Source organism: Cornus florida, unplaced genomic scaffold, assembly GCF_030987335.1.
Source record: "Cornus florida cultivar Cherokee Brave unplaced genomic scaffold, ASM3098733v1 CherokeeBrave_3.0.0_Hap2_Chr01, whole genome shotgun sequence".
NCBI lineage: Eukaryota > Viridiplantae > Streptophyta > Magnoliopsida > Cornales > Cornaceae > Cornus > Cornus florida.
Genome location: NW_026775571.1, coordinates 34,870,074 through 34,942,162, shown reverse-complemented (window position 1 = coordinate 34,942,162; position 72,089 = coordinate 34,870,074). Strand labels below are relative to the sequence as shown.

Here is a 72,089-nt window from a genome sequence, read left to right as displayed (position 1 = left end):
AGGAAAGAGGTAAGATGCTCAGCCCCTCCATTTTCGCACCTAAAGCTAGCTCCAACCCAAAACCTCTCTAGAACAATATTTCCCTCTCTAGAAATGTCTTCCCATGTGAGATATATCTTCATACAATGCATCAAGCCTTCTATATATCAAAGATAACCTCCCAACCACTCTAATTTCGTAGCTCAACATCCCTAGAAGATTGCAGAGCCACACATTGGGTCAAGGGGACAACTTGAACAAAACCATGGAGTGGGTGGCCTGCTTTCTACAGATTGGCAGGCGCCCGCAGCGCAGGGCGGGAGCCCGTGGGGTGTCAATATCGACGCACTGCGGCACACAGTGGGGGCCTGCAGGTCATGGCGGGCCCCTGCATTTTGGCAATGATTCTGCCTTATTTAGCGGGCGCCCACCATGCTTCGAGGCACTTCACCATTTTACTTCATGATCTGATCTTTGTTCGGCCCGATGACGCGATCATCCTTCTTAACGCTTTTTGTAGGGACAACCATGAGTTCAATAGATCATAGGCTTAGCCAAAATGAAGGTCCCCGGCAACGGCATGCTTTGATTCTTCTAGAACTCATCAAAGCGTCTCTTTTAACTCTCTTTGGGGAACCAACTTGAAAATAAACAAAAGCATGTAAATGAAGCAAATATATACAATATGATCAACTAATGGACTTAACTAATGCAAATAAGGGCGCTTGAATATGCAATATTCGGCGCTTATCACTACTATATCTAGTTCTCCATCCTAGGCAATATATGCACCGTAACCAAAATACTGAGACTCAAGCTCATATCATGGCATATATCCATACATATATAAATCCATCCACAATTATGATATGTCATTCAACAGTTCGTTGACCTGACATGAATATAAGTAGGACTTAACATTGTAGTTAATCCATTCCCTTATACCAGAATAGGTAGGACTGGGCATTTTGAACTAATCTGTCCCTAATATGGCACCGTCCCATACCGGTGCATATAATCCACAAGATCCAATAATTGATAGAACAAAATAAAGTAATTCATTATTTAAAATTCAAAGAAGAGTATAATGAAAAATCAGATATTTAACTGAGTACATTATACTGTAATATACAAGAGTAAACTTATAAACACCCATTTAACTTGCTAGCATAACGACAAACAATTAAATCCTCCATAACCTTTAATAACATGCAAATCTAATTTTATATTTTATGATTTTCAAGATCACAGTATAATAGCATAGATTAATCATTCTGGAATTTTAACATGTTCATTTAAATCATTTAAAACCCCCATGAAAGTTCAGAATCAAATTATAGCCCCTAAAGACCAAAAATATATCAAAAATACACCTATTGGTGTATTCCAAGCAAGGAAGCCAGCTTTAAACAAAATAGAGCCAGCTCTCACTTCATAGAGTCAGCTCTAAACAAAAAAGAGCCGGCTTTCTCTCTCCTAGAGAGCCGTCTGCAGAAAACAAAAAGGAATTATAATTTCATTAACATACATTCAATTTTAATCTGATTCAACACGCATACATGATCAATTTAAATGTCTAATTACCCCTGGAATTGTCTTAAGCATGTAAAGAACACAAGTCTAAGGGAAAAAGTTAGAATAAGAACTTGCCTTCAAGGTTTCGGAATGAAAACCTTAAACTGTTTTCTTCATAGGTTTTCCGGTGACTTCGGCCTGCCATCAAGACTCTCTATTGCTCCTGATTCAACCCACGAGCCAACTTCAATAACCTCTCCTTGGTTCAACCCTTGTTCTTGGCCAAAACCCTAATTCTCCCTCTCTTAGTTTATCTCTAAAACTCTCTGTATTTTTTTCTGCCTCCACTATTGCATGAATAGGATTCTAAACCCTTGGCAGACTATACACAAGTATATATATAGGCTAATATAATTTAACCTAATTCTAATTACCTAAGGAGAAAGAAAATAAAAATAAAATAAATAAATATAAAAATATATATTTACACCCTACTAACCGTAATATCAAATACATATATATACAACCATTATAATTATATAATGTATAGTATTTACTGAAAATCACTACTAATGTAACTATTAATAATAATTAATAATTAACACAACTTCATATACATATATACCCATATATATATGTACCACTATCCATGGATAATAACTGTACCCATTTAATCTCCTATCCAAATAGTCCATGTGACCCAAGCAGTTGGTCCATTACCACTATCAAAGCCCAACTCCTTTAAAATAAAATAAACATTTAATTTAAACAATTAATTACAACTAAACACTTAGCACATATCATATAATCACATTACTAGATTAAACAAATTATTCAAATAAAAAACAAATAAACAATTAGATAATTAAATCAATTTCACAAGCAACCAATTAGCCAAATAAACACATAATCAAATAAAAATGTAATTAAATAATTAATTAAATACCAAGACTATCCTTTTATATTAGGGGTATTACATTCTTCCTCCCTAAAAAAGGAATTCTGTCCTCGGAATTCACTCTTACCTTATTCCATTATTTTAAGAAACTGCGAGCGAATACCATTCCCAAGTAGACTCAACCTCATTATGGTGACTCCACTGGACACGCACTAAAGGTATAACCTTATTGTGAAGAATCTGAGCCCGACAGTCTACAATACGACACGGTGGCTACACATATGTTGCATCCGGCTGCAACTCAATCTCACCAACATCGATATGCTGATAACGATCCTCATCTTGCAGAAATTTTTGCAACATGCAAACTGTAATGACTCGGTGTAACGACCCAGTCGTTTGCCTTCCTTTCCTTTTTCCTAAAATTTTACGAATGAATTTTTTTCGTTTAAATTTCTTTTATGAGCTCTGTTTCGTGTCGCTTAGTGTCATCTCGAGTGCTCAAAATTGGTTCCTAAGACTCTTTTCCGTGGATTGACAACTTCCTTTGAGGATCGAGTCATTTTCACATTTTTCATTTTTGAACACTATGCTCTATTTCGTCCTTTTCCCTATTCTGTTTTATCTCCGTTTGCCAGTTTTTGGCACAACCTCACTTCTCATGCTCGGAGTTGGTTTTTGACTTCACGTGCCTTCATCTTGAGTGGTTTCCTCGAAATACGTATCTTTACTTTTGCAAGAAAGTACTCTAGTTGCTCCCGATGTCCATAGGGGCAAGGATGCAAAGTTCTTTGAGATTATTTTCTTTTCTTGGGGTGTTTTTCGTAAATATCTTTTGAAGATATTTTATTTCAGGGGTTTTTAAGAAAATATTTTTGGAAGATATTTTCATTCTGGGCCATAAGTGCAGTTTTCACTTTTTGGAGGGGCCATTGTGCAATTAATGAAAGTTATTGCAAAATATCTTATTTTGAGCCTGGATCCTCGTACGGGATTCATTTTCACATTTCGTCGACTTGTGTACTCTTGGAATTTCCTCCTGGTCGATGTTTTCCAGTTTTAGGATTTCTGGCCCCGGTTTTCGCCAAACTTGTTTTGGGTATAACTTTCTGCTCGGGACTCAGTTTTTGACGCTGTTTCTTCCGTTATTCATATTTTATCATTTTAAATCTTTTTTGTTCACAAAGTTTTGCCATTTGAGCGTGTCTGCTCAAATTTTACTTTTTCGGACCTGGCGGGGCCCGTTCGGGGCACTTTTTGAGATTTCTATAAAAGGGGGGTGAGATATTTCATTTTTCATCTTCTCCCCTCTTCATGCACGACCTAGAGCTCCCATGGCAGCCCAAGGGGTGCTGCCATCTTCTCTCTCCTCTTTTGGTTCACTTTTCCTTGATGGAAAGTCTTCGGCCTTAACGTTTGTTGTTCCCCTCGCCGTGTTCTACCTTTCCCCCTTATTAGAATTTAGTTTTGACCATTTCTTGAGTTTGGTTTTGAGGTCAAGTTATGATTTTGATGGAGCTTTGATGGGGGTTATGTTCACGGCGTTGTCCCCAACAAAACCTAGTAGTTTCGTCGGATTCGGAGCCGTTCCATTTTGATGGCTTTTGAGATTTTTATCTCAAATTGAGGTAGGAGATGTTCTAAGTTTAAATTCTTGTTATATAGCATGCTTGTGATGCTTATACTACTTGTTTGCATGATTAAATATAAAATCTAGAGATTTTATTATTTATTTTTTTTGTACGGGATCTAATTTTCCCGGTTGCTCATGACTTGTTTTAAACATGTAGCATGATTTTATATTGCCCCTTGATATGCTCATTGTCGTGTATTAAAATTGGAACATTTGAATAAGCATTAAAGATTTTATTTAATATTTATCTTAGGTGAAAGATTAATTCACATGGCCTTAACTAGCTTGAAATTAATATGTGTTAGCATATTATATTAGGCCTTAGCATGCTCTTCAACATAGTTGAATTTGAAAGTGATTGGAAGTGTTTTGAAAATTAGTAATTATTAATTAATTTGATTAATTAATTTGCCCCGAGTGCACTATTCACTCTATTTAAATTCCGACTTGATATTCTTGATTTACATGCCATATAGTTTCATATATTTTTGATTTAGAATATTCGGTTAGGTTTTGAAACCTTTTATTTAATTAAATTCCATGTTTAAGATTGAATCCTCATGGTGATATACAACTTGGAATTGTATTGTGGCATGCTAGAAAATTAAGCTTTGGTATGGTTGTTCACATATATTAAATTGGGATTGATTGCATGAGAATTGCAACCTTTATTTTATATTTAACTTCAGTGAAAGTTTAATTTACATAGGTGTAACTTGCATGAAATAAACTTGTAATGTGATATTACATTAGTCCTTGGCATATTCTCTAAGATATGTTAAATTGAGAGCATTTGGTTAAGTTTAAAAATCAAGAGATTTTAATTAAAAGAATTAATTAAAATCTATTTTGTGTTCCCATTAGCTTAATTAAGGTTTTAACTTGATGTTTGTATTGGCCATGACTTGTTTACTAGTATATATTAATTTGGGACTATTTGAAGTTGTTTTAGAACCTTGGGATTTAAATTAGCATGATTTAATTAAAGTTCTACTTTGTTGTTCTAACAACCTAATTGAGTTTTAGAATGGATATAGGTGATGACCTTGCCATGCCCTTTAACATGTATTAAATTGAGGTTAATTGAAATTGAATCGAAAATCTAGAGAGTTTAATTGTGTTTATCTATTTAAATTCTATCAATTTAATCCACGATCTAGTTGTGTTTTAGAAGTGGTTTCTATATTCAAATCATGGACTTAGACTTATTGTATATTCATTTGGTTATGTTTTGAACATTGGATAACACAGTTGCAATGTTTATACTCATGAGAATATGTTTTTCTTATTGAATATATTGTTGCCTTGTGTAATGATTTGCACACTTTGTATTTAACATCATTCATGCATAGTATGTAACGAATCGCACACTGAAGATTCGACATTCATCACATCATATTAGTTGTGGACTTAGAGCATGTATTGTATAGGTTTCCAAATTTGGTTGTGTTTGGTAGATAGTTGATTATCTTGCATATTCCTGTTGATATATGCGTTGTTGCACAACTTGTTGATTTTGGAAACTTGGGGATATCGTTGTTTGGCTATGGCTAGGACGTGGTTCTAGTACGGGGGATAGTCCCTCTATATGGTCTAGTGCGCACATAGGGAGGTTACCCATGGGCTAGTAACCCTAAAGTAACTATGTTGTCGGTCTGATCCGGCGTGACGTCCGAGTATCCACTTTGTTTGATTTCGCATTTCATTTTCAAGTTGATAACTAGATGATGTTGTAACTTGTTGTTTCTTATTTGTCGTTCCATTTTAAGTTACAGGATGTTAACTTTGCGAAATTGTGCTTTATGCGTTGTATTGGAAGTTCCAATGTCGGTTAAATTGCATTGATATTGAAAATCGTGTTTTGACGTTCTAATAAAGCTTAGGATTGATCCTATTAATTCATTTATAACATAGATGTTAGGTGGCATGAACCACTACTGTTATTTTGTGCTTTAGATTCTAAGTTGATGGCTTTGAGAACTTAAACCTTGTTGTATTGTATAACATGCTCTTTTGTTGTTGAATTGCATGGATAATGTGATTCTTGTTAACTTGTATTCAAATATGCTTTTGTCATGTTGTATGGATTACTCTAGACCTAGTTCAATTGTATTGAAAATGCAATTCATGTTAATCTATGCTCAAGCATTCTTCTTGCTTAGACTCTAAGGTAACTTGTATCCCAACCATGATTCATTTCATACACGTATGTATATCATGATTCTTGTTGCTTAGACTCTAAGGTAGCTTAGGATGCTCCCCGAGTCTCACTTTGACATAGACGTTAGGTGGCATGAGCCCCTTTAACATGTTTCACCTTAAGGTGATAAATTTGTAAAATGCTAGGTCGATGCATGCTCATCTCCTACGAGTAGCTTTATGTTACTCACCCTTACGATACTAGGGCATATTTCAAGTACGAAGACTTGGTTCATAAAGCCTAGTATTCCTTGGATGTCGTGTAGCTTTCAAGTTTCCATTTCATGCAAATGTTAGCATGAAATGTCATTTTGTAGACTTATATGTCAAAATATGTATATTTGATTCCATGTATGTAATGTGTACATAAGTGCACTCCTTTCAATGTATTTGATATGTATGAGATGAGGCCGGAGGCCAATGACATGTATATTGTATTCTATGCAACTTTTTAACTTCATGAAATGTTACGAAAACCTTGAAAAATCGCAAGTCATTGCTTCACCATGGTTGCATCGGGTGTCGGAATTCCATTTTCATTCTTTCATAGGGTCTTATTAATCTTGTATGAAGTGTGGCCAAGGGCCAAATAGTCATTTGACTCCATTTTACATTTTTGGATTCCATGTTTTCCATTCCAAGTCCATTTTCGCCTTTTTGCCCGTTGGGGGGTTGAATTTTGTATCGGCTATATTTTTAAGCCATGGACCATTGTAGCGCGTCCAAATAGGTAAGTTACGTTTACGTGCATGGTCATTTCCGGGCAAAACCTTATCGTTTGTGTTTTGAGCCTCTTGTGAACTCATTTCGCTTTTTTTTTGCACATTCTGATCTAGGGGTATTATAGACCTTTCACATCAGTTTTATTTTCTTCTTTTGACATGGTTGAATAGAAAACATGATTTTAGGGGGGGTTTCTTCTTCATGTTTTTCCAGAAAATGTCGTCTTGGTACCGTAAATCCCTCGTGAAGTTTCAGCTTCCAGTTTTCATTTAGGAGCTTTATAACCCTCTTGTTCAGTTCTGATCTAGGGGCATTTTGGGGATTTCACAGTGAGTTTTTTTTCGATTCCGGTCGCGAGGTCGAGTAGAAAACTCGATTTTAGGGGGGGTTTCTTCTTCGTGTTTTTTTAGAAAAACTCGTCTTGACCTCCGTTTCAAGCCTCAGTTCTGGGCAGATCAAAAAAAAAATGTAGCAGCAGCCAAGGGCTGCCACCAGCCATGTCTTTGGGCGCCGGCATGCGCGCCGGTGGGCTCGCGCATAGGCGCCGTATGCGCCATGGCCCCTCGTTGGGCCGCCGCGACGTCAATTCTTCTTTTGGGCTTTTCTCCTTCGTCCGGACTCCGATTCAAGTGAATTTTTTTTTGAACTTAACTAATTTTTTGCTGTCTTTCCAACGGTGTGCTCGGTTACACCCGGTTCTTCCTGGATAATTACCAGTTTACCCTTTTAGTTTTAAGTGCTCGTTTTTCTTCGTCATGCCGTTTCTCCTTCGTCCGGACTCCGAATCATGCGATTCTTAAGTCCATCTTCATTAGTTTTTCATCGTCCTTCCATCGGGATGCTCGGTGGCACCCGAATCTATATTTTTCAAAAATGACTATTTTGCCCCAGGGGGCTTATTTGTCATATTTTCGATCTTTTGCTTCCGCATCAGTTCTTGTTGAGTTCCACGACCTCATGGAAGGTCACTTTGACTTCTTAAAGTCTTGTTTTCTGTTTTCACTTCCACATTCGGATCCGTTATCGGATCATCCTTACGGCTCATCACAGGACACGCTGGCCTAAAAACCAAGGTCGTCACAGCCGGTCATTTACCTTCCTTTTCTTTTTCTTAAAATTTTACGGATGAATTTTTTCCGTTTAATTTTCTTTTCTGAGATCTGTTTCTCGTCGCTTAGTGTCATCTCGAGTGCTCAGAAATGGTTTTTGAAACTCTTTTCTGTGGATTGACAACTTCCTTTGAGGACCGAGTCATTTCTGCATTTTCACTTTTCGGACACTATGCACTATTTCGTCCTTTTCCCTATTCTGTTTTTTCTCCGTTTGCCAGTTTTTGGCACAACCTCACTTTTCATTCGCAGAGTTCATTTTTGACTTCACGTGTCTTCATCTTCAGTGGTTTCCTCGAAATATGTATCTTTACTTTTGCAAGAAAGTACTCTGGTTGCTCCCGGTGTCCATAAAGGCATGGATGCACAATTCTTTGGAATTATTTTCCTTTCTTGGGGTGTTTTTCGTAAATATCTTTTGAAGATATTTTATTTCAGGGGTATCTAAGAAAATATCTTTTTTCGCAGTAAACCCTTTTTGTATGGGCCATTATGCAATTAACGAAAGTTATTGCAAAATACCTCGTTTGGAGCCTGGATCCTCGTACGGGATTCATTTTCACTTTTCGTTGACTCATAAATTCATAGAATTTCCTTCTGGTCGTTTTTCTCCAGTTTCAGACTTTTTGGACCCGATTGCCGCCGAACTTGTTTGGGGCATATCTTTCTGCTCGGGACTCGATTTTCGACGCCGTTTCTTCTGTTGTTCATATTTTCTCATTTTAAATCATTTTTGCTCATGAAGTTTTGCCATTTGAGTGCGTTTGCTCAAAATTCACTTTTTCGGACCTGGCGGGGCCCTTTCGGGGCACTTTTTGAGACTTACTATAAATAGGATGCCTTAGAGTGAAAAATCATATTTTCACTCACCTTCTCCACCCCTTGACTGGCAGCCATGGGAGCTCCTTGGCTACCACTCTTTCTTCTTCACCTCCACTTGATTTCCTTGGTAGAAATCCTTCGACCTTAGCATTTGTTGTTCCCCTTGTCGTGCTCTACCATTCCCCCTTATTAGAACCCATTTCTGACCAAATTTTGAGTTTGGGTTTGAGGCTAAATTTGGATTTTCATAGGGCTTCTTGGGGATTCATGTAGATCGGGTTGTCCCCGACAAAACCTAGGAGTTTCAGCGAATTCGGAACACATTTTTTTTTTTTGTGGGCCTTTGAGGTTTTCATCTCAAATTGAGGTAGGGGGTGTTAGAATTTACTTTCTTGCTATATTACATGCTTGTGATGCTTATACAATTTGATTACATGCTTGGATGTAAAATCTAGAGATTTTATTATTTATTTTTCTTGTGAAGGATTTAATTTTTCCAGTTGTCCATAACTTTGTTTAATCATGTGGCATGATAGAATATTACCCCTGGATATGTTGATTGACATATATTAAATCTAGATCATTTGGACAAGTATTGAAGATTTTATTTAATATTTATCTTGAATAAAATATTAAATCATGTGGCCTTAACTCGCTTGAAATCAATGTGTTAGCATATTATATTAGGCCTTGGCACACTCTTCAACATAGGTGAATTTGAGAGAAATTGGAAGTGTTTTGAAATCTAGTAAAATTTAATTAATTAGATTAATTAAATTACTCCAAGTGTACTATTCATCCCGTTGGATTTCTGACTTGAAATTCTTGATGTGCATGGCATGTAGTTTCATATATATTAAATCTAGAATATTTGATTAGGTTTTGAAACTTTTCAATTATTATTTTCCTAGTATTAAAGTTTAATACTCATGGCCGTACATTGCATGGAAGTCACTTGTATCGTACTAGTAAATCAAGTCTTGTCATGTTTAATAACATACATTAATTTGAAATCATTTGGATGAGTTTCAAAATCTAGGGATTTTAATTAAATGAAATAATTAAAAAAAAAAAATTGATGGTTTTATGCACTTGATTAAGTTTCTAACCTTGTATTCATGATTTCCTTGATAAGTTCCTTCACGTGTATTACATTGAGCATAATCGGATATGTTTTGAAACTTATATTTATTCATTTCTCTTGTATAGAACTTAACTCACATGGTTGTGCCGTGTATGAAACGAACTCAAAACTTGACATCGAACTTGGCCTTGACATGATCATTAACATAACTTGTTCGTAGAACATTTGGACTTGCCATGTAACCTTGATAATTTAATCCCTTAAGTAGATTAAATTTCCTTTTATGTCTCCCTCGAGTTAATTATACCTTGATATCATGTATCTAGACTTCTTGTATCTTGGTTTCATTAATGTGCTTAATGAACATGCTCATTTGTTTCGGAATGGTTTATTCACACATATGTTGTTTAGTATACAATTGAATCATGTATCTTATACTTATGGTATATTTGTTTCGATGGATTCCATGTGCTATTTATCTTGGTTGTGGTCTATATAAATGCACACATTGATTTCTTGACATTTCACATGCCATCATAGTTGAGAACTTAGGGCATGACTTGTGTGTTCCAAAATCTTAGTTGTGCATGATATGTGGTTAATGCATTTATTGTATTTAGATACAATCTTGACTTGCACAACTTGTTGATTTTGGGACTTATGATATCAATTAAGAATTGTCATGGCTAGGACTTGGTTCTAGTACGGGGGATTATCCTCCTACACTATAGTGCGCACTAGGGGAAAGGTACCCACGGGTTAATAGCCCTAAAGTGATCTCAAGAGTACGGTTTTAATCCAGGCGATATCCGATTTTCTACATTGGTTGATTTCGCTCTTTAAATTTCAAGTTGCTATTCCTTGAAGATTTAAACATGTCGTGTTATGTGAAATGCACCAATCTTGTTAAATCGCATAGATTTTATGCTTTGTTCTTGATTCTATGTATAATTCATATCTTGTAAGTTGGAATGCTCCAATCCTGTTTAATCACATAAATATTATGTCTTGTTCTTGACTTCATGTACTATTCCTATCGTGTTAATTGGAATGCTCCAATCATGTTAAGTTGCATAGATTTTATGCCCTGCTCTTGGTTTCATGTGTTATTTCCGTCGTGTTAATTGGTATCTACTAATCATGTTAATTGCATCGATAATGTAATTCTTGTTAACTTGTATTTAAGTATCCTCCTTATCGTGTTATACAGATTATAGTAAACCTTGTTTAATTACATTAATAGCGTGATTCATGTTAACTGTAAACTTGTTGTATTCAGTGGATTGTTCCATTCTTGATTCATTCCATATATGCATTTGTATCATGATTCTTGTTGATATTGCTCCATGGTAGCTTAGGATGCTCCCTGAGTCTAACCTTTGATATAGACATTAGGTGACATGATCCCTTTTTAAAATGATTCATGTTGTCTAAAAATCTTAAAGAAATCGAGTCATGCATACTCATCCCCTATGAATAAACTTGTTAGTCTTGTTTATTCACCCTGAAGTTACTAGGTGTTTTGCAGGTAAAGAAGCTTTGTTGTGGGATACACAACTCTCTTAGACATGCTAGAAGTCTTGAAGTATTTTTTATGACATTGAATATGCACATGTTAGCATATCATGTTTACTTTTGTTTATTTTGATAAAACTTGTATTCTTTGATTCTAAATATGTAAAGTGTGCATAATTACACTCCTTTTCATTGTATTCAACATGTATAAGATGAGGCCGGAGGCCAATGTCATGTATTATGTATTCATTGCACTCTTTAACTTCAAGAACATTGTGAAAACCCTAAAAAATCAATAGTCTTTGTTTCATAACTTTTGCACCGGGCATGGGAATTCTATTCTTTCTTTTTCATAGGGTTTCTATGATCATTTAAGAGGTGTGGCCAAGGTCCAAACACCATTTCATTCTAGATATTGCATTGTGGTTTCATTTATAGCATTTTTAGGCATTTTTGGCCATTGAGAGGTTATATTTTGCATTGAGGCTATTTTGAGGCCGTGAACCATTGGGACGCATCTTAAATGTATTTTTAAGTTTGCGTGCATGTCCACATTGCACAAAACCCTTGAGTTTCAACTTTTGACTTATTTTTGGGCGATTTTATGAATTTTCATGGAAAATTCCTCCTTGGAGTGTCATTTGAAGTTCCTCCTTGTCTCGGCATGTTTTAGATGCTTGAACGGGTCTAGGAAATGTTTTGAAATATGCTCGGACCATGTGGGTGCATGTAGAGCCTTAGAAAAGAACCTTGCACCATTTCCACACATTGTAGCAGCTTTTAGCAGCTGCAGCAGATGTGTCGGCCGGCTGATGGAGCACCATCGGTCTATCGACGATTCTCGAGACTCCATTCCAGTAGGCTTTTTTTTGGAAAAACCTTGTTTCGGCCGGCTGACGATTGGGGTTTAGCCGACCGACGATGGGGTTTCAGCCGGCTGACCATTGCCTTCGGTCGACCGATCCTCCCTGGAACATTCAGCTTTTAGTTTTCCTTAGGCAGCTTTGTTGTTCCGACTTCAGAAGGTCATATCTTCTTCATTCATGATCCAAATTTGGTTATTCTTGATTCTAAGTTCAAGAGCTCAAAGTTAGCTTTCCAATGGTGCCAACCATTCATCAAAACTCCACCTATAGTGGGAGTTATTCCAGTTCTAGTAAGATAGGTTCATGGAAATTCTTAAACGGCGAAGGCCACCTTATTTTAAATTCATATCTTGTCCGTGCGAACTCAGAATCAAGCGATTCTTAAGTCTAACCTTGTTCATTTTTCGTTGTCTTTCTAATGGTGTGCTCAATGGCACCCATTTCAATTTAGAAATGACCATTTGCCCTTGGTTCATTTCTTTTCGGATTAGGCATTCTTGCTTCATTTGTTTGGCTCATATAAGTTTAGTGGCTTTATGGGGAGTCACTTCAATGCCTTAGGGATGACATACATCTCTTGAGGCCATTCCAATTCTTTTACTTCCACATCTTGGATCCGGTTTGGGTCATCACAGGATACGCTGGGTTGAAAAATCCAGGGTCGTCACACAAACATAAAACACATTGTGCACACGATCCAAATGATCTGGAAGTGCTAACCGATAAGCTACATCGCCAACTTGATCCGTAATCATGAATAGACCAACAAACCGCGGTGATAACTTTCATTTCCTCCCAAACCGCATTGCTCCTTTCAAATGAGACACTTTGAATGGAACCTGATCTCCAACCTGAAATTCTAATGTACAATTACGACGATCTGCATAACTCTTCCGCCTACTCTGGGCAGTGCGCACGCGATCCCTAATAAGAGCGATTTTCTCAAAGGTATCCTTAATAAATTCAGAACCCAAAAATTTGTTCTCTCTAACCTCTATCCAACAAACAGGAGATCGACATGGTCGACTGTATAATGCCTCAAACGGTGCCATACCAATAGTCTTTTGAAAGCTATTGTTATTTGTAAACTCTACAAGTGGCAAATAATCCTCCCAGTGGCCCTTAAAGTCAAGAACACAAAACCGAAGCATATCCTCTATGATTTGATTAACCCTTTCGGTCTGTCCATCAGTCTAAGGATGATAAGCAGTGTGATGAGCACTGAAAAGTGCACATTTAAACCCCTTAAGCTTGAGTATTCTAGGACCTTTATCTATCTTGTTTTCTCATTTTAGATTAATTTCATGTTATTACCCTTTTCAAGTGTTTATCCCTAAAATAAGTCAATTCAGCCAAATTAAAGCATAAAAGAAGAAATCTCAAGCTAAATAGAATAATGGAGCAAAGTGGAAGCAAAGTGGTGAAAAACAGTAGGTTTCGATCAATCAGACATATTTTCGATCGATCTCACAATGATAGATCTAACCCTGCCAAGATGGATCAAACCCCTTGTCCTTATCCTTAAGAATTTTCATCTTCGATCGATCCAACTTTCTTCAGATCGATCGAACTTCCTTGATCTAATCCCCACTTACCACTTTTTTATTTTTCCCAAAATATCCCAAAAACATCTCAGATTTGTCTTATTCTAAAAAGGCACCACCAAGGATTGATCGATCTAGCCTTATTTCGATGGATCTGGCCAGAGTTCGATCGATCTGGCCAGAGTTCGATCGATCTTATCGAAATTCAATCGATCGAACCTCCACAAGTCCGAAATAAAATAGAGTCCAACTCATTAAAAGATGGCTCGTGGTGCAATCATTAAGAGGACCCTAATGCACGAGACCTAACCATTGGGTGTGACACTTGAGTTACCTATATAAGGATTTTGAGCCATTTTTACATCATATCTCATAAAATATCATCATCATACACTATCTTGGAGAGTAGGCTAGAGATTATAGAGACATACACTATTTGGAAGTTCTTCTATTCTTCTAGGATTTCTATCTAGAAGAAGATCATTCCTACCATGGAGATGGCCCTTGAGGGTTGGATGACTACATCAATGAGTGGTTAAACATCTTCTTGGGGCTAGAGTTAGCCTTAAGCATGCCTTCTAGACGTTGATGTTTTGTATTTTGAGGGGATTTGTGTTGTAATCTTGTCTTGACATTTGATTTATATATATGAATCTTATTTTTACAATGATTTGTGTTGATTAATACTTCCAATTAATCATTTCATTCTATCCATATGTCTATGTATACTAGAATAGATGTTCATGTGTTTATCTCTTGGTTTTGTGATATTGATGCATGTCTATGTGTATTGATGCTATGAATCTAGAGATTATCAAGGCATAGTGCTTAAATAGAATACTCTTGTGATTTGTTTCATTGTTCATACTCATTTCTTAATGGATTGTGCCTCTTCCTTAGTTTAATTAGTTTAATTTTCATATCCTTGGCTTAGATGTAGTGTAGTTGCTTTACTTTCTTAGATGTGAGGACAATCCATGCTTGTTGTTTAATGTTCCATACTTATGAATGCAAGTAGTATAATTCTCTAACTTGTTAGTGTGTTAATTGTGAGTTTAAGGGAAGGAATAATGGCTTAGTTTGATATATTGTGCTATTCACTAGGTTGTCTAGACAATGTATACTTAATTAATTAATCCATGCTTATTGATTCAATCAATCACTCCTCTTTGTATTGCAACACATATTTCCCCTCATTCATTACACATTGAGTGTTGGTGATATTTAGTGGTGACCTCTAGATCCCAAGACCTCTCTCTCTCTTGTTCTATACGCTTTATTTATTTTAATTGCTTTGTATCGAAGTTATTTACATTGTAGTTTAATTAACCAATAAAAACACCTTTTGATCACTCGACCTACTAATTCGACCTTATTTCCATATTAATATTGCCCCCAATCCCTTGGGACGATCCCTACTCACCCTAGTTATATTAGTAGTTAGAGGTAGTAGTGGCATTTTATAAATTTAAACTTAGCCACACTTTCATTGCAATTTGGGGGTGTTACGACCTTGGAACGCACCAAGTTTTGGCGCCGTTGCCGGGGATTGATTTGGCAACACTGTGTTTTGGAAACAAATAGGAATTAGTACTCTTTTGATCGTGTTTTTACTTTATTTTCTTTTTAGTTGCTTATTGTGTTTGTTCTTGATTGGCTAGGAGAATTGGGCAAAGGAAGTCAAGCAAGGGAGAATTGAAAAGCAATGAGCTAAGCTAAGCATAAAAAGGCTAAAATCTAAAAAATTATAAGCTAAGCAAAATTTGAAAAATGAATTGAAGTTGCTTAAGGACCTTTTGTGAGCTTTTTCTTAACTCAATTTCTAGTTAAATCGTCAGCCCGCGTGGTGGCAAGTTCTTAAATTCTTAGATAGATTATGAGCCCGCGTGGAGGCAATTTAATTTTCCTTGCATATTGTTAAAAGTATAGGAGTATGGGATCATCGTATGTGGAGATTTGCTGATTGATTTATTGCGGGGGCGAAGTGCTTGCTTTGTTGATTTTGTTATTGTGTTGCTTGATTTTTATGTGGTATTAACCAACCCTTCATCATTCTAATGGAAAATCTAGAGGGTCATCTTGGTTATTTAGACCCAAATTTCATGGAACATCCGCCTTTCAACCAATTTCCTCCCAGAGTCCAAGCTCTAATTCCTCCAATGATCCTTCATGATCATTATAACCTTCATGAATATCATTCACCAACTTACATCGTGCTTCCTAATTTTGGGGCCAATCATTATGAAATTAAGTCCGAGACTATTCAAATGTGTCCACTTTTCTATGGCTTAAATGATGAGGAACCTTACAAACATCTTGATGAATTTCTTGAGATATGTTCCATCGTGAAATACATAAATGTCCCGAAGGAAATTCTTAGGTTACTTCTCTTCCCATTTACTCTTAAAAATAAGGCGAAACAATGGTTCAACAATTTGGGGGCAAATTCAATAACTTCTTAGATACAAATGCAAAATGAATTTTTGAAAAAATTTACCCCGTAAGTTTGACCAATTCAATGAGAACCGCCATTAGAGAATTTTCTCAAGGGGAAGGAGAACTTTTACATAAGGCTTGGGAAAGATTGAATGACTTGCTAAGGAAATGCCCACACCATGGCATTCCTAAATGGCAAGTGGTTCAATATTTCTATGAAAATCTATCCGACACTCATAAGGACATTATTGATACATCATGTGGAGATTCATATTTCGCAAAACATGAGGATGATGTTTGGCACCTTTTTGAGAAAATGAGTGAAAAGTCATTGCATAAGTCTCACACTTCTCGGTTGAGTCATGATCATATTAACAAAAAGAGAAATTTGAAAGTATGTCAAATTGAGAGTCTAATGGAGATTGTTGCCAAGGTCAAAACTCTTAATCAAAAACTTGATCAATTTTTATTAAGTCAAAAACCTATAACTCAATCATCTCCTCCTCTTAATCATCATCTTCATCATTCTTGTGAGCCATGCATGACTTGCTCAAGTGTATTACACACTACTTCCAATTGTCCCCATGGACATGTGCTTGATGAACGCTATGAACAAGTCAATCCCGCATTTGCTCACCCTTTTCCAAATGCTTATGTCCCGATGTGGAGTGAACATTCAAATCCTTTTCAAGCTAAAAATTTTAAAAACCAATATATTCCTCCTCATCAAAGAAATAAAGGTTCAAAAGGATTTGTTTCATCCTCTTCTTATCATCAAAGAATGAATCATTTCTCTCATCCTCAAGCTTATAATTCTCAAAGTCGCTCTAATCATCCTCATGCACTTTCTAGCAACTCCACATTTGAAGTAGTGGCTTTGGGTAATTTAGAAATGAACACCAATTTCTTGCATTCTCATTCTCAATCGATATCAAAGCTTGAGTCTCAAATTGGGATGATAGCTAATGCATTGAATGCAAGAGAAATTGGTAAATTGCCTAGCCAACCCGAAAGGAACCCAAAAACCCAATATCTTGTGGAAGCAAACTCTACATCAGGGTGCCCCTCCCAAGAGCAAGTGTAAGCAATTACCACTTTGAGAAGTGGTAGGCAAGTTGATAATAGGGTCGAACAACCAATTGAAGATAGTGAACCGGTGCAATCAAAAGTTGACTCCCGTCCCGTTTCCAATCCTACTCCTCCTTCCTTGGATGAAAGTGTCATCGTCAAGAATTCTCAACCCTCTTCATCATCCCCTCAAGTTGCAAGGTCTTATGAGCTAAAACCTCCATTTCCTTATGCTTTGAAACCCGTCTAGTGAACCGGTGTAATCAAAAGTTGACACCCGTCCCATTTCCAATCCTACTCCTCCTTCCTTGGATGAATATGTCATTATCAAGAATTCTCAACCCTCTTCATCATCCCCTCAAGTTGCAAGGTCTTATGAGCCAATAACTCCATTTCCTTATGCTTTGAAAGAGACTTCGCCTTTTGGGAGGCAAGAAGGAAATATCCATGACATGATGGAAGTCTTTAAACAAGTAAACATAAATCTCCCTCTCTTGGATGCAATTAGGCAAATTCCGCCTTATACAAAAATTTTGAAAGATCTTTGCCAGCAAAAAAGGAATAGTAAGGGACAAGGCCCTAAAAAAGTGTTTCTAACGAAGCAAGTGAGCTCTATCATTCAACATAACACTCCACCCAAGTTCAAAGATCCTGGTGCTCTGACCATCTCATGTGTAATTAGAAACCATGAAGTTCGTAGAGCACTTCTTGACTTAAAGGCGAGTGTTAATTTGATTCCTTACTCTATGTATGTTCAAGTAGGTTTAAATAAATTGAAGCCAACCTCGGTGGTGCTTCAATTAGCCGATAGATCCATCAAAACTCCTAGGGGTATGGTTGAGGACATTCTAATCAAGGTTGACAAGTTCTATTTCCCAGTTGATTTTGTGGTTCTTGATACCGAACCGGTTGCTAATCCTACCAATCACGTCTCAATCATCTTGGGAAGGCCATTTCTTTCCACCTTAAATACAACTATCAATTGTAGATCCGGGGTTATGGACCTTTCTTTTGGTAACATGATGGTTAAGCTTAATGTATTCAATGCAAGTCGACATCCCATAGATGAAGATGAGTGTTGTCTCATAGATGTCTTGGATGAGATTGTGGAGGAGTCCATTCCTTCCATGGTTATAAAAAAACCAACCGAGGATAATCTTTCATCTCTTCTATCCGAGGATCCTCTTGCATCTTATCTCCTTGAAATGTATAAAAGTTGCGGTTTTGATAATAAAGGATCAATGAGCGAGGTTAATGACTTAATGGAATTCATTGCAAGTTTGGATTTTCCACCTTGGAAAGCTCCAAAAGAACCCCTTCCTCCACTCTTTAGCACTCCACCGGTCCCATCTTTAGTCTCTCTACCCACTTTTGAGCTTAAAACTCTCCCTTCAGATCTTAAATATGCCTTTCTAGGCCCGAAAGAGACTCTTCCGGTTATCATCTCTTCAATTCTTGAAAAAGATTAAGATAATGCTCTTTTGAATGTGCTTAAAGAAAATAAGGAAGCTATTGGATGGAGTGTGGTGGATCTAAATGGAATTAACCCTTCCATTTGCATGCATCACATTCTTATGGAAGAGGATGCAAAACCTTTTAGAGATGCCCAAAGGAGATTAAATCTAAACATGAAAGAAGTAGTTAAGAAAGAAGTTGTTAAGCTCTTAGATGCTGGTATCATTTATCCAATCTCTGATAACAAATGGGTAAGTCCAACTCAAGTAGTTCCTAAGAAATCAAGGATTACAGTGGTTAAAAATTCAAAAGGTGAGGCAATTTCTAAGCGTACCACCAATTCATGGTGAGTATGCATTGATTATCGCAAATTAAATGCCGCCACTAGAAAAGATCACTTCCGTTTGCCATTTATTGATCAAATTCTAGAGAGATTGACCAAGCAACAATATTATTACTTTCTTGATGGCTATTCGGGTTACAATCAAGTAGCCCTAGACTCTTTAGACCAAGAGAAAACCACCTTTACTTGTCCTTTTGGCACATTTGCTTATATACAGATGCCATTTGGTTTGTGCAATGCCCCTGCCACATTCCAACAGTGTATGATGTCAATTTTTTCAGACGTAGTGGAAGAGTATCTAGAGGTCTTTATGGATGAGTTTTCTGTCTTTGGGTCTTCATTTACTGAATGCCTCAAAAATCTAAATTTAGTGCTTAAAAGATGTCGTGAAACAAACCTTGTTCTTAGTTGGGAAAACAGCCATTCTATGGTTCGAAAAGGTATTGTTTTGGGTCATGTCATCTTGAAAAGGGGAATTGAGGTTGATAAAGCAAAAGTTGAACTCATTTCTAAATTGCCTCCACCTTCTACGGTGCGAAAGGTTCGCTCCTTTTTAGGTCATGCTGGCTTTTATCACCGTTTCATTAAGAACTTTAGTGAAATTGCTAGACCCTTGTGCAATCTTCTTGCCAAGGAAACTCCATTTGTCTTTGATCAAGTATGCCTTGATGCTTTTCATAAACTGTGTGACTTATTGTCATCTGCTCCTATTATGCAACCTCCCAATTGGTCATTACCGTTTGAAATCATGTGTGATGCCTCTGATTATGCCATGGAGCAATTTTGGGGCAAAGGATAGGGAAACTTTCATGTGCCGTATACTATGCAAGCAAGACCCTCTCGGGAGCTCAATTGAATTACTCCATTACCGAGAAGGAATTACTTACTGTAATGTATGCCCTTAAAAAATTCTGATCTTATCTCTTAGGGTCAAAAGTCATTGTCTATTTTGATCATGCTGCTTTGAGGCACCGTTTGACTAAGAAGGAAACAAAGCCTCATTTGATAAAATGGATTTTGCTTCTTCAAGAATTTGATTTTGAAATCAAAGATAAGAAAGGCACCAAAAATGTGGTTGCCAATCATTTTTTAAGGTTAGTAGAAGAATCTTCCCCAAGCCCACCAATTCATGATTCATTCTCGGATGAACAACTCTTCCAAGTTTCTAATAGACAAATGCCTTGGTTTGCCGACATCGTGAATTTTCTTGCAATTGGCAAGCTTTCGACTAATTGGTCAAAGCAAGCAAAGAAGCTTTTCTTTACTAACATCCAAAATTATTATTGGGAAAATCCTATCTTGTTTCAATATTATCCAGATCAAATTGTAAGAAAGTGCATTCCGGAGAGCGAAATTCCAAGTGTGCTTGTGTATTGCCATACCCTTGCATGCGGTGGGCATTTTAGTGCAAGAAGACCATTTTGAAGGTGCTTCAAAGTGGTGCTATTTTGGCCCACCATTCATAGAGATGCCTACAATTTTTGCAAGGAGTGTGAGAGATGTCAAAAAATGGGATCAATGTTGAGAAGAGACATGATGCCCTTGACAAATATTCTTGTTGTTGAAATCTTTGATATTTGGGGCATCGATTTTATGGGTCCTTTTCCTATGTCTTATGGATTTCAATACATTTTGCTTGCCGTTGATTATGTTTCTAAGTGGGTGGAGGCTTGTGCTACCAAAACCAATGACCACTCCGTGGTTGTTCAATTTATTCAATCCAACATATTCACTCGCTTTGGTATGCCAAGAGCCATAATTAGTGATGGAGGAAAGCATTTTGCAATCAATTCTTAAGGCAATTATTTCTTAAGTACTCCGTTACTCGTAAAGTCGCCACTCCTTACCATCCTCAAACAAGTGGGTAAGTAGAAGTTTCAAACTAGGAAATTAAACATATTCTTAAGAAAACAGTTAACACAACCCGGAAGGATTGGTCATGTAAGTTGAATGATGCTTTGTGAGCTTACCGAACGGCATTAAGACTCCCATTGGCATGTCTCCTTATAGACTTGTTTATAGAAAGCTTTGCCATTTCCGGTTGAGCTAGAACACAAAGCTATATGGGCGATTAGAAAGCTCAATCTTGACCTTAACAAACCCGGAGAGAATCAGTTACTCCAATTGAGTGAATTGGAAGAATTGAGACACAATGCTTATGATAATGCCAAACTCTACAAAGAGAGAGTTAAAGCTTTTCATGACAAACACATTGTGAAGAAATCTTTTGAACCTGGTCAAAAAGCTTGGCTTTTCAACTCTAGATTAAAACTCTTCCCCGAAAAGTTGTGAACCAAATGAGAAGGTCCTTATGAAATCATTTCTGTTACGCCTTATGGGGTGGTTGAAATTCAAAGTTTAAAGAATGGCAACACATTCAAGGTGAATGGGCAAAGGTTGAAACCCTACATTAAGGGATAGGTTTTTCAAAGACATATAGAAACTGCCCTTTTGGTAGATCCAATCTATGAAGAAATATAGTGATGCAATCAATGTTCTCAAGAGATGTCCAATTTCCTGCATATTCTTTCATGTTCGATCAATCTCAAAAAAAGTTCGATCGATCGAACAGCCATCTCTGCATCCAATCACCTCTCTGTCCCATCGTGCGTAAATTTCTTGCATATTTCAGCTCTCTGTGTATCATTCAAACTTCATTCTCGATCAATCTGAAAATTCTTAAATCAATTCAGTTTCCCTTGGATCGATCGAAGTTCTATACTCAGAAAATTTTTAGATGCCTGCATATTCTCTCTCTCTATGTATCGTTCGAAACTCTGCAGAATTTTAGAGGTTGGATCAATCGAAGTTTGATCGATCATTCTCAGATCGATCAGAATATTCAAAAAAAAAAAAAAAAAAAATTCAAAGTAGCATTCCATCATGCTAAAGACGTTAAACTTAGCACCCATACGACACATTGTGTCTTTTATCTCTTGTATCATACATATTCATTTTTTATTTTTTTTTTCTTCCATTTTGTTTCATTATACATACTTTTATAAAAAGAAAAAAATAAAAACTTTTCCCATTGTGCCCTTATGTGTAGTTATGCTACTTTCTTATTTTCTATAGCGCTTGATCTCATATCTCTCTTTCATCTTGTGTTATATTGCCTTATGCATGACTTGATTATCCTTATCCCATTTGATATTTGATGTGAGTTTGCTAGTTTGATTATTCAAATAGGTTGCTGATTCCATGTTTGGGGGAGACCCTTTTCATTGGATCATTACCGGGCTTCATGCTTTCGCCACCACAGTATACTCTTTCCATCTTTTCCATTATTCTTATTGCACGTTGAGGTCAATGTGCGGTTTAAGTTTGGGGGTCAGGTGACTCTCTTGCATTCTATTTAAGCTTGAGACTTAATTGCATGATTGAGATTGGAGATCCATGACTAGCTATGATTTTGATCTTTTGAGGACTATATTGCTTAAAATTTAAAAATTGCTTGACTTGAGAGTTCAATACTCCTTGTATCCTTTGTGGATGCCATTTAGGAGTAAATTTTTCGAAAGATTGATATCTTGTTTACATTTGTGGTCCATATCATCCTGATTTTGTGATTGTTTTGAGATTTACTCTAGGATTCTACACTAGCACAGGCACACACTAGCATTCATTTGTGGGGTACATGTTTTGTTGATTATTAAATTAGTTATATCCCAATTGGGCTAGTAGTGCACTGAAAGCTTTCATTCTTGTTAAAGGTGGATGACAAACCCTTTTCATTGAGTAGCCAGGATCCTAGCCTCATCAAGCACTGAATTTCTCACGCCGAAAGGTGGAGGGCCAAACTTTAGGTTAATAATTGAACTTGTTTTTTCTATAAAAAAAAAATATTATAAAAGTAATAAAAAAGTAAGGACTTTTCTCAAAAGGTGAGAAGTGGGAAATGATTAGATGGAGGTTGTTTTGATTTGTAGCCTAATTGATTTGAGCTTGTAAGTCCTTAGGGGTGTTTTAACACCTAGTGCCCTAAAGCCGTCTGGTTTGGGACTCATTAACCTAACCCTCGACCTCATGGATCGCTAAAAAGCTTAATAGATCAACACATTGCACTATGTTTCCATCTTTGATCCTTAGGGATAGAAAAAAAATAAAAAATAAAAAAATATATCGAGTGAAAAGAATAAGCACACCTAGATCAATAAAGCTTTAATAAAAGGTCCACTCTTTGTCTTGATGATCGGTATTAGATTTGTGTGCTAGTTTGAGGGTAAGGATGTGATCATTTCTTTAGTTGGCTTAGATAGCAACATATTTAATGCCGGTCCACTCAAAAAGGATTCTATAGTTGTTTTGATTTGCATAATCATTTTCTTGATGTGTGGAGGACCATACTTGCTTGTTTGATGTTGAGATTTTGGGAGATTGCTTGGAAATGGTTAAAAATTTGCATACTTGAAGTAGTTTTCTCCCAATGCTTGTTTACAATATTAGTGCCTCTTTAGTGAGAATGAGCTTAATGTTTGTGGGTATCATTACTAGAAACCCTCACGAGACTTCACTCGTCCACTAGGGGTAACCTAGGGGTTTAAAAGGCTTGTTGCATGTGCTAAATGCTAAATGTTGCATGTGCTAAATGCAATCGTGTTCCCTACAAAAGTGGCATTATACTTTTATTGCTTTCTAGATCATAGTTGTATAAATGTGCATTTTATTCCTTCACTTTGTAGTTCATTGCTAGGGATTAGCAATATTTAAGTTTGGGGGTATGATGAGCGCTGAAAAGTGCACATTTAAACCCCTTAAGCTTGAGAATTATAGGACTTTTATCTATCTTATTTTCCTGTTTTAAATTTATTTCATGTTATTGCCCTTTTCAAGTGTTTATCCCCAAAATAAGTCAATTCAACCAAATTAGAGCATAAAAGAAACAATCTCAAGCTAAATGGAAGAATGGAGCAAAGTGGTGGAAAATAGCAGGTTTCGATCGATCACAGTGATCGATCAAGCCTTACCAAGATGGATCAAACCCCTTATCCTTATCCTCAAGAATTTCCATCTTTGATCGATCCAACTTTTTTCAGATCGATCGAACCTCATTGATCTTATCCCTACCTACCACTTTTGTCTTTTTCCCAAAATAACCCAAAAATATCTCAGATTTGTCTTATTCCAAAAAGGCGCTGCCAAGGATTAATCGATCTGGCCTTATTTCGATGGATCTGGCCAAAGTTCGATCGATCTCATCTGAATTCAATTGATCAAACCTCCTCAAGTCCAAAATAAAATAGAGTCCATCTCATTAAAAGATGGTTCGTGGTGCAATCATTGAGAGGACCCTAGTGCACGAGACCTGACCATTGGGTGTGACACTTGAGCTACTTATATAAGGAATTTGAACCATTTTTATATCATATCTCATAGAATGTCATCATCACATATTATCTTGGAGAGGAGGCTAGAGATTAGAGAGACATACACTATTTGGGAGTTCTTCCATTCTTCTAGGGTTTCTATCAAGAAGAATATCATTCCTACCATGGAGATGGCCCTTGAGGGTTGGATGACTACATCAATGAGTGGCTAAACATCTTCTTGGGGCTAGAGTTAGCCCTAAGCATGCCTTCTAGACGTTGATGTTTTGTATTTTGAGGAGATTTGTGTTGTAATCTTGTCTTGACATTTAATTTATATATATGAATCTTGTTTTTACAATGATTTGTGTTGATTAATACTCTCAATTAATCATTTCATTCTATCCATATGTCTATGTATGCTAGAATAGATGGTCATGTGTTTATATCTTGGTTTTGTGATATTAATGCATATCTATATGTATTGATGCTATGAATCTAGAGATTGTCAAGGCATAGTGCTTAAATAGAATACTCTTGTGATTTGTTTCATGGTTCATACTCATTTCTTGATGGATTGTGCCTCTACCTTAGTTTAATTAGTTTAATTTTCATGTCCTTAGCTTAGATGTAGTGTAGTTACTTTACTTTCTTAGATGTGAGGAAAATTCATGCTTGTTGTTTGATGTTCCATACTTATGAATGCAAGTAGTATAATTCCCGAACTTGTTAGTGTGTTGATTGTGCTATTCACTAGGTTGTCTAGACATTGTATACTTAATTAGTCAATCCATGCTTTTTGATTCAATCAATCACACCTTTTTGTATTACAACACATATTTCCCCTCATTCATTACACATTGAGTGTCTAAAATGGTGATATTTAGTGGTGACCTCTAGATCCCAAGACCTCTCTCTCTCTTGTTCTCTACCCTTTATTTATTTTAATTGATTTGTATTGAATTTATTTACATTATAGTTTAATTAACCAATAAAAACACCTTTTGATCACTCGACCTACTAATTCGACCTTGTTTCCATATTAACATTGCCCCCAATCCCTTGGGACGATCCCTACTCACCCTAGCTATATTAGTAGTTAGAGGTAGTAGTGGCACTTTATAAATTTAAACTTGGCCACACTTTCATTGCAATTTGGGGTGTTAAGACCTTGGAACGTACCATAGTGCTAAGATGCAACCCTATACCCAAAGCCTACTGAAAACTCTTCCAGAATCCTGACACAAAGCTCGAATCCTTATCCGATATAATAGATAATGGAATGCCACGTAACTTTACTATCTCTGTAATGTAAAGTCTCGCCAACTGTTCCGAAGTGAAATCAGTGCGAATAGGCAAGAAATGAGCTGATTTAGTCAACCTATCGACGATGACCCAAATAGAATTGTGATCCTTAAATAAATTAGGCAATCCCTTCACAAAATCTATTGAAATGCTCTCCCATTTCCACTCCAGTATAGGTAGTGGCTATAAAACCCTTGGCGGCCTCTGGTGATCGATCTTGACCATCTGACAAGTACTACACTTAGAGACAAATATCGCAATGTCCTTCTTCATACCTGCCTACCAAAACTGCCGCTTTATATCCTGATACATTTTGTCTCCTCCTGGGTGAACAGAAAACTCAGAATGATAAGTCTCAGTCATCATATCCTTCCTCAAATCGTCAGCAGAAGGTACCATTAAACGCCCTTTATACCTCAAGCCTCCATCAGTCCCAACATAGTAAAATGGAACATCCACATAAGTTATCCCTGCAACTTTGTCAATGCACTGTTGATCCATGAGTTGTGTCTTCAGAACCTTGTGAATGATAGAAGGTGTAACTACCATACAAGCCATAAAAGCATCAGATAACTCATCAACTGTCTTCAAAGTATCCCACTCAGTGGCGAATAATACAGAAAGGCTAGCATAGAGTTAATGAATGAGTGCATCTGCCACCACATTCGTTTTCCCTGGATGGTACTGTATAGAGAAATGATAGTCTTTCACAAATTCTAACCATCTGCATTGTCTCATATTCAGTTCCCGCTGAGTGAACAAATACTGCAGACTCTTGTGATCATTAAATAATCAGAAAGACTCTCCCAACATATAATGCCTCCAAATATGTAAGGCAAAGACCACAACTGCCAACTCCAAATCATGTGTTGGATAATTAAGCTCATGAGGCATAAGTTTACAGGATCCACAAGAAATTGGTCGTTTCTCCTGCATTAAAACACACCCAAGACCTTACAAAGAAGTATCTGTGTAGATAAGATACTATATCCCGCTCTGTGGAGTAGACAAAACTGGTGCAAAAATTAACTTGCTCTTTAGCTCATCAAAAGCTTTCTGATAATGTTCATCCTATACAAACCAGACACCCTTTTTAGTCAAATAAGTAAGTGGTCCCGCTATCGTCAAGAACCCCTGGATGAACCTACGATCGTATCTTGCCAATCCGAGAAAACTCTGAATCTCCGTAGGTGAAGTAGGTTGTCCCCACTCTACCACTGCTAAGACCTTGGTTGGATCTACCGTTATCCCCCTTTTTGACACTATATGACCCAGAAACTTCACTTCTCGCTACCAAAATACACACTTCTCGAATTTTTCATGTAACTGGTGTTCACGAAACATCTGTAACATTGTGCGAAGATGTCTACCATGATCGTCCTCTGACTTAGAATAGATCAAAACATCATCAATGAACACGAGGACAAACTGATCCAAGTAAGCCTTGAAGACTCTGTTCATTAAATCCATGAAGACTGTTGGTGCGTTAGTTAATCCAAAAGGCATAACACGAAACTCATAAGAACCATATCTAATGAGAAAGGCTGTCCTAGGAACATCTTGCTCCCTGACCCCAAGTTGATGATATCAAGAACGCAGATCAATCTTAGAGAAATATGTAGCTCCCTTCAATTGATCAAAAAGATCATCGATCCTGGGCAAAGGGTACTTGTTGCGAATAGTAACCTTGTTCAACTCCCTGTAATCTATCCACAGGCTACATGAACCATCCTTCTTCTTCACAAAAAAAACTAGTGCTCCCCAGGGTGAAGTACTTCTCTGAATAAAACCCTAACTAAGCAATTGCTGAATCTGATCCCTCAACTCTCGCATCTCCACTGGTGCCATCCTGTATGGTGCTCTAGCAATAGGCGTAGTACCTGGAGCTAAGTCAATAACAAAGTCTATCTTGCGACTAGATGACAACCCTGGAATCTCTTAAAAAAACATCTGAAAATTCCTGTACAACTGGTATGCTATCCAGTGACACAGTAATCTCCTCCTCGGTCTCCTCTTCTATATAAAAAAAATATGTGCTAAAAATCTTGTTAGAATGTGGCATAGCGACCACGTACATATCCTGACCAGGTATAGTGAAACAATAGACCTATCATAACAATTAACTTGGGTATGGTAGTGAGATAACCAATCCATCCCAAGTATCACATCATAAGTGTGCATGTCAAGGACCAATAGATTGGCTAGAAATCATAGTCTACCAATATCTAGTGTCACAAGCCCATCACTCTCACATAAAATGGCGGTATCGCCTAAAGGTATAGAAATACCATGAGGTCTATTGTATCTCTGCGTCGTCATCCCAGATAATGCAACAAAAGTACTAGACACGAATGAATGTGTAGCACCCGAATCAAATATGACACGATCATGTATACCATGTATAGGAAACATATCCCTAACAGCCTGAGGTGCCTAAACATCATGTGGTATGGGATTATACACCATACCGTAATGCAGCTGTTACGGTACCTGTCCCTGAGGTTGTGGTGGTGCTGGTAAAGCTGGATACATTTGTCCCTGAATCCGTGGAATCTGTGGAACGGGTAAAGGAAATGGTGCCCTCTGCCCCTGCTGTCCCTGTCCCTGTCCCTGTCCCTGTCCCTGTCCCTGTCCTACTTTAGGACACTGCCTGGAAGTGTGACCAAACTCTCCACAAGTATAACAACTACCCTGAAAGGTGCCAACTTTCCTCCTCTGTAATCAAACTTACAGAATTGATTCCCACAAGTTTCTTTCATAAACTCATTGGTAATCGTCCCGTCTCAACACAACGTACCTATAAGCAAAAATTAGTTTGCTTGTCCAAATACAAATTACTCCACTGTAATATTCCTTTACTATCGCAACAATCACATTCCACAATAGTTTAATAAAACCATTTATGTAAATATCACAAAAATGCTCTCATGAAACATAATTGAGATACCAAAACCACCAGTTCACTTTATTAAGAACTTCTTTAAACCATCAACTGCCAAAAGAATAATCGTCATATATTCCTTAAAATAATACTACTGTACGTGATTTAAATAGTACTACACTTCTAATAATACTTCCACTACTGCAAGTAATAAAAATCAATCTTAAAAGAGCATTCATCCTTGAACTCCAATACTCTCCTTATTAGATGCTCCGGTACCTCCTCCATTATGATCTTCTTCGGGGTCCTCCTCTCCACTTGTCTCAGCTTCGAGCATCACCAAAGTTGTGTTGCGTCCACAGTATGGTGGCCAATCTCGCACACAAAAAACCTTCTTTGGCTTAAACTCCAAAACAACACTTATTGAAAGCAATTTCTTAGTCTCCAAATATGTCTTCTTGGTCTGCCTTCGCAGTGGAATTGTCGAAGTAATCTTTTTCCTCTTTGGGTCCTTCTTTGTTTTCATCGCGAACCCTATCCTCTTCTTAGTGCCAACCATTCTGAAATTACAGAGTAAAATTGACATCAGTACATTCTAAGCGGACCATAAAGGAATACAATGAATCCTGAACTTATGCTCTAAACAAAAGAATACGCTACGCGGAAGTCTTATACGAAATAATCCTAGAGACACTTGAACCTGGAGTGCTCTGATACCAACTGTGATACCCCTCGATTCTAGAGCCACGGGTGATCAAGTCCGAGCACAGATCCGAGGGATACCAAATAATTAAGTATATATAAACAAGCATAGATTACAAGATGAATTTAAAAATAAATAAATAAGCTAAAAAGAAACTAAATGATAATCCTTGAATTAATAAATAAATCCTTAAGTTATAATAGAAATAAACCTCCAATAAAATATATCCAAAACCTCTGATATTATTACAACTCGGGAATCCATCCAGTGGACCTCTAATAATATCCAACTAGAAAACAACTGAAAATGTAAAGAACCATAAGATAAAGTCCTACGTCGAATCGGAAGAGTGAATGACTGTCTCTGCTCGGTACAAACAATCCTAAGACTGAAACTGTCGAACACCTGAAAAAAAATTTTGGGTTAGGCCCACGAACAACTTCTACTTTACTATAATCCAAACAGAGACCCAATACACATATACATTCTAGACAACTCAACAATAACTAAGTAGTCCATATATATATATACACACACTATAGGACGCTCACTGAACTATAGGTCTGTCTCAACGTGAATAGAAGGCAACATATAAATCGCACATAAAGTGGGCATGAGTACCTAGACCTACCAGGGCACCTAAATGTCTACTACTTCTAGTTATCCATCCTAGGCAATATACGCATAGTAACCAAGATACTGAGACTCAAGCTCATATCATGGCATATATCCATACATATATAAATCCATCCACAACTATGATATGTCATTCAACAGCTCGTCGACCTGACATGAATATAAGTAGAACTTAACACTGTAGTTAATCCATTCCTTATACCAGAATAGGTAGGACTTAACGTTTCGAGCTAATCCGTCCCTAATATGCCACCATCCCATACCGGTACATATAATCTACAAGATCCAATAATTGATAAAACAAAATAAAGTAATTCATCAATTAAAATCCAGAGAAGAGTATAATGAAAAATTAGATATTTAACTGCGCACATTATATTGTTATATACAAGAGTAAACTTCTAAACACCTATTTAACTTGCTAGCATAACCACAAGCAATTAAATCCTTCATAGCCATTAACAACATACAAATCTAATTTTAAATTTTATGATGTTCAAGATCACAGCATAATAGCATAGATTAATCATTCTGGATTTTTAACATGTTCATTTAAATCATTTAAAACCCATATGAAAGTTCAGAATCACATTATAGCCCCTAAAGACCAAATATATATCAAAAATACACCTACTGGTGTATTCCCAGCAAATGAGCCAGCTCTCACTTCATAGAGCCAGCTCTAAACAAAAAAGAGCCGGCTCTCTCTCTCCTAGAGAGCTGCCTACAGAAAACAATAAGGAGCCGGCTCTATCCCTGCTTCTCATCATTTTCTTCACCTCCGGTGATGTTAAATCTCTCTGTACTCCTTTGTTAAGGTTCCTAAGTGTCTAAACTACATCCCAAAACATCCCCATCATGTATAAAAATCCAGTATGCATTATTAACACCAATTAAAACAAGTATTCACGCAAGAAAATTCAAGATCAAGCAATTATAATTTCATTAACATACATTCAGTTTTAATCTGATTCAACACGCATAGATAATCAATTTAAATGTCTAATTACCCCTGGAATTGTCTTAGGCATGTAAAGAACAAAATTCTAAGGAAAAGAGTTAGAATAAGAACTTGCCTTCAAGGTTTCGGAATGGAAACCTTAAACCGTCTTCTTCCTAGGTTTTTCGGCAACTTCGGCCTGTCGTCAAGACTCACTGTTACTCCTGATTCAACCCACGAGCCAACTTCAATAACCTCTCCTTGGTTCAGCCCTTGTTCTTGGCCAAAACCCTAATTCTCCCTCTCTTAGTTTCTCTCTAAAACTCTCTGTATTTTTTCCTGCCTCCACTATTGCGTGAATAGGATTCTAAACCCTCGGCAGACTATACACAAGTATATATATAGGCTAACATAATTTAACCTAATTCTAATTACCTAAGGAGAAAGAATATAAAAATAAAATAAATATATATAAATATATATATTTACACCCTACTAACCGTGATATCAAATACATATATATACAACAACCATTATAATTATATAATGTATATTATTTACTGAAAATCACTAATAATGTAACTATTAATAATAATTAATAATTAACACAACCTCATATACATATATACCCATATATATATGTACCACTATCCATGGATAATAATTGTACTAATAATTGTACCCATTTAATCTCCTATCCAAGTAGTCCATGTGACCCAAACAGTTGGTCCATTACCATTATCCAAGCCCAACTCCTTTAAAATAAAATAAACATTTAATTTAAACAATTAATTACAACTAAACACTTAGCACATATCATATAATCACATTACTAAATTAAACAAATTATTTAAATAAAACAACAAATAAACAATTAGATAATTAAATCAATTTCACAAGTAACCAATTAGCCAAATAAACACATAATCAAATAAAAATGTAATTAAATAATTAATTAAATACCGAGACTATCCTTTTAAAATTAGGGGTATTACAACTCTTGCCTCATTAAGTATTGAGGATTTACGCAGAAAAGTGGAAAAGACAATAAAAAGAAGTCGAATGGTCAGTTTGGGTCTATAGCCTAGTTTGCTTGAGTAATTAAGTCCTTAGGGGTATTTTAACACCTAATACCCTAAAATCATCTGGTTTGGGAGTCATTAGCTGAAAACTCGTTATACAAGTGATCTAGAGAGCTTAAGAGACTTGAGCATTGCACAACACCATGTTTAAAAAAATATAAAAAATAAATAAAAAATAAATGAAATAAATGCATACTTGTGAAAATTAGAAAATATACCTTGGGGATCGGGATTTGAAAGGTTTGCTTGTGAGTTAAGGGATAGCATGGAACAGATATGAGTATAGATGGTAAGCTACATATTTAAACTGTAGTTTCACTTTTAAAAAGGATTTTGGGGCTTGAGATTATTTTATATATGATTAGACTGACATGTGGGGACCATGATTGCTAATTTGATATTAAAAGTTCAAGATTTTCCCTGAATAATATAGTTCTTTATACTTGTCATATTTGCCTGCTTATGAATTTTTGGGATATTTTGATATGAAAAACATGCTTGATTAAGCTATTGTACATTAAGGCACTAATTTTGAGATGTTTGTGGGTATCGTCACTGGAAACCCTCATGAGACTATAACTCATTCCCTAGGGTAACCTAAGGATTTAAAGGCTTTTTGCATAGGCTAAATGCAACCGTAATTCTCACGAAAGCGGCTTCTTTAATTCTATATTACTAAGGGACTAGCAATATGTAAGTTTAGAGGTGTGATGAGCGCTAAATATTGCATATTCGAACCCCTAAATTGCGTATGTTACGACCCTAAGTGATACTTTTATCCAGTTTTAGATTAATTTTAGTTTATTTACTTTTGTAGGTACTTTCCCAAAGAAAAGGATAAAATAGGGATTCTAGAGACTTAAATACTGTTACCTAGGCATATGGAATTGTCCCCGACCATCTGAAGCAAGTTTGGAGTCCAAAAGGTGATTATGGAGAAGTTCAAGTGCAAAAGCTCAATCACAATTATCCTAGCTCGAACACAAAGTGGAATGAAGCAATAAAAGACAATAAGGCAAAAATGCTTGAGCATAGATTTCTCTACTCGAGCAGAAGTCCAAGATGGTAGAGTTTTTCCCAAAGAGCTCGAGCATAAACTCCCCTGGGAAGATGAAAAAACGCTTCAAAATTCCAGTTGCCAGAGCTTGAGCATAATCCAACAAGCTCGAGCAGAAGTCTTTCTGCTCGAGCACCCCAGCCAAGGTGATCGAGCACTTTGAAGAAAAGATCCAAAAATATTTTAAGTGTTGAAAAAGAAGACGCTTCAAAAAATAATTGAAGAAATTTGGCTAAGTATGGAATTCCTGCTCGAGCCTTTCCCAAAAAGTTTGAGCACAGCCAGGAAATCTCAAGCACAAAATTCTTTACTTGAGCCTTTTCTCTTCAATCATACTTTTTAATTGCGGGATATATTGATTCTAATTAAGTCTCATTAAGTCCCAGATGGGCCCAGATGACCCCACAAGACGTAAAGCCCATCCAACCATGGATAGAAGTTAGTTGCTTCTATAAAAGGATGTGAAAGACCACAGAAAAAAAAGTTCTTCTCTCTTGCAAATAATTCTAAATCTAGTGGCGGCTTTTAGGGTTTTTAGGATATTCTCTGAAGAACTGAAGACGAAGATCCACAGAAGAGAAGTGCAGTCCATGATGATGAATTCTACACCAACAAAGATGATATCTTCCATCGTCATAAGTAGTTAAATCCTCTCTTAGGACATTTATGTAACCCGAATCCAATTAATATGGTTTGATTGTTCTAAACTTTGGGATTTTCATTATTAATATATAATTAATTGCATAATTATTAAGCAATTGACTTAGATCTTCTAAACAATTGGGTTTTTAATTGAATAAAATTAGTTATTGATAAATTAATAACTTGTCTTAGATTTAATTCTTCTCAAATCAAAATCAACCTATTCTTATTGTTTGAGATTGGTGGCTAAGGGCTTTTCAAAACAATAAGAATAGAGATCATACAATGGTACTAAAATGTTTTTGTGAATAAATGTTTTCATAATCTATTCCTAGGGAAGATGGATTATACTGCAAAATTAGTTAGAAGTAGGTAGGTAGATAATTCATGCTAACCAAAGATAGGTTATTATTGTGATACCCCCTCAATTCTAGAGCCACGGGTGATCAAGTCCGAGCACATATCCGAGGGATACCAGCCAATCAATATGTAAACAAGCAGATTGCAAAAGAATTAAAAGGAAATAAACAATAAGCTGAAAAGAATTCTAAATATGAAAATCCTCCAAATAAAAAATTTAATAAATTTTAATCCTTCAAATCCGTACAACTCGGGAATCCATCTAGTGGACCCCTAATAATCCCAAACGATAAATAAAATTACAGAATCAAAATCCAAAACTAAAATAAGAAAGAAAATCCTATATAGTCGGAAGAGTGAGTGTCTATATCTGCATCATCGCGATCAAGCTCTAAGTGTGACAACCCGAATTTTTAAGGCTTTAATTTTTATTTATTTCGTGACTTTTAATTTCAGAGATTGATTATTTGGTTTTAAATTGGTGATTTACCCAATTGAGATTTAATGAGTTGATTTAATTTTATATGATTTTATATATTTATTTTGGCGTCAGATGAAAGGGAGCAGAAAATGGAGCTGCCTGCCAAATTAAAGGAAGAGAAATGGGTTAATTGATTTGGTTACATTATATATATATATATATATATATATATATATATATATATATTTGTGTTGTATCTGATGGATTTAAGGAGCAGCCGAGATTGATGAGATGATGAGGAAGAAAGGAAAAATAAAGAAAGAAAGAAAATTGAAATGGGATGTTGTAATGATTTTTCCACGGGGCCCATTATGATATTTGTTTGGCCAAAACTTTCTTTTGACTTTGATTTTTGCTTTGTTAGAAATAGATGAATAGAGAAGATAGGATTAATGATAGGATGAGAAGATATAGGTGGCGGGTCCACTAATGAATCATTGTCTTTTGATATTTGTGTGTGTGTGTGGTGAACAGTTGTAGTGTCGGTGGTTTTGCCTATAAATTAGGCTTGTGAATTTTGTAAGCAAACAAAAAAGAATTAGAGACACACAGAGAATAGAAATTGAGGAAAAATACAGTGAGCCAAGACAGTGAAGGCTAGACTTGCGATTTTGATGATTATGTGTTGATTATTTATTTTACAGAGTAGGGATTATCATACTTGAATGGCTTGGATGATTTATTTCAATTATTTTATTGAATGATATTTTGTTAAAATTGTATATATTTATTTTGTTTAAATGGATATGTATATTTTTGTGAAACTAATTTTGCATGAAACTTCTTGAAATCCTTGTTATGGTATTCCTACTGAGACTTCCCCGTCTCACTCCCTTCTAGTTTCAGGTACCGTGGATTGCTAGTTGCAGTTTAGGTGGAAGAGTTGGTGTTGATGATTTATTTAATTTATTTTAGAGATGTTGATGTATTTATTCGAAATTGATTTAGTATCAATTTAATTAATTTAAGATGTTATATTATTTATTTGAGGAAATTTAATTGATTTTGTATCAATAAATGATAGTATTTTATTTCTTTTGAGATCCTAGGAGAATACTGATATATGTTGATTTTAATAAATCGAGGACTTTATTTAAATTGAAGAATTTATATTTAGAAAATTCGGGTCGTGACACTAAGCCTGGTACTGACGAACACCTGAAAAATAAGAGTGGGTCAGGCCCACATGCAAATTCCATCCTACTACAATCCATACATAAACCCGATACGTAGATACATCCTAGACAGCTCAGCAATAACTAAAATAGTTCATAAATATATAGATACACACTATAGGATGCTCACTAGCCTATAGTGTAGTTCAGCCTGCATAGAAGGAAACATGTAAACCACACTTTCCAATGACCATGTACATCTCCGGTTAGGGAACATCAGCTATATCTAGGTACTCAACATTTGCGATATACGCACCCTGACCATGATCCTGAGACTCAAGCTCATATCACAGTACCATAAGTATATATATAAATCCTTCTTAATGCAGAAAAGTAAAACAAACATCCGTTATGTCGTTCAACTGTTTTAGTTAACAGGACATACATCCATGTAGGATTTAACTGTTTTAGTTAATCCATTCCGTATGTATGAAGAGGTAGGACTTAGCTTTTTGATCTAATCTATCTCCGATATGCCACCGTCCCATCCCGATGCATATAATGCATATGATCCATAAATGATGCACACTCAAATGAACATCAAGTATATCCAGAAACCAACATAATAGAAATCAGATATAGATAAGATCCTATCATACATCCAATATATGATTATAATCATAGAACTTCCGTTTAAATTGCTAAAATATTGGTAAACAATTTAAACCATGCATATCCATCCAATTGACAAAACAAAAAATATAACAGTTCATCAATTTACGTCCATAGCATGTTATAATGATCATCAGAAGTATTAACTGAGCACATTATACCCAAAATCCCAAATGAATCCTTTTATACTAGTCCATTAAATTTTACTAAACTAGACTAGCAATTTAAACCTTCCACAATCTTTAACATCATGCAAATTATTATATAAATTTAATGATGTCCATTTAATCCTTCATTATGGATCCAAAGCAGGCTATAATGATACTCAGAAGTATAAACTGAGCACATACACTCCAATCCTAAATACCTTCCTATCAGTCCGTTTAACTGGCTAAAACAACTATTAGCAAATAAACTTCTATATCCCGTGACAACATGCATATTTTTATTTAATTCCATAAAGTCCATTAGCATCATATAAACCAACATTCCTAGGACTCAAATATGTTATATCCATCATATATATAGAATCCCAAAAATAATTTGCATACTGGTCCATTTTAATTCGCTAGAACAACCTAGTTATTTAACCATTTCCCATCCTTGACAGCATGCCTATTAATCTTTTAAAATTTATGTTGTCCATTCCTATAGCCTGAACCAATGAATCCTAGGTCTTAAACATATTTTGTACATCATTTAAAAACCCCCATGAAATTTCAGAATTGCCCTTTAGCCCCTGAAGTAATGAAAAATACCAAAAATACCCCCATAGAGGTGTTTTGGCATGGGAGCCGGCTCCCCCTTCATGGGAGCCGGATCTGGCACCCTTGGAGCCGGCTCTCCCTCATGGAGAGCCGGCTTTCTCACCTAAGGAGCCGGCTCCCTCCATTAGGGAGCCGGCACTCTCCTTGAGAGCCCCTCTCCGCCTCCTCTATTCGTCTTCTTCACTACCGGCGAACTTCAACCTTCTGTTCCAGATTTTTTTTTTTTAAGTTTTCAAGGTTCAATCAAAGTCCAACAATCCTAGAAACTCCTTGAATTCCATTATGAATTAATTTACAAAATTTTAAAATCATAATCAACGCAGTTTATGCAAGAAACCAATTTCAGTTATTTAAACATAAACCAAATTACAGTCTGGTATAACATACATCAACCATCAGTTTTAAAAGTTGAATTAATCCCTGGAGACTATAAAGAATGCATAGAACACAAGTTTACAGGAAGGAGACAGAATGAAACTTGCCTTTAGGTTTCAGTTTGAAACCTTTCAACGTCGTATCTAAATTCTCCAACGAACTGACGACTACCGGCAACCCTCCTATTGCTCCAGTTCTATCTCACAATCAACCTCTTCCTTCCTCTGTGGTACACCTTCAGTCCATAGCTGAAAGCCTAATTGATTCTCCCAGTTTCCCTCTATGTTTTCCCCTCAAACCCTCTCTGTTTTCTCTCTACTTCCAGTTACGGGAAAAAAAGGTTCTAAAACCCTTGCAGACGTATAGCTTATATATATATATAGGCTCCTGTAAAACCCTAATCCTAATTCCAGTCTAAGTATAAGTCGGCTAACCTAATTACTTAACATAAAACCCTAATCCTAATTATAACACAAACACTGTATTACACAAGGGCCCAAACAATTACGTCAACCATAAATATATCTGTAATTACAATTAAATAACTAATTAATTAATTACACTTAAAACAAATAAATAAAGGAAAACAAATAAATAATTATAATTAAATAAATCACTCCAAACACATAAACAATTACAAGTCAATAAATAATTAAATAAATACACAATCAGAAAATTACGCAAATAAACACATAAGCCACATAACTAAACAAAAATGCAATATAAATCAAAAATAAATTCCCATTTTATCCTTTTGAAAACTAGGGGTATTACAATTATTAACTAAAATTCATGATTCATCTTTCTTTAAATTGAATTAAATAAATGTTACTGAGTTTAATTCTGAGTTATACATGATATTGAAATCCCAAGGTTGAGACAATTGACCATAGTATGAGGTTCGTGGTGAAGTCGATTCCTAAGATCTTCTCTCTCAAATCTCAATCTTTTACTTAGTTTAATTTTTGTTCATGCTATTGAATTACAACACAACAAACAAATCTTCCTCCTAAATTAAAATAGCAATTAATTGAAAACTAGATAAACCACCATTGTCCTTGAGGTTCGACACCCTCTAAGTAGCCATATCATGTAAAGGATTCATACTATTGCGAGTGTAAAATAAATCACACATCATCCTGCATGTGTGGCGCCTACGTAACAATGTCTAAGCAGGGCCCATCTGGCCGTTGAAAATTCAACTATAGAATTTTTATAATCAAACCCACTATCTCAAAGGATTGGGTATTCTATAGCGCAGTCCAATCGACGATCGGGCGGTCAATTTTTTCTAAAATGATCATTTTATCCCTATAGTGGAAAAAGTGGGTCATGGACCCAAACTAAACCTTTAGATAGGTCAAATCCATGGTTTTTGGACATTCTGAGAAGAATGGTAGGGTCATATTTCCGATTTGATATACTGATTTTCCTAGTTGCAAAATTACCATTTTGTCACTATGCTTGGTTTTGATCCTGAGTGCAGATCGGGTCAATGCCTATAGTAAATTTTGGGTCTTTCGGACCTTCTGAGTGCATTGGTGAAGTCAGATTTTCGATCGGATAGTCCAATTTTGAGATAAGGCAAAATAACAATTTTGCCACTAGTCCCAATTTTGGGATCCTAAGGTGGGTTTGGGGGTTCTTAATTTGACCTCTAAAGTGCAATGGTGGTGTCAGATTTGAGATCCAATTGTTCGATCATGATAAATCACAAAATCATAAGTTTTTCCATTTCGGGTGTTCTACACAATCGGGTGCCTGGAGATGCTTTGTGGGCATATCTCTAGGTGGCTTCTTATGTTTTAGGATATTCCAGATGTACCAGTGAAATTCGATCGAAGATCGAACAACTGGATTTTTCTAAGTGACACTTAGTGGTGTCAATCCCTTATTGGCTTCAAACTAAATAGGGGAAGGGGCAAAATTGGGTTGTTTACAACCCTAAATCACTCATGTGTTTAAGTGTATGCTCTAAAAAATAGACAATCATATTTGTTTTGAAAAATCACTCTCAAAAGCTTCAATAATTGTATAAAAGATGAAACCTTGTTTTCCCAATTGAAACATTCAATCACTGCTAGGGTTAGAGATATGAGAGGTTTTTACATGCTAGAGAGTCCTTGTAATATATGAAAAGAACTTTAAAATTTTACAAGGAGTTTTCTAAAAGTTGTGGTGCAAACATGAACTAAAAAGTTACCAAAAACTAAAATCCCATGTATTAAGGAAAGTTCAAACGATTGGGAATAAAGTTCAACCGGTTGAACTTTTAGAGAATGCAAAAAATAAAGATGTTTAACGTTGAAAAACTTCAATGCGCTCAATAACAACTCAAAATACATATGTTCAATGTGTCCTCACTTACATATTTATTCTAAATGATATTTTTATCGAATTCAATGGTAAGAGGCACTTGCAAATTCAGCTCCGAAAGATCAAGACTCAAGATAAACAAAAATTATAGCTCGATCATCCAAGTTTTGACACCGAAATTCGCCAACGCACAACCTTATATCTCACAAAAATAAAATTACATAAAATAAAATACAATACAATCTTATCTTCTATAACCAAAATCTTTCTCCTATTACAGAGTTATAAGTAGTATATTCTCGTAATTATGCCAAATTAAGAACTAAATCTTCAAGTGAGTTTAGGAAATTTGCCGTACTCCTAATTTCAGCCAAACCTAAAAAAGTGTTAGGAAAAACATGACCGGCCAAGAGGAAAAGAACTCTAAATTCGTATATATGAGAAGATAGAATATCAAATATAATAAGAAGCAAAATTGAAATACAGAAGAAACAAAAAATTTACATGATCAATCCCAAGTAGTAACTCAAATCCAATACATGAAGTAAATTAAAACAATCCTTGATATGTATACCGCACACACCAACATATTCTCGGTTACTCTTGGTGGAGCCCGTGTGTGTCCAGAGCTTTCCTGGCCCGGTCCCGCCTACTATAAAATATAATAATTTTTATTGTAATTTTTACATTCATAAGAAAATTTCTATATTATGCCCTACTAAAATTTTCAATTTCTAAAATTCTTTCTAAATTTTTTTTTCTTTTGCTCTTAATATTTCTTTAATTTTCTTTAAAAAAAAATCTTAATTTTCCTTCTTTACTCAAGCTTTAATTTTTTTTTCCCTTTCAAAATTCTCATTTTTCTTCCCTTTTTCTTCTTCTTCTTATTTTTTTTTTGGCCCACTACTTCTTAACATTCTTCTTTTTGTACTTAAGAATGATGTATATAGTATTTAATTTTTTTTTTCTTTTTTGTTCTTATTTATAATTTTTTTTTTTTTTTTTAACACTGTGCCCCCTCTGAATTGAAATCCTAACTTCACCCTGAATTTTTTTTTTTGGTTTGATGTATATGGTATTTAATTTTTTTTTTCTTTTTTGTTCTTATTTATAATTTTTTTTTAACACTGTGCCCCCCTGCTCTTTGTTTAACCGCTGACCTCAAACCAAGTTCTAAAATAATTTTTTCAACCGAAGGACTTTCACTCGCACACGGAAACATATTTTAAACAATACAATACAATCTATATGATCCAAATAATACAACAAGACAAATTAATTAGCACAAATCTAAATTTAGTTCCATCACTTTGAATATATATACAAATCAAGAGTAATTCCCCTACATTACGTTGAATAACCCCACAAGATAAGAGTTTGCTATATAATTCTTATTCGTCATTAACCATCCACTCTACTAGCTCCACTACACATGCAGTTTCTAAAGTGCGTTTTCATTCTTTTTCTAATTCTCTCAAGTGATTAACAATCTACCGGCAGTGCATTTATAAGGGAATGCAAAATATCTAAAGTCATATAATTAATGTGTAATAAAATGCAAAATATTTAAAGCAATTTAATGTGTAATTAATATGTAAGTAGAATAATGACTGAGTGAAGTGAAAATTAAAATTTGGTGACCAAACCTAAATGAAATTGCTGTAAATTGATCTTAAAAGTCGAGAAAAAATCAATAGTCACCAATTTTAAAACTTAATTGCTAACAAGTAACAATTTGATTGTTTATTATATAAATATTTTTATTGTAATATATATATTTTTTTAATTAAACAAATTTATCCTCAACATTAAACACTTTTGTTGTTCGACAAGAGGATAAGATGAAGACGAAGAGAGAAGGGAATGGAGGTGTATTTGAATAGTGTTGTGGTTTTTAATCTTTTATTCTGCAAACAAGATTTACCTTTTATTGACTTTAATATTACTTTTTAACAATTTTGTTTACGTTTGGTCACCAACATCTAATTTTTCTATATAAAATAGAGTCAAGTCGATCTATATATATCTAAATATACATTTATATTATAATTATATACTTTTACTTTTAATATTTAAAAAGTACAGGTTCTCACAAAAATATGAAATATGGGGTGCGTGAAATTTGTAAAACAATTAAAGCAGTTTGTATAATGTACAATAACGGCAACCGGCCCACGAAAGAAGTGTAACGAAGCAGAACCAAATCCTTAGACTGTTGTTAGACAGGCAATGGGTAATGTCCAACACATAAAAGACGAGCAAGACCCAACACCCAGTTCTTATGCAAAATGGCCTAGGTAGAGCTAGTGCTCAGCTCTCCGAATGAATGTGTCGTATTCGAATTCCTTTTTTTAGTTTGATCATATACAAAATAAAGGTATAAAGAAAACTATAGATTGTAATTATTTCTCCTCCTCTGTCCTCTTTGTGAGGGAATAAGAGCCTTTTGTTGTACGTTAATCCTTCAAGTACCTCGCCATCTCTAACACTAAAAACAGTGGGATGCCAGGAACTACCCTCGTATTCATCTTTATCTTTTGCACGTAAAGTTAGCATTCTTTTTCCAACTCGCCCCACCACAAACACTTGTGCTTAAATTTCCCGGAAAAATAATAATAATAATAATAATAAATGGTGCTAGTACAATGTACCCTTTCATGTTCGCAGGTATACAACACAAACAACTATGATGCATGTGCACAGTGCAACTGGCACACCAAATACGTACTCCTCTTTCTCATGTTTGCATTTCATATATGGTAATGTGCATGCATGTTTGACATTAATTCATGACACCGAGGCAATATCCTTATAATTAAATTCATTAATGAACACTTCTGAGGTGCTTACATATATAATTGGAAAAATATGTATTCAATGCTATTCCTTCACGCTTTATTATGCTAATTATGTCTTTGTGTATATGCATGATTTATGCGCATGGATGGTTTTCTTTTCCCCCTATGTGCATGGATAAATGATACAAATAAGATAAGTTACATTACATATATAGATGTATATTAAATTATTAATTTGTATATTCAAGCCTGCTACATAGGGCAATATTGCGGATTTGTGTATGTTTACTCGAATTTTAAAAAAAATAAAATAAAAAATATATTTGGATATATAAACCATATGTATATGTAAGTGTGTATGTACTATATATGTACCAATATGTGTACTTTTGATGACATAATCAGCATGCTCTTGGTTCGAATTGATGAAACCTAGCAAAAAAACAAAAGTGGAATAACTTTTGTATCAATGAGACTTTTCAGATGTTTACGAATCAATATATATACATTTATATATGTGTGTGTGTTTATTCCTTGATTACTAGAAGCACAGGGAGTCAAGGACATCACTATATATATATATGACATAGAGTGTTTCAAAACATTTATAAATAAAAAATTAAAAATTAATACTGCATATATAATATGTATTATTTTCACTAGCTTGTTACATATGCATAGGTGGCAAAAAATGAGAAGATAAGAATGGGGACCTCATGACACATGCATATCTCCTTTTTCAATGTATGGCATTTCTATTAACATATAGAAAATAAGGTAAATTACATAGACATATCCTAGGTCATTATTTAGTTAAATGAAAATTTTAATTTTAATTTTAATTTTTACTTACACCCCAGCTTGATTTACTTTTTAATCTCTATTTACTTTTAACATCTGACACATGCCAATTGATCCTTTTATTTTTAATTTTTTAATACAAAATATATGTAATTTTAAATGACTAAAAAGTCCCTCTGTATATACACTGTTCTGGATATTCCTTTCTCTCTCCTCTCCGTATTCTCTTTCATCTCCCTGCAGACAAAAAATATGACCCCCAGATCTCTGTAATCAACAATCCAAATCCATACACCCAATCACTATCCCCACTATCAGCACAACCAATTCAACCAACCAATCACAAATTCGGATCACTGCCAACAAACAAACAAAGAAATCACTGATTGGGATTTTGGTAAAATTCAATCAAAGATTCTACCCATCAAGCCCGCCTCCAACGAAGCGGCTGCCGGTGCTAACGAGCATAGCTGTGTTCGGCGTTGGGCGGACACAAGAGGTGTCACTACTAAGAACGGAAGCTTGAAGCAGAGCGGCTGTCAGGGGCGCTATCCCGGAGAGTACATTGAGCTTTATGCTCGGCTATGGCTGCTGGTTTGTGGAACCGGCGATTCAAGTGGTGACGAGGACGATGAAGTGCCTGTGGAGGACGGCAAGATCGGAACGCCATGAATAAGCTTAAACAATTTGTTCGCGTGGGTTCTTCCCTCTTCTCCGAGGCCATCGTCGCCGGTGATTCGCAGCCGCCATTCCGCGCTCGCCCGGCCACCGCCACCTCCAATCCACAACCCAAAACAATCCGGCTGACCCCTCATTCGGAGCCGCCGTTCCGAGATTGCCGGACCACCGCCACCTCCAATCCCAAAATCAATCCGGCTGACCCCTGTTTTGTATGTGTGTGTGTGTGTGTTGGGGGGTGTGTGGGGTGGATGAGATTGATAGGTGGAGTTCGGGTGAATTGGACGATGGTGCAGAGGAAGAAGAGGAAAGGTCCATGTATGTTAAGAGTAGTTTGGTCACAAAAATAGTCAACATTGTGTCAAAGAGTAGTATAATTCAGTCAGGGTAATACTTAGTTACTGGTGAGTAGGTAAAGCTACTAACTTCTTATATAATTTAATAACAAAATAACACATTACATTTAATAATAAAACAATTCATACCTAAAAATACTATATATATTTATTTGATGGTTGATCTAAGAAAACAGAGAAATATGTGAATTATTTTATTATTAAATGTGATATGTTATTTTGTTATTGAACAACATAGGAGTGAGTAGCTTCACCCTATTCACCGGTAACTAACTAAACATTGTCCAGTTATTAAACACCTTAAAAGTACTATAACCCAATCAAAAATTGACATTTAGAAGGTAATATTAATTTAACTGAAGAGTGACCCAACCTCAAGGTTAAAGGGTAATTTACCTTAGAAAAAAAGATCACTTGTGCATGACAAATACAATTTCCCACGCTAATTTTTGAAAAATAAAAAATAAAAAGTTATGCTCCTAGATTGGTATTAGTTTAATGTCATCTTTGACCCTACTTTAATTTTATAGTCATCTAAGCTCAAGAATATCATTGGCTCCCTGATTAAGAATGATCAACAATCACGTACCCTTTAGTTAACAGGTTGTAATTTTTCTAGTTCCATTGCTAAATTTTATTTTCTTTTCTGATTTTCTCAGGAACCAAACGGAACACCAGTGTTTCGTGTTCTTGAATAGTGTATAAGCATGTGTTATCACTATCAGAATGGGAAATTAATAAAAACAGTTTATCCAAATTCTCTCTTTTGGCATGGCTTCCAATCTCCATTTTTTCTTTGTGAGTTGGATGCGAATATTGTTCCAGAAAAATGGAGGTCCCAATCGGATAAATCCAACTTCTTTCTCCAACTCAGTAGATGCCTCCTAGACAGATAAAAGAGGACCATCTAAGAATAACACGCGCGCACACAAAAATCTCTTTTATATATACTCCATGTCACTTTAAGCTTGGAGTACAATTAACCTTTTTAGTCCTAGACAGAGTCATGATGAAGCTACAATTTTTGTAAAATTGAAATAAACCATATGATTGAGATAAAAGAGAATCAATGTGTGACTGTCACCATGCAATATGCATGAATCCGTACCATCAAACACGTCCCTATATCCGTATGCAGAGATTCGTTATCGTGCAAGCTTTTATCGCGTAGCACTAGCTGTGCATCCATCGCTGTCAGCTAATGATCAAAGCTAGAGCTGTTTAGGAACCGAACTGAAACGTCGTAACGAAAAACATACATTCTCTTTTCCCTTCAATTGAAAAACTACATTCACAACTTTTGCTAGTGATCACAAAATGCGTACGCAGTCCACCACCATTGCCATCCTCTATAAATACCGCCTCGAAGATCAACTCTCTCATAGCGAAAAACCAATGTGTCCTCTCATTCATCACAATATCCCACATTTGTCCTAGACCTCCAATTTCATACACACACACACATATATATATATAGTACTCTAGGTGTACTTGAGTACTTTTTGGTGGTATAATTGAAATTGATATATTTGTTATACAATTACTGTTTTAGTGGAATATGGATAGGGTAACGAGAATGGTGCGAGAGAGGCCACTGGTGGTCTTCAGTAAGAGCACTTGTTGCATGTGTCACGCCCTGAAAACCCTATTTAGGGATTTTGGTGTGGACACTGCTGTCCACGAGCTGGATGAAATACCGAGAGGGCGGGAAATCGAGCAGGCTCTGATGAGGCAGCTGGGTTGTAACCCTGCCGTGCCGGCGGTGTTCATTGGTGGTGAACTGGTGGGAGGGACTAATGAGGTCATGAGCCTTCACCTCAATCGCTCCTTAATCCCAATGCTTAAGAGAGCAGGAGCGATATGGGTTTGATGTTAATTATATATATATATATATGTAACTTCATTTCCTACAAATAAAACGGTGTTTAAATTAGTTACATAAAAGTGAGATTAAGTGCTGGTACTTTCACTGGCATATATAGAGAGCATGATGTAGTCTGTGATAAATAATGTGTGCTGATAATAAAGATCAGTTTACAGTAATTATGAATTTCTTGTCTTTCAGAACTCTTTCACACAGCAAATAAATTAATGTTGGAAACAAGATGGCCCTCTAACTAGGGTTGATTTATAGTTTGTTTTATATGAGCTAATTCTGTTTCTGACGTACATTTCAATTCAAATTGCCGATTTACATTTTGAGATTAAAATTTCAAATTACTTAACCAAGTTTTTGAACTAAATGTGTTATTTGCTTTCTAAATTTGACAGACAACGGATTGAGAGACATATATGTGAACTGTTATATGGTAGAGCTCACACTCGGATTTCACGGTGAGTTATTGCATATCGGCAAGCCGTAAGTGCAGCACGATCATTTTATATATTTACCAAATTTATAGAAAAATAGCTCAATCAAACAAGACAAATGAAAAATAATAATAAATAAATGCATAAATATCAAATTTGCATTGGTTTCAGAGAGAATCTGATTTTTAAGTAGGTCATTGTCAGACTTGAAGCAAAAGCTAAATAAGGTAACAAGAGTAATTAAGCATAATAAGTGTCATAATTTTTTAAGAGGAATTGCTAGCTCTCAACTAGGTTCAAATAAGACAATACTTGGATTCTTACCGTGAAAACATAAATTCACACCATTCTCACCACATCACCAATAACAACAAATGTACACATTCTCTTTAATTACCAAATCAGAAATAACTCTGAGTACCTCATCACCCATCATCTATGATTAGATAATTGATCTCTGATTTGCTAATTAAAAAAAAATTAATTCAATTATTATTGAACGATGTAGACTAAATATATATCTTTATCGGTGAAAACATAAGTATTGTCCATTTAAATATAACCTCACCACATTTCAATTGCTTGCATCAATGTGGCCTTTTTAGCGCGACAAATAGGCATTTAGTGATGAAATTTATTTTAGACCTTCACGTTCAGCTATTGATATAATTCATTCATTCATTCAAGTTTTAGATGACTAGATCTTTCAAGTGGTTCATAAAAATTAACAATCAACCAACATCACTCTCAATGATAAAACCATAATGACCAAAACACAAATCAACTCACCACACCACACCACAAATCAACCATCAGGCACCTGAGTACAATAAGAAAACTACACTTAACAAATTAATGAGCAGGGTCAAGAAACCATTTTCTTAACACAGGCAATAATTGGCTATATATATATATATATATATAAAGAGTAACAAGATCTACCCCTAATTAGTAGTAGGTAAACATTTTCTTTTTCCAAATCCAATCAATAATTTGCAGAATAGTATTCAAATATAACAATAAACCACCAAATACTCAGGATTTAAACCAGGATCACAACATCCCAATCAGGACCAAAGAACCCAAGCAGCACTGTCCATGCTAATATTGTTCAAGCATTGAGTGAAAAACCGTTAAAGAGCAAACAAAGAACCGAGATTACCTGGTGTTTGACAATGCGGCAAGACAGAACTGTAAGGAAGTGCCTCTTATGGCCAAAAATTGTCATTTCTACACGTGAAACATCTCTCTTATACATAACGAGGTTCGTCATTGCAAAAACAAATCAAAAACGAAAAAACACTTCCTTTCACCAAGGATTGCCCGAGTGTCTTCGGCATTTTGGTGTATATAAATGGAAATCTCATATGAAGCAATACAGACAACATATAGAAGAGGAATAACTTTTACAAAGTCAAATGTTTTCCTTCATTTCTCTTTGTATTTTGGTAATTGTTCGATCAAGAACCTCTCAAGCAATTCAGTTCTTGTGACATAATTATGTATGATATGTCATATAAGGCAGTATTTTTATATGCTCGATGAGTCTCTAAATAACCTTTTCTTCTCCACAATAAAACCTTGGACAAAAAGAGCGGAACAAGCACACCTCCAAATTCACTTGCAAGTTGAAGTAGGAGCTTGTTCCCAGATTTGAAGGGGACTACACTAGATCGAGATGAACACACAGTCAATGCCAAAATGACAAATGTTGTGGAGCCGAACTTTTTCATTGTCCCAGGAAAAGGTTACAAAATAAATAAATACAACACCCACCAAAAATCGGAGAGATGTATGTGAATTTAATGGAAGAAGGCTATTTGTCATTATTCAGGAGCTATCAGGACGGCTATGAGCTTTGCTGGATCTTTTGGCTATGGATTATTCAAGATGAAGGCAGCAGCCATACAAAATATTATATGAACACATTTGAAGAGAACTATGGTTTGCTAGATCTAAAACCCCTAACCATGATGACTAAGAAAACAAGACTGCTATCAGAGGACTTGAACAAAAATATGCTGTATGGTTCATGACAATTCGATCAATAGGGACTACAAGGATTTGACTGGATCTTTTGCTCAGCGTGACGTAGAAACCTCACCACCTTGACCAGTGCTACTGCTAACAGTTGAAGGGGTAGAACTCTTACCAGACTGCTGGTCACTAGAATGAGGAACGGGCCCACTCTTTGAGAAAATTGAACCAACTGGACCACTAGACATGGTCACCGATGAAGACATTCTGGTTGGAACAGTGTCCTTGTTGGATCCAGAAACAAGTTCGGGCCTCAAGTCTGATGATGAGGATGATGGGGCAAGAGTACCAATTGAAGATCCCACAGGGTAGGGAGCAACAGGCATATCTGCAAGAGAAGACGCGGATGGACTGTAACTCAGTGTTCCCGTTGGGTGATCAAACTTGCATGAAGTCCCAAATTTGCATACTCCATTTTGTGCATAATGAGAGCAAAGCGGCGCACCCTGATAAGTAGGACCATCAAAAGCAAAATAATGTAAAAACTAAAAAGCATTTAAAAATACGGAACAAGTAAGCACAGGATAAAATGCCAACAAGGATTATAATAATTCAGTGAAAAATGCAAGCATATCCATATAACATATTTATATGCACGGATAAATGAATCACAATTACAAAAGGACGGAAGGATTGAAATGTTAAAGCAAAAGGCATATAAAGAGATTGATGAAGTGATTTCCATATGCAAAGTCTGAATGTATGCATAAGCATTTATGCCTAACTTCAAAAAGTTTTTTCAACATCAAGAACTGTCAATGAGAAGTTGAGAATGTCAACATGCAAATAAGATATAAAATTAATTGCTTGGGATGTCAAAAAAATTCTCAAAGTTTGCTTACATCAATATGTTGTAATTTTCTTTTGGATGCAGATCACATCAGGTATAATGACCACATACTAGATATCTGATTGTGAATGGCTATGCAACATTCTTAATTTTTGTTATCTTGGATCTACAGTATACAAAAAGATACCAAGTACAACATGTGAAAAGAATAAGATATTGGAGCTGAATATATGTGCTCAAGAACGATCATTTCTAGACAGTTAAATCAACAAAGTTTTTAAGGTAGATGAGGTAGAACTTTCAAAGATAACAGATTATGAGGTGAACTGAAAAACTTAATAGTAACATAAGGACCCAAAATGTTGAGGCTACAGTAGGGAAGAGTCTACAATGCATTAGCATAGAAATGGAAAAAACTAAATATCAATGAAGTTATGGCCAAAAAATGTTGACCCATTTCAGCAAAATTTGTCCTGTAAGTACCAGTACCAATCTAGCATCATCATATCAACAATAGAAATGAACATTATTAGTGGGTCCCACTAAGCAGATCAAGTACACCAACATCATCTAGGTTCATGATTTAGCCATTTGAGTTTGATATCAAATGGCTAACTCAGATTATTGCAAGTACTACAACTTATTGAATGTATTTAACTCTAAGAAGAGCACGTAAGTAGAACCTAACTTCTATAGCCATCGGGAAGCTGTAGGCACATGATGAAAGTTGGAACAAATATAAAATATTGACAGAATGTTTGATTCTGTTTCCACGCATACACTTTTTCCTGGATCACAGTTTCTGAGAACAATGGGAACTTTAAGAGCATGGCAATTTGTCTTTTTTTTATTATTTATCAGAAAACAACATTTTGTGTTCTTAAGGCTTTAAATGTTGCAAAAGGTGTCTCATCAAGATAAGAGGTCAATTTATAGTATATTAGTGAGGGTAAGTGGAGCTCATACCAACATGGACTCCTCATGAGGTTATGCCACGTGACTCCCATAGTCTGCTGTCACATGCAGTTCTATGGACAGCAAATGCAGCATTGAGACAGCATCAAGGCATTGAGGCAGCCAAGCTTCCTCAGTAAGATGTTACCACAGTTCAATGGAATGCCTCCACATATTAATAATGCCATCTCATGGAAGATTGCCAGATATGATATGTGTGGTCCAATAGGATGCTACCTCGCCATTAGGAGCATATTTGGGAGTCATGTGGCTTCACTCTCTCTCTTTAAGACAGGTCAAAGGTGTACACAGCAAAAGGATCACCTCGGCAAAACATAAATTTCCTAACAGGTCAAGTAATCCTAGGATCGTGAGTTGGAGTTTGCGTAACGCAAGGGGAGCAACACCATAGCTGGTGCACCAAGCTGCAACAGCCCATTGTGTCCAACTCCTAACACAACTATGCGAAAGGTGCAATGAAGTACAAGAGCCTCCTAAATCTCCTAATTCCTACTCCAGAACTAGAGATGCACAAAATACATCAGGGTGCAGGCATGCAGCAACACTGAGGCACATTTTATTAACAGGTGCACAACCAGAGAAGTGCTCAGTGGAATCTCATGAAGATTTAGCACCACGTGCCTTTGAACTATTGGCTAAACTGTAGAGTGCAGGGTGCAAGTTAACAAGGATGGAAAACCACACAGCCAGCAAGAATTTTGGTTCGATTGTAGAGTGTACAGTGACAAAGATATCTTTACTTTGTCAATATCGGCACTGCATGCGTAACCGTAGGACTAACGTGTTTGATGCTCATGGAGAATTTTCCTTCTCCTCCTTACCAAGCCATGAACCCTTGACATTGGGATAGTAAACTTAATATGAAATAACCCAACAGGAGATACGTCCACATGTTATCTGGAGATTGGAGAGTCAGCATGTAAAGGGTGAGTCCTGGCAAGATGAAGAGTGCCATGATAACTACTATTTGAGAGATATGTGACGAGCTGTCTACTCGTACCCTTGAGTGACATGTAAAGGCATGAAGTGGTGAATACATAACTATGTAATGCCTATGTGACAAGCATTGCTCTTAGCTACACTTGGAAATCAAATTTTAAACACAAAATTCATTCTAACCTAGTGAAAATAGAAATATTACAAAAGATGACATTTCACTACACTTGTGCATAGACTTTCCGATGGTGCACCTGATGAGGGAAAATACAATGCAGTAGCAAGCCGCGAGCACAAATAGACAAAATAACTAGTGCATAATTGGATGTAATAATGACTAAAATAATTGTTAGTAACAATTTTAATGTAAAATTATATTTGCTGACTGTAAGAATCTTCACCATCTCATGCGCCCATGATGCTATCCGGTCTCACCAGAAAAGTTCTCTAGAATGCTTTTATAAGTATTATGAGTGACTGCATGACACCATGTTAGAAAAGAAAAGCAAAAAGAAATGGTCTCAAAATCTAAATTATTCATGAAAGAGAATTATTACTGCTAGAGTTATTTTTCATTGTTTTTATAATTTGCAATTCTAACTATCTAGTTGGCAACTTTGAAGTATTTTCAAGTATATGTCTACGTATGTATATATATATATATGAAATTTTAGTATGTGTGTGCAGGCCAGCTTGGTGCAGGTTTCCAACTAGTTATAAATAAAATCCAAGTTGAAAGATCCCTAATGCTGGTGGAGTGTTGTGCAGAAAACAGAAGTATTAAATCACATGTGCCTGCTAAACATCAACTTCTACAATTTTTTTAAGAATATGTTTTAAAAGCAATGATTTGTGGATGCATACACAAATTGTCAAGTATCGACAAGGACCTCGAGTGTGCGATACAGCATTCCCAAAATTCAAGACAGGCACGCACAGAAGTTCATATGTGTGTGGTGCATATACATTCCTTATATTCATATTTTATGTGTACATATAGATAATTAAATTATCTAATTTTTATGTCCTCGATATGTTCCTTTCATTCAGCTTCTTCGCAAAATAGACAAGATGAAAATTTCTTTTCTTTGTTATGTTATTTCCATAGAAGTATTCTAATACAAGGAAGTTAACTTCACATTATTAAAAATTGGGGCCTTCCTGAAATTATCTAAAACAAGATGAAATTTCAGAAAATCTGTAGAACAAATTAAAAAAGAAGATTCCCTTTCCTTACAATGAAGAGATATCTGCCAATCAGGGCTGCCGCCTCTTAAACCTCATGGAAGCACAATGTCAAGAACTAGCAAATAAAACAAAGAAAAATAAGCACATCTGGCAAATGGTCGCTTCCATTGTCGACTTCCAACAGTAGGTTTAAGCTGAGATGAAGAAGATTCTCTTTTAGGGGTAAAAAAACATAAAAAAGTTCTCTCTCTCTCTCTCTCTCTCTCTCTCACACGCACATCATAACAGCCGTACGACTCACAATATTTGTAAACACGTTGACACGACGTCTGGGTCAACATGTGGCTCTCCCATAGGAGTTTTATTCTAATAAATAGAAATTTAAAAGCGAAGTTAACAGCAGTTGAAACGACACTTGATGAAAAAAGAGGCCTCAGTTTTGACCAAATGAAGAAGATTGAAAAGAATTTGGACATAATCACCAATAGTAGGCATTACCTTTGCAAGAACCCCACCATGGATAAAGTAGGAAAGCAGAAAATGAGTCTTAAAAGGAAGAATTCAGATATATGTTGCTTGCCAAGATCCATACAACAGAGGTTGGCTTTGCAACAGCAGCACATCTCATTAACTAATTACAAGACAAGACAAGGTTTTTCTTCCACACAAGTAATTATATAAAGCAAACAGGCAAAAAGAGGATCAGCTTATTCCAATGAGTTAATCGTACATTTGACACGAAGAGAAAAACAAAAAGGAAAAGCTGAGCAACTAAGCCAGAAAACAGAGCACTGAAATGTATTTCTGTGGTTAACAATGATCAATAAAATTAAATTCAGGGCAGGGCTTGATTCGAGGACAACACAATTTTTCTATCTCACTTAATGTAACTTTTGATGAAATGTTGGCATTTGGTAACATCATCTGGCTAGATTCCCTTGAACCTCAAGAATAGCAAAGATTCAATCTCAACTATGTATGAATAATATTGGCGCTTAACTTTGTCAATGATATCATGATTTCTGGACATGTTGATCGAGAAGTAACATTTATTTGTGGGAGTTTTTCAGAATCTTAAGATGTAAAAAGCTCATAGGTGAATACTTGAATTCCGCCGTCTGGTTATAAATTGGTGGAAGGGAATTATTTTGTCAAGAAAAAAATGCCAAGTAACTGCAAAAGGAGAAAAAGAGAAGAATGTCCTGTATTTGAAATGGAAATCCGCAAGTTGACGTCAACAAGAAATCAGCAATAAAAGGGAGTTGGGAAGTGAAATCAAGACATATGGAAAAGAGAAAGACGAAAGGCCGCGGCGGGGTTCAGGAAAGGCATACCATTAAAGAGGTGGGAGGGAGGACGAAAAGCACTTTAGTTATCCATTGCACTGACCATTGCAAGAAAATATAGCAACCTAATTCATCACCTGCAACTCTATATAACTAATATTTGGATATAGTGATAAAGATGTGTATGAATGCCTGTTATAAGTTTGGTCAGTGTACCTGAACACTCAACCCGAGCTTGTAGTTTTCCCAACCCAGACAAAACTGGCGTTGCCTGAGGACCAAGTTGAACCAACAAGGCAACTATAGAGTCAAGTTGGGTATCAAGTTGCAATTCCAATGAATATTGGACTTTGTGGAGCAATTTCAAATTTTAATTATTTTCACAAAAATAATCTCATTTGCTAGTCCTCAGTTTTTTTAGCTCTCTCATCTAAGAGCATATAAGTAGACTCAAAATCTCGTGCTAAAAAGCATGGAGGTTCGAGTCCTCTTCAAGGCATAATATTGAGAATGCTCATTGAATGAGCAATTCATTAAGAGAGCTCAGATTGAATCGGTATATCAATATCGATTCGATTCGAGCTCTTGGAATTGGAATTCTTATAAGCAAGCAGATGGACCTTGTTTATACATAACTTTTTGATGAAATTGCTAATAAATGAGAATCTAGACTATCATAATTCCACATGGCATTTTAAGGGCTACTCATTAGAAAACAAACAAATAAATAAAGAACACAAACCTTTAGCCTTTAAAGTAAATATCCACCTCAATTGGGATTTGGGACAAAAGAAAAGTGGGATATTTTGGGGGCATCTCTAAGTTCTCAATCTAACAATTAATATCAACCCCTCATAGGTCCCTTATTATTGCCCTCTCTAAATTAACCCAAGTATCGAAACCCTATCAGTCTAACTAACACATAATTTTCACTTAATGACAATATATTTTATATATGGCCTCTTTTTCCTAAGGGCACTTGCTTGGTGCACAGGTAAAATGTTTAGGCCATCAAGCATGAGAACGTGAGTTTGAATCTTGGAAACAGCCACCTTGTACAAATAATGCCAAATGTTAGGTTTGTATCTAGTCACCCCTCCCAGCATCCTCCATTAACGAGTACCATCATACCATGTATAGTTCTTTTTCCTATAGAATTAATACCATGCCGAAAATGTTGAACTGTATAGAAATAAACCTGCATATCATTAATATTATATATGTTCCGATAAACAAAAAAATAAAACACATAAACAAGAGTTGCCAAAAGAACTACATAATGAATGAGACCCATGGTCTATGAAACTAGACAATGTAAAATCCTCAAATGGAACTTGTGCCCAAAAAGTCTCTAGATTAGTGATGCAATATTTCACAAATTTCCCGGCACAGTTCAATCCCTATGTATTCTATTTTCCTTCTAGAAAAATCAAAAAGTGCAATAAGTTGCATTTCCTCAGAATGCTGATGTTAGCATCCTATCCTCTACACTCTTATCGTTTTAGTGTTTCGAACAATGATGCAAGCATGACCCAATACAAACTATCTTCAAAAATAAGGGCCCAAACATTCAAGAAAAATGTGCAGAACATAACCAAGAGTCTAGATGGGTTTTACAAAGTGCAAATGGGTTGGGAATTTACAACATTTCCAGCAACTAAATGTGATAATTTCAGCATCTTGTCCAAAAATTGGCATCTAAAAATAAAGCTTATATAATACAGATTTGGGGATTCCTGATTCAATTGGAATGGATTCACACACAAATCACAAATGACCAATGATAAAAATAATACTTAACATCCTTATTCTATCTGAATCCCAGTTCCAGGCTACCAGCTATCCCCCAGAAATAAGATCCAACATTCTGAAGTCTTCCCTTCATCTTTCCCAGAGACACTTCCCAGTCTTCACTAAATCAAACTCGTATTATGAAAACTCTCTGCCCGTCAATGTAATCTAAGGCAACAGATGATCTTATAAATTCAGTTTGTAATACTACCCATCATGAGCATATGACAATGCTCTTTCCTTTGCAAAGACTGAACATAATGTTTTTCCTTTAACATCTATCTGAAAGAAATCCATGTTAGAGGTTGCAAGTGTTGTACAAACTCAAGTGCAACAGGATATTATATCAAATATCAACGATTGGGCATGGCAAACGCATATCCGAAGTGCTCCTTTTCACAAAGAGTCAAAACTTACACTGCATGAGCCATGCTTAGAATTCTAATAGTCAGCATTCATCTTACAATCCCCTTCTTTATAGTAATACATCTTACTACTGAATACCATATTAATCCTAGCCACAAAGAAAATTACTAGGCTACCTATCATTTAACAAACTTCCATTGTCATAAAACATATATTGTTGGCCACCTAGAATAGCAGGCCCATAAAAACAGGAGAAGATATCACACCATTTTACAGAAAGTGGCAATACAAAGGAACAAGTTATATTTAAAATAATAAAACAAAAATTATGTACACACAATCACATATATCCTTGGTAACATATTAGCATTTCAGAATTAGAAGTGATAGTTCGTTGAACAAGAACCCAAGGCTATAATAGAGAGATGTACAAGGCCCACTAATCTAGACCCAGAGAGGGAGGGAATAGGTATTGTAGAACTAATTTTCTGAGTAAAACTACTCTAACAGAAATTTAAACTCAGGATTATAGAACATTATAAAAATCTAAACAATCCACAACAATAACAAGCAATTAAAATATAAAGCAATGGACACTACATTTTCACATGAAAAACCCTAAAAAAGCACAGGACCTAATACAAGCAAACAGGAAAAGAAAAAAAATCCAGGCAAACCAAATCCACTTTAAGAGAAAGGCATTTACACCCTTGGTTAAAGAGTCTACACCAAGAATCCTCTAACTACCTCCTGGCACAGAAGACTCCAAACTTCCCCCAAAAAGTCTCGCTCTTCAACAGCATTTGTTCCACAAGAACCTGATTCTCTAGTGATTCAGTCTCAGCCACTAGTCATCCAGGCTTCAATCTAAGAGTTGATTAGACAATAGTTTTGAACACATCTTTGTAGTGCACGGCAATGGATGTCAACATATAGAAATACACTCACCAAAACTAAGAATGGTGAATGTAAAATAAAATTGAGATACACTCTCAAGAACCCACTTATCTGCTCTATATAATGTTCCCAATGTATAAGAGTTCTGAATAAGTCTGCCCTAGTATTATGAATCTATAGGCAGCAAAGTAGTATAAAGAGATTAGGTTTAGCAAAGTTAAAACCAACTTGGAAATTACTTCTCCGAATAGCTCGATCGAAATTGACATTGATCGATTGGCATCAATCGAGAGAGCTTTGATCGATACCTCGATTGATCAAAGTCTTCTGCAGGTTTTATACTTAGAAAAATTTCAATTAGAATTTAGAACCTCGATTGATTAAAGTCTTCTGCAGGTTTTATACTTAGAAAATTTTCATTTAGAAAGTTTTCAGAAACTCTTTTCGTGCATGTTTAAAGCAATTTAGTGACTCAACATAAGATTGAATAATAAAAATTTAGAAACCTTAAATATACATGCATGAAACCTAATTCGGTGAGTGCATCAATATGTCGCATCATTTGACTTTGTAAATTCCCTGTGTGCATGGATTTTCCCCATCTATTTGCCTCATCTAAGTGGGTCTTAAAGGCCTATCAACATAGTACCCACCTTCACAACTTCAAACTAAATCCTGAAGATGTTTTGAATTATATTGTTATTATTCAGGGAGAACACTTGATGGAGATCAATGGCAGCAATCTTTAAAGGTGTATAAAAGGCGTGGAAAGGAGGATTCTAAGACTCGAGCCTTAATTTGGCATAGGTTAGATGATGTGGGTCCACTTGGAGACTTGAACAATTGGAGCTTTTGGTCAAGTTGCATCATTTATGAGTTTGATGGGCATTATGCTATCAAGTCATGAGTTATGAAATTGAAGAAAGTTATTGATTACCTCAATTATAAGTTGAGTTCAAAAGTCATGAGTTAAGCTCCATGCAAGTCGAAGGGCATGAGCATAATCTTATAAAGGAATGGAGAGTAAGCTTGGCTGATCAGAGAATAATGAATAAAAATATCTTATGAAATTTCTTTGTGAGTGCTTCACAAAATATGAGGGTGTGAGACCTTCTCTAGTGTGATGCCTAGACCTGTTGGTGTGATTCCAACAGGCTGCTCTTATTTTATTTCTTTTCTCCTTGATTTTTCTACATTTCTACCATCAAACCTTCAAATTTCAACCTGGTGGTTTGAAATTTCAAAACTGAATTCTTTAAGTTTTACCTATTTAATACTGCTCTTGAAGTCCTACATCAGCACTTCTAGGGGAAGCTCATTTTCTATTTCCTCTACACTTTCCAGGAAATCGTGCATCACTTCTTCAAAAATTTAGGCCATCAAATCTGAATGTATCTACGTATGTTGCCCTCTATTTCTTCTGCTTCCCCCTCCTGCATCCAGTTAATATCTAAATGTTCTTAGGTGTCTCCAGAGAAGGTGGAAGATTTGAATTGAAATTTGTTGTATGACTTCTCATAAAATTTATCAGACAGACCATATCCTTAAATCCGATGTCAAAAAATTTATCTGCGAAGCTGTTCCATGACCAGTCTATTTGAGCCTCTAATAAAATCAAAAGTGCCTTTTTAAAATCATTTCCGCATCACACAAAAGAAAACCCTAATTTTCAAAGATTAATCAGGCCTAAAGATTCTATTACATTAACCTCAATAAAACCTGTTCCTGACAGTGTTCCAACCTTAATTAATCACCAATTTTCCTAACCCAAATAATTTAGTACTTGAATAGTCCACAAATATCTTATATATAACAGAGACTTGAAACCCAAAGGTTTTAACCACTCCATCAACAGAGTAAACCAGTAAACATAAAATTGTGAATATAAGAAAATAATAAATAATAAAATCTGTACCAATGTTGTTTTCTCTAGAGGACTTAAGTGATTTTTTTTTTTTTTTCATCAATGTTGTTTCCTTTTGTTCTTTGCTCTCTTTCCTAGTCCAGGGTATGTCCTGGACAAGGTTTCTATTTCCACTTTCTATCTCTTGTGGTCTCTTTGTTTTAGATCACTATCTTTTGGGCAAACTACAATGACCTCCCCTGAGGTTTGGTCTAATTGCAAATAAACCTGAGGTTTGTCATTTTTTTACAAAGACACCCCTATGTCAGAATTTGCTATGAATTTACTCATATACCCTCATTATTATATTATTAAAATGAACAAAATATCTAAACATATAAATGACTCTTTTACCCATTAATTTATATCCAATAAATTTTTTCCCCTTTTCCCACTATTCCTCTCTCCTCTCCACCAGCACCAACCATCACCACCACCCATCAGCATATATATATATATATATATATATATATATATATACAGAGAATCAATTCTAAAAATTCAGAGAACCATCCCAACAACGATGGCTGGGTCTGCAACGATGGCGGCAAGGATGGGGTTAACGTCAAGATTGATCTCGATATGGCGGCGACAAAGCCTGGTTTGGGGCTAACGTCAATTTCGACGATGGTGGCGTGGCCAATTCGGGAAATCGTATTTACTGATCACGGTTAAACTTCAATGAGTTGGGATTGGATTCGAGTCATCCATGAAAGTATTAGACGGACAATTAGGGCTTTGATTTGGTCCTTTTCAGCATCAGCAATTGGGGTTAGGTTTGGTAAATCGGGCTCGGTGGGCGGTGTAGGAACCCATCAAGGTTCAGAATGAATAGATTGCTGCCCGTCGGCGCAACAACAGCTCCTCCTCATCAAAAACGATTGTGACCTCCGGCAGTGTTTTTCCTTGGTTTGCTTATCTTTTGCGTGTATATATATCAAACAATTTTGGGGGATTAGCTGTTGATTATATATAGCAAATAATTTTCTCTTCTGCTCCTGGTTCGTCTCCTACATTGTCTCTGGCACCTTCTCTGGCGAACACTTCACCGGCCCTGGCGCCGTCAAGAATGCTATTAATGCGGCTGGGGAACCGTTGTCATCCGGTGAACGTGGGACATACTGCTGGAATTGTGTTTGAAGTGATCCTCATCGCATCTCTCATTGGGTTCGGAGAGTTCATGTACAAAAACGGCAGGAGAACATCAGGCCAGCTCAGTTCGGGTACACCACGAGGAGAGACCTTATATATATATATATATATATAATCTCTCAGTATATGAATCTTTTGTTATGATATGGAGTTGTTATACATCGATTTTGGGATGGTGATTTGTTTGATTCTTTAGTGCTAATAAATATTGAATGAATTCTTCTCTTTTTTTTAATATAATATTGTTTAAATACATTAGTCAATCAGCTGTTATTTGTTATTTGAATGATGCAGCTTCATTGTTAGTTCATTATCTTTCTAGATTTTGGTTTTGGATTGGGGTTGGTAGTGGTGGGCGGTGGTGGTGGATAGGGGGTTTGGATTGGAAATGGCCATGGAGTTGGTGGTGGTGGGGTGAGTGGAGAGCGAAAAAGAGAGGGATAGAGAAGGGTATTTTTGTATATTTTTAAATTGATGGCCTATAAGGATATTAGAGTCTTTTCTATTTAGTCAATGGGCAATTTGGTCACTTCAAATTAATTTTCTGACAAGAAATACTATTTTTTATACGGAGAGGAGGTCTTTGCAAAATCGGGCAAACCTCAGGGGGACACATTGCAAAAAATATGCAAACCTCAAATTTATTTGCAATTAGGTCAAACCTCAGGGGAGGTCATTGTAGTTTACCCCTATCTTTATGTACTTTAATGTTTATCAATAAAATTTTCCAGTCGGGAAAAAAATAAAAAAATAAAAAAAGGTACAGTCGCGACTCAGAAATTTAAGAGCTTCATGAGCCTCCTACTCCAGCCAATGAAGTCTTGCCAACCCTAGTCACATGACACATCTATAATACTACTTCATCTTCCCGCAATTGATATGGCTTCAGATTTCTATATAAAGCTTGTTATTGAGATTCAAATCATGATACATAAACTAAGTCAACTCCATGGTCTTACCATGGGGTTTCTTAAAGTGAGGATCTCTTTGCAATTTTAAAGAGCTACGCCTAAAAAAGGAGAAAGAAAAGAAAAGAGCTTACAGCCAGCTTAATTCAAAAAAGCGTCAACCCCAACTATTTCCTAATCAGCTCTATCATAACACAATTTTACTGACAATGCCATCATAGGGCTGTGGTAGATAAAACAGCATTAATGGGTTGGGTTTCAGTTACTACTAACCCAAGAAATACTGAAAATGAAAATAAATACTACTTTTTACATTTAATTTTCCTTTCAAGTTACTACTAATCCCCTTATACCCCAGGTCCCCTTCACCAAACTGTACTTCTGGGTTCTTTTAATGGAAGTAAAATTTAAACAAAATAAAATTCTCAAATCTCCACTAAGAAAAAAGACAAGAGTTTATGCATTCATTGTATCTGATGCACCAATAAACTTGCAGATCGTCAAGTATAATGAATTGCGTAACAGAGACAAATTTGACAGGACGTCCAAATTTGTTTATGCAGTAATCGTGACTGGGGAATCACTTCACTTTGGGAAATGCAAACCTATTGCCATTATTCAACGCTAGTGTAAAAGGTGGACACTTGAGTCCGACTAGAACTCCTGAGTACAATATTTATTTGCTATAATTATCAATATTTCAATCAACCACCACTATAACAACTGCTCCCAATCATGCATTAGCAATACACTGAGAAGTGTAGCTACCCACAAGATACCTTACTTTGAAATGATCCAATCCTCTTTTCCGTATTTCATGTCTATTAGGACAACATAAATGATAAAATCACTGTCAGAAGAGTTCATTGGAGATTTTATCAATTAAAAAGAAATATCCATCACAAAATTAAGAGTATATTTAAATGGAAAAAACTTGAAGCAGAAAAGTTGGCAATCAAAATTTGATAGAACCAAGAACAAACAAAACAAGAACTGCAATTGCTTTTGTTGCAACACAAATACAGTCATTCAAACAAACTTCTAATGAATTGTACATCAGAAGAAAATAAAAAATAAAAAAATTCACTCATGCAAAAATGTGCACAACTAATGAAAGTAATGGTTCACAACTAGGAGTTAGTGTTAAAAAATAAAAATTCAACATATGATAAATAACATACTCTGGTACTGAATCACAAAAAAAAATTGGCATCCCAGAAAACAATTACTGAAGTTAATTCATGCATATGCACAAAAGTGCCCACACACATATAAAAAAAAAATTTTAAAAAAAAAAATTTAAAAATTCCACACATGGTTTCTGACTTCTATTTAGATGGTTGTAACTTGCAAATACATATCAGCAAACTAAGCTTCAGATTCCTACATATATATACCAGCTAAAGTAATATTTAAATATCATCTTAAGCAGTCATTCCTTTGAGTTGGAAATAGTGAGCATAAAAGAAGTATTTTATTAGAGACTTTCCCAATATACGAAAAGTGAAACTTACTACTCATATCGTAATAATAAAGCATCAAAATTAAAAGGAGTGCAAGTGGAAATGCATACTGGTCGTAAAGGAAGACCCATGGAGTTAAAGCCAAAATTTGTTTTTGGCATGCTCGATTCTGGTGGATGATGATATCTACATGAAGATCCGAATTTGCAATCCCCCTTTTTCATGTAGTACTGACATTCAGGTTGGCCAGGTCTTTCTGGAAATGTGTGTTCTTTCTGGCTACCGCCTGATGGACCAGTGGAAGTATTAGGTCCTGCATAGGCAGGTGCTGAAGGAGATAATTGTGTAATCCCATAAATAGGGCCCCCTCCTGCATTGGGTTGAGTACCAGAAGAGGCTACGGCACTTCCTGGTGCCTGCAACAGGTGGGTTAATTACTTAATAGGAAATGTATAAACTTCAATAACTAGGAGAAAAAAAAAGTATATACTTCAACAAAAGTACTTGGATCAAACTAGAGTTTTTTTATACACCTACCGGATAAGGACTCCAACCCGGAACGGGAAACATTCCTGAGGGAAGCAGCATGGGAGCATAAGCCCCATGGAGATATGAACCTGGAAGCAAAGTAGGCCTCGCAACTGGCCAGTTACCAGTCACAACCCTATATTGTTGAGATGATGGAACAGGAGACTGTACCGTGGGATAGATTGCTGGTGCAAGCAAAGATGCGGCTGGAGGCAAAGGTCCAGGTGCTGGTGCCGGCACTTGTATGCCAGCTAGTTGCGGATGATGGAATTTACAGCTTACACCAAATTTGCACTGTCCAGTTCTCACATAGTATAAACACTCCTTTTCACCCTGTGACAAGAATTACATTTTTAGCCAACTTAATCACATCTTTCAACAAATAAATCCAAATAAACAAAGAAATAAAAGTTAAATTAAAAGAGTTGAAAATGCAGACCGGTCTTAGTGGGTATCCAGAAATATTAAGTGCCACTGGGCTCACAGCTTCACCTCCCTGACTTGGATGGTGGTACTTGCAAGAAGCGCCAAATTTACACATACCCGTCCGCATATAATACTGAAAAATGCGTTACAGCAGCATAGTCATTACAACAGGGCATAATTAACACAAAAGGAACTTACTTTTTTTTCATGAATGTCAAAACAATGGAAGGAAACAAAAAATTCATAATCAACAAAATAGGAACTCGTTCTTACACGAAACAGACAAATGAACAGATAAATGCACCCCACTAAGAATTTAGCAAACTATAAATTGTACAATTTCAAGCATCTGGAAAATACTCCAAGTTTGAGAAATAATCAGGAGTTCTTAAACCAAGTACCTTGCACACAGGTTGGCCCACTCGCTCTGGGTACTCCCCGCCAGCAGCTCTCATAGCTCCCACAGCCTGACAGTGTTTATTTATCAAATTTAACTAATGCATATCAATTTTGCAAGAATTACTTTCAATAACAAAGACCCTAATAATCTGGCCTCTTTCACAATACAGTAACATTCCAAAACTCCGCAATAATCAGACAATTCAACATCACAGAATGATGCACAAGTGGCATCAAATCTAACTATATACCCAATACAGATCACAGTAATTAAAATATCATAACGAATTATATGCAATCATCAATGATCAAATAGAATATTCACTAAAACCTTCTATTCTAAGCCATAACTTACACAAATTTGGACAGAACAGTATAAAATTTGAATACTTTACCACACTCCGGTCCCGGGGATGATTGAACCGACACCGTGCACCGAATCCACAGAACCCCGTCCTCAAAAAGTAGATACAATTGGCCTCGCCGGGCCGCTCTGGGTACGATTCCCCTCCACCGCCCAATCCCAACTGCCACATAGGCTCTGCATTTGCGAAATCAACACAAAACCCAATTCACAAAACACTCTACATTATTGAATTCACCACGAATCCACATCAATGCAAGCGAAATTTCATTGAAATTCGGATGAAATTGAAATGCAGAGACACTGAACTCACCTTCGAGCCCTGTTTCGGCTCCTGGGGAGCTCCATTCGGCCAATGGATCGGACTGCGACCCCTCCATTACTGGTGTCTGACCATAACGCTCCATTGCACAGACTATATTTGTATATACAAAATGATATATACGTCAATATATACGATATAAATATATAGCTATATACAGATATGTATAACCGTGGAGAGGTTGAATGTTGTGTGAGGAATGGAAGGGTCCGATCGAGCGAGAGTGATGTTTTAGAGAGAGAAAGAAGAGGTTTTGAGAAGGGGGGAATGGTTTCGAAGCTCTCTATCACTGTCTTTGGTCTGGTTTTCTCTCACTTTCTCTCTCCTCTTTCGCACTCTGAAAGTGTATTAGCTCTCTCTCTCCTATTTCGCTCAAAGCGTTCGATCTTTTCTGAGAGCTTTGGGTGCAATTTTTTGGTCTTTGTTGGTTTATTGTACGCGCCAAACAGAGGAGTAAATTAACGGAGTTAGGAAGCGTAACAGGTGATAGAAACCACTTCGAACCCATCGTTGTTTGTTGAAATGACAGAATTGACCCTGTACTTGTTGTAAAATGCTATCACTGGTCATTTTCCGAAGATATTATGGGATCTCAAATGTAGAATCGTAGATCGCTTCTTGACATAAGGCTGAAAGAAAAAAATGGATAGTCTTTTTGTTTCGATTTTCTCAAAATAGTTTATAATTTTTTACAAAATTAAAAATAAATTTCTTTTTTATGCAAGATGGTGAGAAAAATATACTAGGGACATAAATAAAATAGTAATAATACTCTCACCTCTCAAAATTCTTGTCTAACTTTCTACCTTGAGATATTTTAAAATACATGTCTCATTCCAAAAAAAGTACATATTATTTTTTATCACATTACTAAACTATCCTGACTTGATTAAAGAACTGCAACTGTTTTTTTATTTAAATAAGAATTTTTTTTTTTTTTTTTGCAACTAATTAGGGAATAATACTCCTTTATCTTTAAACAATGATACATTTTAAAATTTTAGCTTATCAATACAATAAAAAAGTATTAAAAACTCACTAACATAAAAAGTTAAATTCCACAAAAAGCCCATAAATTTTGGAACATATTGAATATAAATTTAGTATTATTTTACCGAAAATAAAGTAATGCTCCTTGATGAATGTATAATTTAAATACCCGTAGATAGGAGAAAATCGTTACAGTCTAAGATAAGGATTACAGGTTAAGATAAGGATTACAGATTACGAACGATAAGGATTAAGATGACGGAAACTCTACATAACATCTTGACTTAAGCCCTATAAATAGAGGGGGCTAATCGACATTTAGAGGTACGCAATAAATCCTAATTCAATTTCTTGATTTTTCCAGAGAGATTACTTCTCACACTGACTTGTTCATCGGAGCCTACTCCACCGATAACACACTGGTGTTTGTAGGATCATTTTTTTTTTCTTTATTCAGGAAGTCAGATCAGATCCGGGTTGTGCAGAATCCATCATTAACACTCCTAAAAGAATCCTCTCATAAGAAGAGTCATAAACTCTCCCTTTTTAGCTATTGGATTAAAAGATGTATTAAATAATAATAAAATGTTAAAAGTCATAATTGTTGGAGTGCAGCTGATGCAAATGAGCATCTCTTCTGTCATTGTTCCTATGCAAAAGCAGTTTGGCAGGAAATCTTTATTTTACTAAGAATTGACATGCCAGTGTTCAATTCTATTTGGGATATTGTGGACTAGTTTGTTAAGCAAATTTTAGGCAGAAATATCAACACACAGATTTTATTTGGAATTTTTGCAACCTCTATTTGGAAGATCTGGAATATGAGAAATGGTATTCTTCATGATGTAGCCCAAGATCAAGCTACATATGCTGTCAAGACTATTGTGTGGGAAGTTTTAACTTTCCTTAATTTTAGTCTAGAAGATTTTACTCTTGTTTTTTAAATTTCAATGTATTTGCATTTTCTTGTTTTTACTAGTATTTACTGGAAATGGACTTTTTCTAACTCTTGATTTGTAAAAGGAGGTATGCCTCCTTATGCACTTGTATTGTTTATTCTTTGTTTATAACACAACTCCATTCAGGTAAAAAAATAATAATAATAAAAATGTTCAAATCCAATAATTTGACCAATGATTAAATAGGGAGAACTCATGCCTCTTTTCATGAGAATTTCCTCTTAGGAGTATTATTCTAGAAAATAAATGAAAATTCAAACTCAAAATCTTGAAATTGTGAGATAAGAGTCTTATAGTAGAAAGCATCCTGAATTCACTTATGCTGTATTTGGTGTGCATGAATGGAATGGAATGCAAGTGTGTATGGAATGAGAATGGGAATGGAATGAAATGACCATTTTCATACTATTGTTTGGTTGTAAATATGAAATGTGTAGGAATGGAATGATAATAACCATTCTAGTGTTTGGTTGGACTAATTTAAAATTTAGAATGGAATAAATTTCAAATTTAATTCTCCAAAATATCCCTCTTAATAACAAATAAATTAAATTAACAAAATGACATTCTCTAATAAAAAATAAAAAAATTATATAAATGGTGGCAGTGGTGGTGGCGGATGGTGGAAAGCGTTAGTGGTGATATTAGAATGCGGCGGTGGTGGCAATAGTGGAAGGTGGCGACAGCGGTGGCGGTGGAAGGCTGTAGTGGTGTTGGTGGAAGGTGGTGGCAGTAGTATAATGGTTGTGGTGGAAATCAATGGTGGTCGTGGAATGCAGTGGAGGTGACGATGGTGGAAGGTGGTGGTGGTAGTGGAAGACAATGGCGGTAGTGGTGGTAGAAGGTGGTGGCGGAGGTGGAAGGCAGCAGTGGTGATGATGCAAGGTGGTGGAAGGCGATGGCTGTGGCAGTGGCGGTAATGAAAGGCGGCGGCGACAATGGCGGTGGTGAAAGGTGGTGGTGGTGTAGGGCAAAGGCGGTGGCGGTGGTGGTGGTGGAAAATGGTAGTGGTGGTGAAATGCAGTAGCGGTGGTGGCAGTGCTAATGGAAGGTGGTGGCTATGGTGAAAAGTGGTGGCGGTAGTGGTGGTGGAAAGTGGTGGCGGTAGTGAAAGGCGATGGTGATGGTAGTGGTGGTGGTGAAAGGCAATGATAGTGATGCTGGTGGCGGTAGCGGTGGTGGTTGTAGCAAAGGGTGGCGGTAGCAGCGGTGGTAGTGGTGGTGGTGGTGGTCGAAAGTGGTGAGCGATGGTGAAAGTTGGTGGCAGTGGTAGCGGTGGAAGGCGGTGGTACTAGTGGTGATGGAGAAAGACGGAGATGATTGTGATGAAAGGTAGTGGTAGTTTTTAGACTTGAAATATGAGGGTTTTTTGGAAAGTTGATTTTTTTTATAAAAAAATATATATATTACTTGGGAATGGAATGGCCATTCCATAGGTTTAGTTTTGGAATGGATTTTCATTCCCGAATGAATTTTCATTCTAATGGAATGACCATCCCCACTTTAAATTCCATACCAAACAAAGAAATGGTTGAAATGGACATTCTATTCCATTTCATTTTTGCACACCAAACATAGCATTAAGGTGCTGCGGCGACGTCGAACACATATCGGATACAGCTCAAAGTGTCCTAAATTTTGAATATTTAATTTTTATCTTAGACACGAGATGGATATGAGCATGACATGTTTTGAACATGACCAAGTAGTTTTGTAATTTGTTTTTTTTTTTATTATTTGTAGAAAAATGAGATTCAAGGTAATATAAAATATATTGTGGATTAAGTAGAAAAATAATGTAAAATTTTAAAAATAAAAATAACAAATATCTAACTCTAAACTTCAAATTGGTGATTCCATAGATGAAATGAATACAAATTATTACTTTTTAAATAATAATATTATGTTTTGACATATTCACGTCATATTTGTGTTTTAATTTTTAAATATTTATCATTCATCCTCTTGTGCCACAAATGCTACAAAGGTTGGTTGCACCATCTTTCCCTCGTGGACTTAAACTTTTAATTTGGCATGTTGTATGTGGAATGATCATAAATTTATGATAAACTTTATCTATTAATGTATTTGCCTTAAGATAAATTTTGAGTGCGGCCTTTATAGTAAGGTGTCCTCGTGTGCTCACAAAGAACAATTTTGGACATAGTTAAGAAATATTTTTTCTTTTTTTAATACATGTCCAAAATGACTTGTTGGGCAATGTAACCATTCAAGCACCAATATTTCAAAATCTTTGGAGAGGATTTTATACTCTCGTAGGACCTGAATTCTCTCTGCTACAAAGTAGGGTTGTAACTCGGGCAGGTTGGAAATATAACTTAAGCCCAAATCGATATATAAAATGTTTAACCCGAGTCCAACTCTAACTCTATTTTCAACCCTAACTACCCAACTTGAGCCCAGCCCATCATTTTACTTTTTAAACTCAAGTTTGTAACTCTGGCTTAAATTTTGGGTTAAAAAGTCGAGTTAATTCGGGTTGTCCATATGGACAATTTGATTAAATTACTTTTAAACTAAAAAGTTTTAAAATATTGGCTAAATTGCAGTGACACGTCCCATGTTTTCCTAAAAGACGGGTAGATATAACTTGAGCATTTTTTGGACAATGACACCCCCCCAAATTTGGTAAATTGAACAAAGACACCCCAACATGATGAAAATACATATTTACCCTTTGACCACCTACAATGACCAAAGTAACCTCAGTAAATATGCACACATCACATGTATACTTCTTCTCTCTCTCCACTCACCAGTTACTATCGCAACCTCCACAATCACCACTCACCAGTCACCACCACCACCCTCAACCTCCATAACCACCACTCATCAGTCACCCCTACCACCCTTAACCACCATCTTCTTCGTCGTTCCACCATTACCACACAAAACCCAACAACTCAAATTTACACACACACATATACATATATACAAAACAGGGGTTCAAATTATACACATATACCCACAATTTTTTGCGTAGCAAAACCCATCAACTCAAAATCCACCGATTGCTACTTCATACTCATCGACGTAAACAAGTCCCTACAATTTCTAACGACGATGGAAGAATGAGATTGGCCCAATTGAAACGTGATGTATCATTCGACACCGCCAAAGGCTTTATCATCTGGTCCCATCTGCGAACCATCATCGTGAACCCATTATTCGACACCATGGAGGGTTTCATCATCCCATTTATCGAATTTTTCATCGGCATTGGTGTCGTGTTCCAGGTTGCATCGGCCATCGCATTACTCATCATCATAACCCATGATACCGAGCCTTCCATGAGCCTACAAGTGCTTAAGCTTGCCAGTAGCGTTGATATGGTCGACGCCGTGTCGCGGTTCTGCCAAAAAGGAATATGCATCTGTATATGCTCACCGGTTCAGGCGTTGTAGCGAATGTAACCTCAAACAATCGTCGATCACTCCCGGAGCTACAGTCACCTTCCATAGCCATTTCGATATACTCTCTCTCTCTCTACGACGATGCTCCCCAATACGATGTTGTTAGATCTACTTCCAGTGGCGAATGGGTTCACCATATCACTGGTCGGACCGCAGGGTCAGATCGTCAGAGGGTCGATTGGGGGGTCTCTACTCGCCCTCGAGATGGTGTACGTGGTGGCGGTGGTGTTTAATAACCCTTTGTTTCACCGGTTGCCGACGGAGGACGATGTGTGGAGCTCGATTTTTAGAGGGAACATTAATGATTTTGTGTAGTCGTCTCCGATGGAAATGGTTTTCCATTTCAAAAGCCCCTTATTTCAAAAAATGGGGTTTTGATTGTCGGTGTGTAGAGATGAGATGAGAGGATTGCAAGAGATAGATGAGAAAGAGTAAAGTTGTGTTTGGATTTGTGTGGCCAACAAAGATTGAAAGAGAGATGAGATAAGAAGGTAGTTTGGTCATTTTAGGTGAGGATAAAAATACATTGCAGGGTATATTAGACATTTTATGTCACTTAAGGCTGTAGTTGGCTTCTTATTTATAAAATGTTGGAAACTAGTTATGAAAACTAGTGTTTCATGTGAATGAAACTTGCCTGCAACATTTTCATCATATTAGAACTATGACGTGAATATGGCTTTGGGTGTCCATGTATATTACGTTGTACAAGAATTGATATGATGCTGTATAAGCGTACTCTATATGTTATGCAACGTGAATATCATGGTGCGAAAGGGTTTTATGTCGTTGGTTGCAATATGAATATTTTGGTATGAAAGGTTGTGTCGATTCGGGTAAGGTAATGTTTTAGGAATGGTTATAATCAACAAACGCAACTACTCTGAACCCTTGTCTAAAATGAATAAACACATCCAAGAACGATGAGACACCACTTTGTCTAAAACCAACCATTGCAACTCATTGGAAGTGGTTGTGTCTGTTAACGAAGAAACACCACCTTGTCTATAAATACCCACCCTTAGCTGTCATTCTAATTCGTTCAATTCTTTGCTTTTTTCTCTCCCTCTCTAGATTTTAACCCAACACAAGTGGGTTCAAACCATAAGTCGAGTGGTCTGAGCCACTTAGACCCTAAGCTAATTTCATTGAGCCATATTAAAATTGGTTCGAACCATTTGGTTCGGATTGTACACAATTCAGTATTTATATAGTATAGATGTATTTTTGAGTTAGAAAAAGTATTACACGGAGGAAGTTCGTCGTATCCACGAGTTTGTAATACTGCTACTGGTGGATGTATACCATTGTATCCTGTGAAACAAGCGCTATAGAGTTCGTCAGCACCATACGAGGCGTAAATTGTCTTAAGGACATAGTATTCAATAATAGCCTCAGTCCAAGTTTTTTATTTATTATTATTATTTTATTGCTTTAATTTACATGTTTAATTAAAATATAGAGTTGCATATTTAATTAATTATTTTTAGCATATTATTATCTCTTAGCATATTAGTATAAGTTTGTTATATCTTAAATACCATAATATGAAACATATATTTTTCAACAATCTTAAGACAATTTAATCATTGCGTAGATTTTATTATATACTTTTATTTAAGATATAAACAAGAGAGATTATACTAATAATTGAGATATAATAAATAATGTTAAATACATTATTATATGATAATATGTTAAATATTGATGTGTTTAATATTATGTGAACTTGAAGCATGTTATATAAGTAGATTATTAATTTATTTATATAATTCAATATTGGTTGAATTATTTTTGTACTATGATATTATGTAGTATATTATATTTGTGCTAACTAGATGTGGGGAAAAAGACATTTCTTTACTTTTATCAATGGTTACACAAAATACTGTTATGTATATTTGTTACGAAACAAAGATGAAACTTTAGAAATGTTTAAACATTACAAAAATGAGGTTGAGAATTAACTTGGCGAAAAGATTAGGGGTGGCAATTCGTGTTAACGGGTCGTGTTCGTGTTACTATGATTACAACACAAATACGATTATAGTCTACATGAATATGACAAGATTATTAATCGTGTCATAACCCCCTAACACGAACACAACATGATTATTATACGTGTAACACGATACGACACGCGTAACCCATTTAATAAATTGGTCAAGACATGACACAACACGACACAAAATGACACGCAAAAAC

At 35.9% G+C, this 72,089-nt stretch overlaps 2 protein-coding genes across 3 annotated transcripts; one reads left to right on the top strand and one right to left on the bottom strand.

Annotated features, from left to right (window-relative positions):
- The first annotated feature begins 45,733 nt into the window (after positions 1 to 45,733).
- LOC132294734 (monothiol glutaredoxin-S2-like) lies at positions 45,734 to 46,564 on the top strand. Its single transcript, XM_059792709.1, has one exon. The coding sequence runs from the start codon at positions 46,019 to 46,021 to the stop codon at positions 46,328 to 46,330; it is 312 nt and encodes a 103-aa protein (XP_059648692.1). The 5' UTR covers positions 45,734 to 46,018; the 3' UTR covers positions 46,331 to 46,564.
- A 1,398-nt stretch (positions 46,565 to 47,962) lies between these two features.
- On the bottom strand, positions 47,963 to 64,919 carry LOC132294724 (zinc finger CCCH domain-containing protein 58-like). Of its 2 annotated transcripts, none has more exons than XM_059792691.1 (7): positions 64,493 to 64,919; positions 64,211 to 64,356; positions 63,818 to 63,883; positions 63,430 to 63,549; positions 63,000 to 63,323; positions 62,573 to 62,878; positions 47,963 to 49,253 (listed from the first exon to the last, which is right to left on the bottom strand). In XM_059792691.1, the coding sequence occupies exons 1-7, from the start codon at positions 64,584 to 64,586 to the stop codon at positions 48,852 to 48,854; spliced, it is 1,458 nt and encodes a 485-aa protein (XP_059648674.1). In that variant the 5' UTR covers positions 64,587 to 64,919; the 3' UTR covers positions 47,963 to 48,851. The 2 variants fall into 2 exon arrangements, with proteins under 2 accessions (XP_059648674.1, XP_059648679.1); XM_059792696.1 differs by having other exon boundaries at positions 63,162 to 63,323.
- Between the last annotated feature and the right edge of the window lie 7,170 nt (positions 64,920 to 72,089).

What these genes read in the sequence shown, in the direction of transcription:
- LOC132294724 (XM_059792691.1), bottom strand. Translation starts at nt 64,586, where the DNA reads ATGGAGCGTTATGGTCAGACACCAGTAATGGAGGGGTCGCAGTCCGAT. An exon ending in AGCCGAAACAGGGCTCGAAG is followed by an intron (nt 64,357 to 64,492) that starts GTGAGTTCAGTG and finishes TCGCAAATGCAG; the next exon opens with AGCCTATGTGGCAGTTGGGA. An exon ending in ATCCCCGGGACCGGAGTGTG is followed by an intron (nt 63,884 to 64,210) that starts GTAAAGTATTCA and finishes AAACACTGTCAG; the next exon opens with GCTGTGGGAGCTATGAGAGC.
- LOC132294734 (XM_059792709.1), top strand. Translation starts at nt 46,019, where the DNA reads ATGGATAGGGTAACGAGAATGGTGCGAGAGAGGCCACTGGTGGTCTTC.